The sequence below is a fragment of the Mustela erminea genome, chromosome X (genome assembly GCF_009829155.1).
Source record: "Mustela erminea isolate mMusErm1 chromosome X, mMusErm1.Pri, whole genome shotgun sequence".
NCBI classification, from domain to species: domain Eukaryota; kingdom Metazoa; phylum Chordata; class Mammalia; order Carnivora; family Mustelidae; genus Mustela; species Mustela erminea.
In genome coordinates, this window is record NC_045635.1 from 63,419,079 (window position 1) to 63,491,167 (window position 72,089).

The 72,089-nt window shown below is 37.7% G+C and overlaps 1 protein-coding gene and 1 pseudogene across 1 annotated transcript; both read right to left on the reverse strand.

Annotated features, from left to right (window-relative positions):
• Nucleotides 1-27,886: 27,886 nt before the first annotated feature.
• On the reverse strand, nucleotides 27,887-28,246 carry LOC116582975 (annotated as a pseudogene).
• Nucleotides 28,247-35,699: 7,453 nt separating this feature from the next.
• On the reverse strand, nucleotides 35,700-36,689 carry LOC116583375 (trafficking protein particle complex subunit 13-like). The gene has a single exon (XM_032331467.1). The coding sequence runs from the start codon at nucleotides 36,649-36,651 to the stop codon at nucleotides 35,887-35,889; it is 765 nt and encodes a 254-aa protein (XP_032187358.1). The 5' UTR covers nucleotides 36,652-36,689; the 3' UTR covers nucleotides 35,700-35,886.
• Between the last annotated feature and the right edge of the window lie 35,400 nt (nucleotides 36,690-72,089).

Here is a 72,089-nt window from a genome sequence, read left to right on the forward strand (position 1 = left end):
AAAAGGAGATACATCTCCTGTTCCTTTTGAGATTGTATGGTGTAGAAAACTTGACATTCTTTCTCTTAGTACCAGCCCTCATCATTATGGCTATTTTAAGGAAGTGAACTCTTCTATGCAAGGGAAAGAGAGGTGGAAGTGGAAATCTTCGGGCTCTTGACTTCACCAGATGCTTTATCTTCTTCACCAGATGCTTTATCAGTAAAGCCTTGCATTTGGGGGAAAGTAGATTAAGTGGTAAAAAGCCAGTAAACCCATAATTTGTATAAGGTATATGAATCTATGTTAGGCCACGGTTTGGTTGTCAGGCCATTTCTGTAATTAGAAAGCATTATCTATTAAAATAACCTCCTGGGGCTCCTGGGTGGCTCAGTGGGTTAAGTGTCCAACTCTTGATTTTAGCTCAGGTCATGATCTCGGGGTTTTGAGATCAAGCCCTGCCTTGGGCTCTGTGCTCAGCTGGAAGTCTCTTTGAGATTCTCTCTTTCCATCTCCCTCTGCACCTCCCCCTCAAAATAAATAAATAAATCTTAAAATAAACTCTAAAGGTCATTTATAACTTAGTATGAAATAGTTAAGAACTTGTTTTGTAATATTGAAATTAACTGAAAAATACAATTAAAAAATGGACAGAGGATCTGAATAGACATTTTTCCAAAAAAAAACATCCAGATGGCCAACAGACACATGCAAAGATGCTCAACATCACTCATCATCAGGGAAATGCACACCAAAACCACAGTGAGATATTACCTTACACCTGTCAGATTAGCTAGAATAAAATTGTTAATAAATAACAAATGCTGGTGAGGATGTGGAGAACAGAGAACCCTCATGCACTGCTGGAAAATAGTATGGAGGTTCCTCAAAAAATTAAAAATAAAATTACCATAAATTCAGTATTTCCACTACCAGATACTTACCCAAGGAAAATGAACACAGTAATTTGAAAAGATATTTGAACAGCTATGTTTATTGCAGCGTTATTTACAATAGCCAAGATATGGAAGCAACTCAAGGGTCCATCAATAGATGAATGGATAAAGAAGATGTGCTACACACACACAAACATACACACACATACAGATACACACATACTGCAATATTACTCAGGCATTAAAAATGAATAAGATCTTGGGCGCCTGGGTGGCTCCGTGGGTCTCTGCCTTTGGCTCAGGTCATGATCTCACGGTCCTGGGATCGAGTCCCACGTCAAGCTCTCTGCTCAGCAGGGAGTCTGCTTCCCCCTCTCTCTGCCTGCCTCTCTGCCTATTTGTGATCTCTCTCTGTCAAATAAATAAATAAAATCTTTTAAAAAAATGAATAAGATCTTGCCATTTGCAGCAACATGGATAGACCTAGAGGATATAATGCTAAGTGAAATAAGCCAGACAAAGACAATATCATATTATTTCACTCATATGTGAAATTTAAGAAACAAAACAAGTTAACAAAGAAAGAACAAAAGAGACAAACAAACAGAAAAACCCAGACTCTTAAATACAAGGAACAAACTGGTGGTAGCCAGAGGGGAGGTGAGTATGGGATGGATGCTCTAGATAAAGAGAATTAAGAGTACACTGATTGTGATGACCACTGAGAAATGTATAGAACCATTATATTGTACACCTGAAACTAATATAATACTGTATGTTAATTAAACTTCAATAAAAAAACTAACTGAGCCACCAGCTGGAAGTTTTGATAGGCTAGAATAGATTATTCAGGCAAAGATTGAACTGAGTTGAATAAAACAAACTCAGTCCACATGAATACTCATGCCATATGGCAAATACAAATACAAATTTCAACAATTCTGAAATTTGAGCTTAAATTATACTGTGCACTATGGTTATTTTGGTGGTAGATGAAACCAATTAAGTGGCCTGTAATGTGACAGATAAAAATCTGCAGAACAAGCATCTATTTGATACATTTCCAGTTTTGACTGATAAATGTATGTTATGTCACCAACATCCACAGAGCCTAAAAGATATTTTGGTATGAATAGCACTCCATCCCAAAAGGCCGAGCTGAAGACTGTTTATTACAGAAAATTGCATTTCCCACAGTTAAGACATAAGATAGCAAGTGTAAGGGCACATTTTTGAAACTGCTTTCTAATTGTGTGTAAAACACGACTATTTAGAGACTTTGAATTGCAAAGTTTTTTGCAAAAAGCAATCAATGTCTATTTGTGTATTTGATAAATTGGAATTGCAGTGATCAACTTCAACAAATATCCTTTGATTTTCAGTCAGCCTTATTGTTTAGTTAAAAATATTTCAAATCCAAGCTGTCACCTGAGCAGTTCATCTGCACTAATTGAGAATGTCATGAATTGTAAGCAGTATTGCTAATGGCAAGACACATTTGTTAAGGCCATCCTGAACCAGAAAATTTCACTTAGGTGAACACTTTGTCCTGGGTTGCTTAAAGATGCTAGGGATAATTGCAAAATGAAGATGACTTTATTCATTTCAGGGTACTTTCTGTATCATATGTAGCACTATATTCCTACTGATGCAGGAGATTTTGTAAACTAAAAAAATAGGGTACTTTGTTAGAGGCAGTAAAAGAATACATATTCTAATCCCTTGCATTTGGACTCCATAGTTCAAAGAATACTTTTGCATTCATTATCTCATTTAATATTCACAATATCCATGAAGTGCATTGAAATAAGCAGGGGACAAGCCAAAACTCCTATTTTATATGTGACAAATATGAGGTTCAAAATAGTTGACTTGCTTAATGTTATGTAGATAATCAATTATAAGAGCAAATAAAAAAAAAAGATCAATGTCTTCTTGATCCTAGGCCACTGCCTGTATATTTGTGTATTTGATGAGGTCCAAAAAGAATCTCAGATGAAATGACAGGGGAATCCAAGCACAAAAAAATCTATTTTTATCCAAAGCACAATGTGCAAACACAATGTGCTTAGTTTCTGGTCTGAGTTTATTTCTTTTGGTGATATACTTCTGCCATTCTAATCTAGCATTGGGAGGAATAGGTTTTTTTTTTTTTTAAGATTTTATTTATTATTTGTCAGAGAGAGTGAGCACAGGCAGACAGAGTGGCAGGCAGAGGCAGAGGGAGAAGCAAACTCCCTGCTGAGCAAGTAGCCTGATGTGGGACTCGATCCCAGGACACTGGGATCATGACCTGAGCCGAAGGCAGCCGCTTAACCAACTGAGCTACCCAGTCATCCCGGGAGGAATAATTTAAAAGGAACAAATAGATTTAAGAATTAACCATAAAAATGTGAATGTCAGAAACTGCTAATTATTAGCAAATACCTATTCTCCTCCTACTTTTTGTAATAGAGAAGCTCTGATTTTTAGTTAGGCACACGATTACTTGGAATAAAAATTACATTTCCTAGGTTACTTTATATCTAAGTATGAGCATATTTTTACAGAGGTGTCTTTAAAGATAGAAGACATACACTGATTCATCTTTTCCTACTGGGGGAGATGGAATATGGACATGATGAATGGAGGTTAAGCAGCCATCTTAGAACCTATGTATTTAAGTTGTCGGAAAAAGATACAAGGAATATGAGTTACTGATGAATATGGAATCACCATACTAATCCTAGACTGTTTTCCTGTGGATTGCTTTGCTTGAGAAAAAAAAAACAAGAATTTTCTATCTTATTAAGCTACTTGTATTTTGAGCTTTCTGGCACTTACAACCAGTACCTAACTCTAAGTTTGATAACATATGCTCTATGTAATGTAATATGTAATATGCCTTAGTTGTGTCTAGTTATATAGTTAGCTATAGTTAGTTATATCTAAAAACTATACTTAACATCCAAGACTTTTAAGTTAAAAAATCTCATGACTGTATTACATAAGATTGAGGGGAGGAAATATGAAACATTATATAATTCTCTATTTTTGAAACTACATTTTCCTAATACTCCCATCCAATTCTGATAAGCAGGAGTAATGGGAATGGGGGAGTAATAGAATTTTCATACCCACCCACAGGGAGAAGCATATCAGAGTAAGAACAGAGTAAGTAGCAGATGTGCATGGTTTGAAAAATCTCATGATATATCTCTGTCACACACCACACACCTCTCTTCAAAACCATGGATATAGACATTCACTCTCATGTCCCTGGATAATGTCATACACACCTGTATACTGATAACATAAAAATCAGTGTCTCTAACCCAAATCTCTCTACTGAGATTCAATATACCCATCTATACCCTAGATATTATCATCACAATGCTTCAAAGATATCTCATTCACTCTCAACATGGCCAAAACTAAATTCCAGGTTTTGTCTACTTTATTGAAGTATAAATTAATATACAGTATTGTGTTAGTTTCAGGTGTATAATATAAAGACTCAACAATTGTATACATTACACAGTGCTTATCATAATCCATCAATTCCACTATTGAATATCTACCCAAAGAAAACAAAAGACTTATTTGGAAAGATATACACACTCCTATGTTCTTTGCAGCATTATTTACAATAGCAAAGATATGGAAGCAACCAAAGTGTCCATGCATCATACATTAGTGGCATATATAGCATGTATGTGTATGTATGTGCTTGTGTGAGTGTATATACATACATACACATACGTATGCGTCTACATATATGTTATACATATGCATACATATATGTTATATATGTGTGTGTTTATATATACACACATGTTTTTCAGACATAAAAAAGAATGAATTGTCATTTCCAACATGAATGGACCTAGAGGGTATAATGCTAAATGAAATAAGTCATATCATCACCATATACATTTTATAAATTTTGTAAAATATCTTTCACATCACAATTCAGTTACTTACTTCTGCTATTATGATTTCTCTAACTTTCATAGTATGACTCAAGTTATCACCCTTTTACTCTAATTCACTTCTAGACATCTTGTTAAAGTCAGTCACTTATATCTGTGAATTTAATCTTTTTAAGCATCAATTGAATTTTCTTTAACATTGAGATGTTAAAAATTCTTCACTAGATTTTTTTTTTTGGCAAGGGATATTAATTTTTTTATAATTTTTTATTTTTTATAAACATATATTTTTATCCCCAGGGGTACAGGTCTGTGAATCACCAGGTTTACACACTTCACAGCACTCACCAAAGCACATACCCTCCCCAGTGTCCATAATCCCACCCCCTTCTCCCAAACCCCCTCCCCCCAGCAACCCTCAGTTTGTTTTGTGAGATTAAGAGTCAGTTATGGTTTGTCTCCCTCCCAATCCCATCTTGTTTCATTTATTCTTCTCCTACTCACTTAAGCCCCCATGTTGCATCACCACTTCCTCATATCAGGGAGATCATATGATAGTTGTCTTTCTCTGCTTGACTTATTTCGCTAAGCATGATACACTTCACTAGATTTTTAAAAAGTAAATGACATAATGCTCATGAAGTGTTCGTCACAGTATTTTTTTTATAGTGTCTAGAATGTTATAATTGACCAACACAAAATTTAGTTCAAGATAATGGGTTTTCAGAATCTCTGCTCTTGATCACGCTAACATACTTAACTCTCAAGTAGATATTATTTACTCAAAATAATATTTTATCACACAGGAAACAACAGATGCTGGTGAGAATGTGAACAAAAGGGAACCCTCTTATATTGTTGGTGGGAATGCAGCCACTCTGGAAAACAGTATGGAAGTTCCTGAAAAACTTAAAAAGATAACTATCCTATGTCCCAGCAATTGCACTACTAGGTATTTACCCAAAGGATACAAAAATACTGATTGGAAGGGGCACATACACCCTGATGTTTATAGCAGCATTACCAACTATAGTCAGATTTTGGAAAGAGCCTGAATGTCCATCAACTGATGAATGGATAAAGAAGATGAATGTAGGAACATAGGGGAAAGGGAAAAAAGAGAGGGAAACAAACCATAAGAGACTCTTAATGATAGAGAACAAAGTGAGGGTTGTTGGTGGGGAGGTGGATAGGGGCTGGGCTAAATGCGTGATGGGTATGAAGGAGGGCACTTGCAATGAGCACTGGATATATGTATGTGATGAATCACTAAATTCTATCCCTGAAACCAATATTACAGAATATGCTAACTAGAATTTAAATAAAAACTTGGAAAAAGTACATTAAAAATAATACTTTATCAAATGTTGACTTTACTTATTCCCCAAGATAATTGTAGCCATGTTCTGGGGCTAAAGTTGTGTGCTGAAAATGGATTCAGATTTTGTTTCTGGTGTTCATACTTTTTTTTTTTTTTAGAAGGTTTTTATTTAAATTCCAATTAGTTAATATACAGTGCAGTACTAGTTGCAGATGTATACTTTAGTGATTCCACACACAGAGTACCTGGTGCTCATCACAAGAAGGGCACTCCTTAATCCCCAACACCTATTCAACCCACCCCCCCGACTCACCCCGGCTCTGGTAACCAACACTGTATTCACTATAGTTCAGAGTCTATTTCTTGGTTTGCCTCTCTCTCTCTCTTTTTTTCCCTTTGCTTGTTTCTTTTTTTTTTATTATTAATTTCTTTTCAGCATAACAGAATTCATTGTTTATGCACCACACCCAGTGCTCCATGCCTTTGCTTGTTTCTTTTGTTTCTTAAATTTCACATATGAGTGAAACCATGTGGTATTTGTCTTTTTCTGACTTATTTTGCTTAGTGTAATACCCTCTAGCTCCATCCACATCATTACAAATGGAAAGATTGTGTTTTTTTTATTGTTGAGTACTATAGATACAATGGAATATTAATCGTGTGTGTGTGTGTGTACACGTATATACATAACACATCATTTTTATTCATTCATGAATCAGTGGACACTTGGGCTGTTTTGGCTGTTGTAGATAATGTTGCTATAAATATTAGGGTGCATGTACCCCTTGAATTAGTATTTTTGTATTCTTTGGTTAAATACCTAGTAATATGATTGATGGGTAGTAGGGTAGTTCTACTTTCAACCGTTTGAGGTACCTCTATACTGTTTTCCAGAGGGTCTGCAACAGTTAGCATTCCCACAAGCAGTGCAGTGGATTCTCCTCTCTCTACATCCTCGCCAACATCTGTTCTTTCTCATGTTATTAATTTTAGCCATTCTGAGTGGTGTAAGGTGATATCTTATTGTATCCTGGATTTGAATTTCCCTGGTGATAAGTGATGTTGAGTATCTTTTCATGTGTCTGTCAGCCATGTGTATGTCTTCTTTGGAGAAATGTCTATTCATCTATTCTACCCATTTTCTATCTGTGTTATTTGTTTTTGGGGTGTTGAATTTGATATTTTATTTATATATTCTGGATACTAACCCTTTATGAGATATCATCTCCCATTCTGCAGGCTGTCTTTTAGTTTTGTTCATTACTTTCTTCACTGTGCAGAAGCTTTTTATTTTGATGAAGTCCCAATAGTTTTTCTTTTTCTTTTTCTTTTTGTTTCCTCTGCCTCAGAAAATGTATCTAGTAATTAGATGCTAAGACTGTTATCAAAGAGGTTGCTGTCTGTGTTCTCTAGGATTTTGATGGTTTCCTGTCTTATATTCAGGTCTTTCATCCATTTTGAATATATTCTTGTGATGGTGTAAGAACGTCATCCAGTTTCATTATTTTGCATGTTCCTGTCCTGTTTTTCAGTACCATTTGCTGAAGGTAGTTTCTTTATTCCCCTTGTATGTTCTTTCCTGCTTTGTTGTGGATTAATTGACCATATAGTTGTATCCTGTGACTTTGCTAAATTTGTGCATCGGTTTTACAGGTTTTCCTGGAGTCTTTGGATTTTCCATGTACAGTATCATGTCATCTGCAAATAGTGTTAAGTTGACTTTAGATTTAGATGCCTTTTATTTCTTTTTTTGTGTGTAATTGCTTGTTGGGTTTGGCCAGAAAACCCTGAAGTGGTGAATGAAAAGATTACTTCAGACACCTTAGTAGGAGAAAGGAGAGGGCCTGGGGACCAGATAGATGCTCTAGTGGCAAAAGGTCTCAAGCCAGTCTTTGCTTCCACATTTATTGTGAATGTTATCAAGACAACAAGGGAATAAGAAAGACAAGAAGGAACATGAAGCTGTAATAATCAAGATAGTGGCATAGAGAGTATCATGTGACTAGAACAAGCTGTGCTTGTGATGGGCAGGGAGTATGTGGAGTGCATGATCTCCAAAGACAAATGTTTCTCTTAAGTCAAGGATTTACTCCCTGGATGGTATGTGCGAGGGTAGCTATAGCAATGTTAGTGGATGTCAAAATGTGGAGACAGCTTTTACAATACTGGATATAAGTATGCCTAGAAACCTGTGTGCCCTTTTTGTTTGTTTGTTTTTCTGCTTTTTTTATTTTTATTTTTTTATTAATATATAATGTATTATTTGCATCAGGGGTACAGGTCTTTGAATCATCAGTCTTACACAATTCACAGCACTCACCATAGCACATACAATCCCCAATGTTCATATTCCAGCCACCTCATCCCCCCCTCCCCACCCCACAACAACCCTCAGTTTGTTTCCTGAGATTAAGAGTCTCTTATGGTGTGTCTCCCTCCCTGGTCCCATCTTGTTTCATTTTTCCCTCCTTTCCCCCCACAACCCCCTGTACTGCCTCTCAAATTCCTCATATCAGAAGATCATATGATAATTGTCTTTCACTGATCAACTTATTTCACTTGGCATAATACCCTCTAGTTCTATCCCTGTTGTTGCAAATGGCAAGATTATGGTTTTTATGATGGCTGCATAGTATTCCATTGTATATATATACCGCATCTTCTTTAGCCATTCATCTGTTGATGGACATCTAGGTTCTTTCCATAGTTTGGCTATTGTGGACATTGCTGCTATAAACATTCGGGGTACATGACACTTCAGATCACCACATTTGTATCTTTATGGTAAATATCCAGTAGTGCCATTGCTGGGCCCTAGGGTAGCTCTATTTTCAAATTTTTGAGGAACCTCCATGCTGTTTTCCAGAGTTGGTGCACCAGCTTGCATTACCACCAACAGTGGAGGAGCATTCCCCTTTCTTCGCATCCTCACCAACATCTGTCATTACCTGACTGGTTAATTTTAACCATTCTGACTGGTGTGAGGTGGTATCTCACTGTGGTTTTGATTTGTATTTCCTGATGGCGAGTGATGTTGAGCAACTTTTCATGTGTCTTCTGGCCATTTGGAGGGCTTCTTTGTAGAAATATCTGTTCATATCTTCTGCCCATTATTTGATTGGATTATTTGTTCTTTGGGTATTGAGTTTGATAAATTCTTTATAGATTTTGGATACTACCCCTTTATCTGATATGGATTTTGGATACTAGCCCTTGCTCTAATATGTCATTTGCAAATACCTTCTTCCATTCTGTCATTTGTCTTTTGGTTTTGTTGACTATTTCCTTTGCTGTGCAAAAGCTTTTTATCTTGATAAAGTCCAAGAGTTCATTTTTACCCTTGCTTGCCTTGCCTCTGGTGATGTACCTAGGAAGAAGTTGCTGTGGCTGAGGTCAAAGAGGTTGCTGCCTGTGTTCTCCTCAAGGATTTTGATTGATTCCTATCTCACATTGAGGTCTTTCATCCGTTTTCAGTCTGTTTTTGTGTATGGTGTAAGGATATGGTCCAGTTTCATTCTTCTGCATGTGGTGGTCCAATTTTCCCAACACCATTTGCTGAAGAGACTGTCTTTTTTCATTGGACATTCTTTCCTGCTTTGTTTTTTAAAAATTTTATTTATCTATTTGATAGAGAAATCACAAGAAGGCAGAGAGGCAGGCAGTGAGAGAGGGGGAAGCAGGCTCCCTGCTGAGCAGAGAGCCCGATGCGGGGCTCGATCCCAGGACCCTGAGACCATGACTTGAGCCGAAGACAGAGGCTTTAACCCACTGAGCCACCCAGGCGCCCCAATAAATAGATTTTTAAAAAAGATTTGGAATTAGAATATGGAGATTAAGAACTCTGCATGTTGCCCATGTTATTGATTCAGATGATGGAGTCCATTTAATATTTTTCTCACAGAGGGAGAGAGAGGAGTGGTTTTTATTATTGGTCCGATTGCTATGCCAGATACTACTGACAGAGATAAAGGTTAATTGAGCCTTTTTATTGGTGTCTTTAGGCATGAAATGTAACCAAACTTGAGGGAATACAGTAATTCAAAGAGGATCATATGGGGTGGGGGGAATATGGGAAGAATTTTGGCATACAAGCTTATATTATATAGTATGGGGGGCCAGAAAGAGCCATTAAGCTGGGTTTGGGAAAAGGGGAAGGAGGGTCCTCCTACCCAGTTACAGTTATTGTTGAACATGGAAAAGGGCAGTAGGGGCTTCCAGAGGGGAGGGTTAAGAATGTGTGTCCAAACATGGGTAAAAGAATAGAAGTATGAATGGATATAGCTTGTATACATACATGTAGTTTGATTTGGCTAGAATCTCATGATTTGAAATGAAGCAATAACAAAAAGATTGAAAAGATTGTTTTGTCCCCCACCCAAAAAAGAATGTATGCCCAGGATTAGTAGCCATAGCTCCTGGAATAAGATAGTAAAATATACCCAACATGACAGAAGTTTTACTTATCATTGAGATCATGGCCAGAAACACGTTTTCAGGTGTGGGGGTCTGCCCTGTTAATTGCAGGATTTTTTCAGCCTTCTGAATTGTTTTCTTCAGGTCTCCTCATTATCCCTGTCACTCACTGTGTTCTTGTTAGCAGGCAGTTCGTGGGTTTGGGTCACCCAGTCTCAGCTGACTTATCTGTGAAATTGGGTTTAGGCCATGCCAGGCCATGATATAGCTTGATGTTCTGTGCTGGGAGCCAAAGTTGTCCTTCCTGTGAGAAGACACAAGCATAACCTCTACTCCAAGTGAAAAGCTCATGGGGGCCTTGCGACAGATTTGAGTTAAGGTCTCTCCATAAGACTAAGGGACTTGGCCCTGGGGATTCTTGTGTGAAATGTTTCAAAACCAGGGTTAAACTAGTCATTCAAATTAAAAAGGTTTAGTGTTAAGGGGACTTATATAATTGTGAGGAGAGGTCTGTATTACTTAGATCTATATTCTCTCTCTTTCGTTTTTAAGGGTGGAATGTGCACGTTCAATAATGGCTGGTCCTTGTGGGTTATAAGGGATTCCTGTATGATAAGTAATTCCCCAAAGAGTGCAAAATCCCTTAAATGGTGAGCTAGTGAAAGTTGGCCTGTTATCTGTTTTGATGGCATGGGGGATTCCCATATGAGAAAATGCCATAAGCAGATGTTTGATGTTTTGTTTTGGGATTCACCCACCTGGGTTGAAGCAAAAATATAGCCAGAATATTTATCAATTGAGACATGTACATAGCAAAGTTTCCCAAAGGAAGAGACACGTGTAATATCTGTTTGCCAGCGAACATTAGCTGCCAAACCTTGAGGGTTGGTGCCTTGTGGGAATGAAGTGGCTCTAGTGGCCTGGCAGTCAGGGCATTGGAGTATAATAGATTTAGCTTGTTGTTCTGTAAGTTGAAAGTGTTTGTCAAGAGTGCCCGTTTGGGTGAAAGAAATCATGAGAAAGATGAGCTTGCTCTAATAGAGATAGCATAACTAAAGAGTCTGCTTGAGAATTGCCAAGAGTGAGTGGTTCTGGCAGGCCATTATGAGATCTGACATGAGAAATAAAAAGAGTGCATATGAGTGCATATGCAGGAGATGTGAACGACAAAAGAGGGGAAAAAACTCCTGGGTCAATGGTGGGGTTAATATGTGCTTTTGAAGATGTTGAAGAATGAACATAGAATAAGCAGAGTCACATACTATGTTAGTTCTTGAAGAAAAGTTTCTAAGGCAAGAATTTGGACCCCTATTTTGGCATGTTGTGTTGATGAAAACGCAGAATAAATTTTTGAGTTGTTTGGTAGCCAAAACACACCAATTTTACCTGATTTACCTGACTAATCTGTAAAAACAGTTTTAGCTCAAGGTATGGGTTTATGAGCAATCCATTTTTGGCATGCAAAGTGGGTAGTTCCAAATAATTTAAGAGTTTGTGAGGGGGTAAAATATGGGTGACTCTTCCAATAAAATCAGCCATGGCAATTTGAAGAGAGAGTGTTTGATACAATGCTGTCTCAAATTGGACTTTGAACAGAGGAACATAAATGATCTGAGGATCATAATCAGAAAACTGAATGCCATGTTTGTGACCCCCTACTGATGAGGTCTGTAATCATGTCTAAGAATGGTAACAAGGTTTTGGATGGGGCATTGGGAGGAAAATTTTGTCCCATGCATTCCAAATATCGGAGGGAGGGATTTAATCGTCCAAGTAAGGCAGATGGGAATTTGGGAGTTGGGAAGATAAAAAGCCTAACAGGGAAATTTGGATCAAAGCAATCGAGATATCAAGTTGAGAGCATCTGTTCTATTAATTGGAGTTCCTTAGAGGCCTGAGGGGTTAAATGATGGGGGAAGTCCAAGGCTGGATCCCCTCGCAGGGTCTCAAATAAATGAGAGAGGGCTGTTGTAGGAGTACCTAGTAGAGGCCTGACCCAGTTAATATTTATGAGTTTTTGAAAGTCATTGAGAGTTTTGAGAGAATCTTTTCACAGAACTAATTTTTGAGGTTCAATCTGCCATTTGGTAAGCATGTATCCTAAGTATAGCCATGGGGACATGCATTGTACTTTGTTAGGAGCAACATACATTCCATGAAAAGTTACTTCTGATTGTAAGTCCTGAAAAACATGAAGAAATGTATCTTGGAATGGATTAGTAATTAGAGTGTCAGCCACATAATTGATTAACTTAGTGGAGGCCCATCTTTTTTGAATGGGGTGTATCACCTGGTGAACATGATACTGGCATATAGTAGGACTATTAAGCATGCCCTGAGAGAGAACTTTCCATTGAAATCAAGCATTAGGCTGCTCATTTCTTTTAAAAGATTTTATTTATTTATTTGACAGACAGAGACCAGAAGTGGGCAGAGAGGCAGGCAGGGAAAGAGAGAGGGGGCAGCAGGCTCCTGCAAGCAGAGAGCCTGATGTGGGGCTCCATCCCAGGATCCTGAGATCATGACCCAAGCCAAAGGCAGAGGCTTTAGCCCACTGAGCCACCCAGGCACCCCAGGCTGCTCATTATTTAAGGAAGGAAGTATAAGGGCAAATATTCCTCTATCTTGTGTAGCTAGGGGAATGGTGGAAAAGCGATCTTTAAGATCAATAACAATGATAAGCCAATCTTGTGGAATCATAGCTAGGGAGGGGAGCCTAGGCTGCAAGCTTCCTGTAGGCTGAAAGATGGCATTAATGTAATAGTCTCCATTTTCCTGGTTTCTTTGGGATGACAAAAATGGGTGTGTTCCAGGGGCTTTGTGAGGGTTCTATATGATCTGCTTTTAATTGCTCTTGAATCGGTTGATGGGCTTGTAAGTTTTTCTCCTTTTAAGGGCCATTGCTCAAACCAGACTGGGTAATTAGTTTTCTAGGTCAGAGGCATGGGAGGTATATAATAGTGACCCCAATAAAAAAACAGGAAGTATTCAGTTTAAAGTCCCATTGGGCAAGTAGTCCTAATCCCCAGAGATTAATAGAGATGTTTAAAATTAAAGGCTGCAAATATCTGATTTTTCCTTTTGGCTCCTGAGAAGTTAAGGAGGTGCTTTGTAATGGTTGAGAGCAAGTCCTGATTCTAGTGCCTGAATCTAGGGCTAGTTTTTGGGCACAGTTGGGGGGCTATTCTCACTGAATAATGATAGTTATGTCCACCCCAGTGTCAATAAGCCCAGTGAAACCTTTTCCTTGGATACTGACTGTAAGAACTCATCTTTGATTGGTGATGGCTTGAGTCCAGTAAATTTCCTTTTGTCCCATACTCCCAAAGCCTTGGGTCCCCCGGGGGTTCTGAGATGTCACAGGGACCCAATAGGGAAGGGACAATAGTTGTGCTATCTTAGCCTGGGGGAGAAATATGTAGGCCTTTACAGATCGTAAGTACTTGAATTTCTCCCAAATAATCACAATCTATGATCCCAGGTATAACCGTAACACCTTTTGAGTTTAAGCTGAATTTTCCCAGCAATGGTCCTACTGTTTCTTGAGGTAGGTATCCCCAAATTCCCATAGGAACCTTTTTAGGGTCATTTCTCTCTTTTAGAATTAACTCTGGGTGAGAAGGTCCAACCTAGTGCTTCCTTGGGTATCTGCTCAGAGGGAAAGGACTGTTGTTTTCTCATCTGCCTGAAGAAGGTCATGGACCCCATTGTTTGTGGGGCCTGGTAAGGGCCCCTTTGGGGGTTTCCCAACTGGAGAGAATTTCATTGTGATCATATCTGGACTTACACTGATTAGCCCAATAAAATCCCTTTTCACAGAGAGGGAAGATATCCTTGGGAGAATTAAAAGTGACTTGCTTTTCTTTTCATTCTTACAGTCTTAAAGTGGCATTTTTTTTTAAATGGCCAGGCCTCCTGCTTTGAAAGCAGTTCTGTCTTGGCTGGGATTTGGGCAGTCTTAAGACAGCAGCAAAGATCCAGGCCTTGTGGGTTTCTGTTCTCATGTATCGATCTGCCTTGATAAGGTCACCCACTGCAGTGGCTTTGGTGCTTACCCCTCTTATAGCATCTTGACAGTCTTTATTGGCATTTTCAAGAGCCAATTGTAATAACAAAATGTCTACATTCTGGTTGTAATAACAAAATGTCTACATTCTCCTTATAGTTTGTTGCAATATCAATAAATTCTGCAAAAGGCTCTTGTGGTCCCTGTTTAATGTTAGCAAAGGAGCCTTGGGTGCACTACCCTCAGGGATTCTTTCCCATGCTCTTTTATTGCCGAGGGGGAGATTTGATCATAGACCCGAGGATCAAAATTAAGTTGCTGATTGACCATGGAGTATTGTCTTGAGCTATGTAACATATGTGTTGTGATAGGTATTCTTGCCATTTGATTTTGTGCCACTTGTTGTTCATACAAGTTATCAAATTCTGACCACCGTATTAGATATTAGGGAGCTCCTGCTACTGTTTTACATAAGATTTGCCAATCCTGGAGGGACATCACATAATGGTCTGTGAGGGAAGTAATTAGGCTCTTTGAAAATGGGCTAGCAGCACCATTTTCTCATATGCTTTTCTAATTCCCTTAAAACTACTAAAAGCGAGCAGCTCATAGACACGCTGACTTCATTGGTTGACCATTTTTGGAAAAGCAGAAAGATCCCCAGTAAGCACTGCTTCTTGAATGTAGCCTTTGAGTAATGGTTGCTTAAGAATGGGGCATATGGGGGATGCCTGGGTAGCTCAGTTGGTTAAGCAGCTGCCTTCAGCTCAGGTCATGATCCCGGCGTCCTGGGATCGAGTCCCACATCGGGCTCCTTGCTCTGCAGGGAGCCTGCGTCTCCCTCTGACTCTGCCTGCCACTCTGTCTGCCTGTGCTCACTCTCGCTCGCTCTCTCTCTGACAAATAAATAAATAAAATCTTTAAAAAAAAAAAGAATGGGGCATGTGGGCAATGGTAGGAACTTCTAAGTCTGGTGGGGGGAGAACGAAGGTGGTCTTCCTCTTTGTTAGGCTTAGGTTGAGGAGTTGAAGGGTTAATTTGGGGGGCCAAAGGAGTTATAGTTTCCTCCTCTTTTTCTTTAGAGACATTTGAGGTGTCTTCAGTATGCAGTGGGGCTAAGGCAGACCTCACTAGACCCCACATTGTAAGGGAAGCAAGGGGGCATCCTCTTGCTTTGCTCATGGCATCAAGTTCTTTCCTGTTCTCTCCCATACTTCTAAATATAAAGTCTCTCGGTCTGGAATCCAAGGATTATATTTAATGATAACCTTTAATAAACTCCAGAGTTGGTCCTCCATCCTTGTGGCTCCACTTGCTTTCAGGAACTGTTCAAGGACATTAATAAACGGTTTTTGATCAGCTGAGAGACGTTGACCCATGATACAGAAAGAAAACTTAATACTGAAATTCCTCTCGAACTCGGCAAGCTTCGCAGGCTCTGACTTATTGTATAGTCCTTTCGTTTTCATTTTCCAGGGCTCCACCACAGATCAATCACAAGTCCTCACATGGGGCATCATTGTCAGGTTTGGCTAGCAAATCCCTGAGGTGGTGAATGAAAAGATTACTCCAGACACCATAGTAGGAGAAAGAAGAGGGCCTGGGGACCAGATGCTCTAGTGGCAAAAGATCTCAGGCCAGACTTTGCTTCCACATTTATTGTGAATGTTATCAATATAATTGTTATATCAATATAACAAAGGAATAAGAAAAGAAGGAACGTGAAGCTGTAATAATCAAGACAGTGGCATAGAGAGTATCATGTGACTAGAACAAGCTGTGCTTGTGATGGGCAGGGAGTACATGGAGTACATGACCTCCAAAGATAAATGTTTCTCCTAAATCAAGGATTTACTCCCTGGATGAGTGCATTGAGCTGCAACAAGAATCTGGCTATTTTCAGCCCAGAAACCTTAAAGGGGGCCCAGTTTTCTGGACACTCCTTCTTTGCTTTTCAACTAGTCTTATCCAGGGATTAAATTTTATCTAGCCGGGCACTATGAATTCCCACAATTCCTGAAGCTGGGACTTCCAGTACTATGCTAAATAACATTGATTAAGAGTGACATCCCTGTCTTATTCCTGACCATAGGGGAAAAGCCCTCAGTTATTTACCATTGAGGATGAAATAAGCTGTGGGGTTTTTGTACATGGCCTTGATTATGTTGAGTCATGTTCCCTCTACCCCTATTTTGTTGAGCATTTTTATCAAGAATATATGCTATACTTCGTCAAATCATTTTTCTGCATCCATTGAGAGGATGATATGTTTCTTGTCCTTTCTTTTATTAATGTCGTCTATCATGTTGATTTATTTGTGAATATTGAACCATACTTGCAGCCAATAATCAATCCCACTTGATCATGGTGAATAATTCTTTTATTTTTAGTTTTTATTTATTTATTTGAAAGAGAGAGTGAGTGAGAGAGAGAGAGAGTGAGAGAGCACAAGCTGGGGGGTAGGGAGAGAGGCAGAGGGAGAAGCAGACTCCCTGATGAACAGGAAGCCTGACGACGGCCTCAATCCCAGGACCCTGGGAGCATGACCTGAGCCTAAGTCAAATATTTAATCGACTGAGCCACCTGTGCTCTGGTGAATAATTCTTTTAATATACTTTTGGGTTCAATTTGCTAGTATTATGTTGAGAATTTTGCATCCATGTTCATCAGGGATACTCGTCTGTAGTTCTTTTTTTGGTGGAATTTTTAACAGGTTTTTGCATCAGGGTAATGCTGGCCTCATAGAATGAGTTTGGAAGATTTCCTTCCATTTCTATTTTTTGGAAATGTTTGAGAAGCCTAGGTATCAGATCTTCCTTAAATGTTTAGTAGAATTCCCCTGTGAATCCATTGAGCCCTGGACTTTTATTTGTTGGGAAAATTTTGATTACTGTTTAAATTTCTTTGCTGGTTATGGGTATATTCAAATTTTCCATTTCTTCTTGTTTCAGTTTTGGTAGTTTATGTTTCTAGGAATTTATGCATTTCTTCCAGATTTCCCAATTTGTTGGTGTATAATTTTTCATAAAACTCTTTTTAAATTGTCTGCATTTCTTTAAAAAAAATTTTTTTTTAGAGAAAGGGGAAGGGTAAAGAATCTTAAGAAGGCTCTGTGTCCAGTGTGGAACCTGACATAGGGCTTGATCTCACAACCATGAGATCATGACCTGAGCTGAAATCAAGAGTTGGATGCTTAACCAACTGAGCCAACCAGGTGTCCCAACAATTGTTTGTATTTCTGTGGTGTTGGTTGAGATTCTTGTTCTCCTATTTGTGATTTTATTTGTTTGATTCCTTTCTCTTTTCTTTTTGATGAGTCTGGCTAGGGGTTATAAATTTTATTAATTTTTTTCAAGTAACTAGTTCTTGGTTTCATTGATCTGTTCTACTCTTTGTTGTTGTTGTTTCTGTATCATTTATTTCTGCTCTAATATTTATTATTTCCCTTCTTCTGCAGGCTTTTGCTTTCTATTGTTGTTCTTTACCTAGTTCTTTAGGTATTAAGACTAGGTTGCCTATTTGAGATTTTTCTTGCTTCTTGAGGTAGGCCTGTATTGATATATATTTCTCCTCTTATGACCACTTTTGCTGCATTCTGAAGATGTTGGACTATTGTGTTTTCTTGTTCATTTGTTTCCATGTTTTTTTTAAATTTCTACTTTTATTTCCTTGTTGACCCATTTGTTCATTAGTAGTGTGTTGTTTAACCTCTGTATTTGTGGTCTCTCCAAATTTTTCTTGTGGTTGACTTCAAGTTTCATAGTGTTGTGCTCAGAAAAGATGTTTGTTATCATTTCAGTCTTTTTGTACTTGTAGGTCTGAGTTTTGACCTAATGTGTGCTCTATTCTGGATAATGTGTCATATGCACTTGAAAATAATGTGTATTCTGTTACTTTAGGATGGAATACTCTGAATATATCCTTTAAGCCCATCTGGTACAGTGTGTCATTCAAAGCCATTGCTTCCCTTTGATTTCTGTTCGGTGATCTGTCCATTGCTGTAAGTGGGGTATTAAGGTCACCTAATATTACTGTATTATTATCAATGAGTTCCTTTATGTTTACTAATTCTTTTATATATATGGGTGCTCCCACATTGGGGGGATAAATATTTACAGTGGTTAGATATTCGTGTTGTATAGTAATTTCCCCTTCATTATGATATAGTGCCCTTTTTCATCTCTTGTTACATTCCAGTTTGATAATGTACTGCTACTCTGACTTTCTTTTGACATCCGTTTGTGTGCTAAATGTTTTCCCATCTCTTCGCTTTCAATCTGCAGGTGTCTTGAAGTCTAAAATGAGTCTCTTGTAGCTGGCATATAGACGGGTCTTGTTTTTTAATTCATTCTGACATCGTTATGTCTTTGGAACATTTAGTCCATTTATATTCAGAGTAATTACTGAACGCTATGTATTTATGCCATTTTATTACCTTTTTGGTCATTGTTTCTGGAGATTTTCTGTGTTCCTTTTTTGTCTTTGTCACTTTTGGTCTTTCCCTATTACTCAAAGATTCCCCTTACTATTTCTTGCAGGGATGGTTTACTGCTCATGTATTCCTTGAAGGTTTTTTTGTTTTGTTTTGTTTGTTTTTGTTTTTGTTTTTGTTTTTGTTTTGTTTTGTTTTGTTTTGTTGGTCTGGAAAATGTTATCTCTCTTTCTAGTCTGAATGATAACCTTGCTGGATAGAGTATATTTTGGCTGCAGATTTTTCCCATTGAGCATGTTGAATATATTATGCCACTCACTTCTCACTTGCTACATATCTGTGGAGAGATCTGCTGCTAACCTCATTTGTTTTCTCTTGTAAATTAGGGACTTGTTTTGTCTTTCTGCTTTTAGGGTTTTTTTTTTAATTGATATATTTTGAAAATTTAAGTATAATATGTTGTGGTGTTCACCTTCTTTGTTGATTTTGATGGGAATTCTCTGTTCCTCTTGGATTTGGATGTCTATTTCCTTTCCCCAATAAGGGAAGTTTTCAGCTATTATTTTCTCAAATGAAATTCTGCCCCCTTTTCCCTCTCTTCTTTTTCTGGGACTCATATGATATGAATGTTATTACAGTTGATGGAGTCACTGAGTTTCCTCAGTCTATTCTCATCTTGCCTGAGTCTTCTTTCTCTCTTTTGTTCAGTTTCATTACATTGCATTATTCTATCTACTATATCACTTAATCATTCCTTTACTTCTTCCATCCTTGTGGCCATTACATTCTATGTAGATCAAATCTCAATTATTGCATTTTTCATTTCTACCTGATGGTTTTTTAAATTCTTTTATCTCTGTGGTAAGAGTCTCGCTGATGTCCTCCATGCTTTTCTCAAGCCCAGGATGTATCCTTATGATTATTACTTTAAATTCTCCATAAGGCATATTACTTATAATGTTTTTTTTAATCTTTAATTTTTTATAAACATATATTTTTATCCCCAGGGGTACAGGTCTGTGAATGACCAGGTTTACACACTTCACAGCACTCACCAAAGCACATACCCTCCCCAATGTCCATAATCCCACCCCCTTCTCCCAAACCCCCTCCCCCCAGCAACCCTCAGTTTGTTTTGTGAGATTAAGAGTCACTTATGGTTTGTCGCCCTCCCGATCCCATCTTGTTTCATTGATTCTTCTCCTACCCCCCCTTAACCCCCTAAGTTGCATCTACACTTCCTCATATCAGGTAGATCATATGATAGTTGTCTTTCTCCGATTGACTTATTTCACTAAGCATGATACACTCTAGTTCCATCCACGTCTTCGCAAATGGCAAGGTTTCATTTTTGATGGCTGCATAGTATTCCATTGTGTATATATACCAAACCTTCTTTATCCATTCATCTGTTGATGGACATCTAGGTTCTTTCCATTGTTTGGCTATTATAGACATTGCTGCTATAAACATTCAGGTGCATGTGCCCCTTTGGATCACTATGTTTGTATCTTTAGGGTAAATACCCAGTAGTGCACTTGCTGGATCATAGGGTAGATCTATTTTCAATTTTTTGAGGAACCTCCATGCTGTTTTCCAGAGTGGTTGCACCAGCTTGCATTCCCACCAACAGTGTGGGAGGGTTCCCCTTTCTCCACATCCTCACCAACATTTGTCATTCCTGACTTGTTAATTTTAACCATTCTGACTGGTGTGAGGTGGTATCACATTGTGGTTTTGATTTGTATTTCCCGGATGCTGAGTGATGTGGAGCACTTTTTTATGTGTCTGTTGGCCATCTGGATGTCTTCCTTGCATAAATGTCTGTTCATGTCTTCTGCCCATTTCTTGTTTGGATTATTTGTTCTTTGGGTGTTGAGTTTGCTGAGTTCTTTATAGATTTTGGACACTAGCTCTTTATCTGATATGTCGTTTGCAAATATCTTCTCCCATTCTGTCAGTTGTCTTTTGGTTTTGTTAACTGTTTCCTTTGCTGTGCAAAAGCTTTTGATCTTGATGAAGTCCCCATAGTTTATTTTTGCCCTTGCTTCCCTTGCCTTTGGCAATGTTCCTAGGAAGAATTTGCTGCGGCTGAGGTCAAAGAGGTTCCTGCCTGTGTTCTCCTCAAGGATTTTGATGGATTCCTTTCTCACATTGAGGTCCTTCAACCATTTTGAGTCTATTTTTGTGTGTGGTGTAAGGAAATGGTCCAATTTTATTTTTCTGCATGTGGCTGTCCAATTTTCGCAACACCATTTATTGAAGAGGCTATCTTTTTCCCATTGAACATTCTTTCCTGCTTTGTCGAAGATTAGCTGACCATAGAGTTGAGAATATATTTCTGGGTTACCTATTCTGTTCCATTGATCTATGTGTCTGTTTTTGTGCCAGTACCATGCTGTCTTGATGATCACAGCTTTGTAATAGAGCTTGAAGTTGGTGATGCCACCAACTTTGGCTTTCTTTTTCAATATTGCTTTGGCTATTCGAGGTCTTTTCTTGTTTCATATACATTTTAGGATTATTTGTTCCATTTCTTTGAAAAAAAATGGGTGGGATTTTGATAGGGATTGCATTAAATGTGTAGATTGCTTTAGGTAGCATAAACATTTTCACAATATTTGTTCTTCCAATCCAGGAGCCTGGAACATTTTTCCATTTCTTTGTGTCTTCCTCAATTTCTTTCATGAGTACTTTATAGTTTTCTGAGTATAGATTCTGTGCCTCTTTGGTTAGGTTTATTCCTAGGTATCTTATGGTTTTTGGTGCAATTGTAAATGGGATTGACTCCTTAATTTCTCTTTCTTCTGTCTTGCTGTTGGTGTAGAGAAATGCAACTGATTTCTGTGCATTGATTTTATATCCTGACACTTTACTGAATTGCTATACAAGGTCTAGCAGTTTTGGAGTGGAGTCTTTTGGGTTTTCCACATATAGTATCATATCATCTGCAAAGAGTGATAGTTTGACTTCTTCTTTGCTGATTTGGATGCCTTTAATTTCTTTTTGTTCTTTTATTGCTGAGGCTAGGACTTACAGTACTATGTTGAATAGCAGTGGTGATAATGGACATCCTTGCCATGTTCCTGACCTTAGTAGAAAAGCTTTCAGTTTTTCTCCATTGAGAATGATATTTGCGGTGGGTTTTCCATAGATGGCTTTGATAATATTGAGGTATGTGCCCTCTATCCCTACATGTTGAAGAGTTTTGATCAGGAAGGAATGCTGTACTTTGTCAAATGCTTTTTCAGCATCTATTGAGGGTATCATATGGTTCTTGTTCTTTCTTTTATTAATGTGTTGTATCACTTTGATTGATTTGTGGATGTTGAACCAGCCTTGCAGCACTGGAATAAATCCTTCTTGGTCGTGGTGAATAATCCTTTTAATGTACTGTTGAATCCTATTGGCTAGTATTTTGGTGAGAATTTTAGCATCTGTGTTCATTAAGGATATTGGTCTGTAATTCTCTTTTTTGATGAGATCCCTTTCTGGTTTTGGGATCAAGGTGATGCTGGCCTCATAAATGAGTTTGGAACTTCTTCCATTTCTATTTTTTGGAACAGTTTCAGGAGAATAAGAATTAGTTCTTCTTTAAACGTTTTGTAGAATTCCCCCGGGAAGCCGTCTGGCCCTGGGCTTTTGTTTGTTTGGAGATTTTTGATGACTGTTTCAATCTCCTTACTGGTTATGGATCTGTTCAGGTTTTCTGTTTCTTCCTGGTTCAATTGTGGTAGTTTATATGTTTCTAGGAATGCATCCATTTCTTTCAGATTGTCAAATATATTTGCGTAGAGTTGCTTATAGTGTGTTCTTATAATTGCTTGTATTTCTTTGGTATTAGTTGTGATCTCTCCTCTCTCATTCATGATTTTATTTATTTGTGTCCTTTCTCTTTTCTTTTTGATAATTCTGGACAGGGGTTTATCAATCTAATTAATTCTTTCAAAGAACCAGCTCCTAGTTTCACTGATTTGTTCTGTTGTTTTTTTGGTTTCTATTTCATTGATTTCTGCTCTGATCTTTATGATTTCTCTTCTCTTGCTGGGTTTAGGCTTTCTTTCTTGTTCTTTCTCCATCTCCTTTAGGTGCAGGGTTGGGTTGTGTATTTGAGACCTTTCTTGTTTCTTGAGAAAGGCTTGTACCACTATACATTTTCCTCTCAGGACTGCCTTTGTTGTGTCCCATAGATTTTGAACCGTTGTGTTTTCATTATCATTTGTTTCCATGAATTTTTCAGTTATTCTTTAATTTCCTGGTTGACCCATTCATTCTTTAGAAGGATGCTGTTGTCTCCATGTATTTGGGTTCTTTCCAAATTTCCTCCTGTGACTGAGTTTTGGATTCAGAGCATTGTGGTCTGAAAATATGCAGGGAATGATCCCAGTTGAGACCTGATTTATTACCCAGAATGTGATCTATTCTGGAGAATGTTTCATGTGCACTAGAGAAGATTGTGTATTCTGTTACTTTGGGATGGAATGTTCTGAATATATCTGTGATGTCCATCTGTTCCAGTGTGTCATGTAAGGCCTTTATTTCCTTGTTGATCTTTTGCTTAGATGATTTGTCCATTTCAGTGAGGGGGGTGTTAATGTCCCCTACTATTATTGTGTTATTTTTGATGTGTTTCTTTGATTTTGTTATTAATTGCTTTATATATTTGGCTCCTCCAAAGTTAGGGGCATAGATATTTAAAATTGTTAGATCTTCTTGTTGGACAGACCCTTTGAGTATGATATAGTGTCCTTCCTCATCTCTTATTATAGTCTTTGGCTTAAAATCTAATTGATCTGATATAAAGATTGCCACCCCAGCTTTCTTCTGATGTCCATTAGCATGGTAAATTGTTTTCCACCTCCTCACTTTAAATCTGGAAGTGTCTTCGGGTCTAAAATGAGTTTCTTGTAGGCAACATATAGATGGGTTTTGTTTTTTTATCCATTCTGATACCCTGTATCTTTTGAATGGGGCATTTAGCCCGTTAACATTCAGGGTAACTATTGAGAGATATGAATTTAGTGCCATTGTATTGCCTGTAAGGTGACTGTTACTGTATATTGTCTCTGTTCCTTTCTGATCTAGTACTTTTAGTGTCTCTCTTTGCTTAGAGGACCCCTTTAAATATTTCCTGTAGAGCTGGTTTGGTGTTTGCAAATTCTTTCCATTTCTGTTAGGCCTGGAAGCTTTTATCTATCCTTCTATTTTCAGCCTAGCTGGAAATAGTATTCTTGGCTGCATGTTTTTCTCGTTTAGTGCTCTGAAAATATCATGCCAGTTCTTTCTGGCCTGACAGGTCTCTGTGGATAAGTCCGCTGCCAATCAAATATTTTTACCATTGTATGTTACAGAATTCTTTTTCCAGGCTGCTTTCAGGATTTTCTCTCTGTTGCTAAGACCTGTAAATTTTACTATTAGGTGACAGGGTGTGGACCTATCCTTGTTCATTTTGAAGGGGGTTCTGTGCACCTCCTGGATTTTGATGCTTGTTCTCTTTGCTGTATTAGGGAAATTCTCTACAATATTTCTCTCCAATATACCTTCTGCTCCCCTCTCTCTTTCTCCTCTTTCTGGGATCCCAATTATTCTAATGTTGTTTTTTCTTATGGTGTCACTTATCTCTCAAATTCTCCCCTCATGGTCCAGTAGCTGTTTGTCCCTCTTTTGCTCAGCTTCATTATTCTCTGTCATTTGGTCTTCTATATCACTAATTCTTTCTTCTACCTCATTTATCCTAGCAGTGAGAGCCTCCATTTTTTTATTGCACCTTATTAATAGCTTTTTTGATTTCAACTTGTTTAGATTTTAGTTCTTCTATTTCTCCAGAAAGGGCTTTTATCTCTCCAGAGAGTGTTTCTCTAATATCTTCCATGCCTTTTTTGAGCCCTGCTAGAACCTTGAGGATAGTCATTCTGAACTCTATATCTGACAAATATCCAATGTCTGTATTGATTAGATCCCTAGCCTTTGGTACTACTGCCTCTTGTTCTTTTTTTTTTTGTGGTGAGTTTTTCTGCCTTGTCATTTTGTCCATGTAAGAGTATATGAAGGAGCAAGTAAAATACTGAATGGGTGGCAAAGACCCCAGTATAATGCGCTTTAATCAAATCAAGAGAGACCCCAAATCATGGGAGGGAGAAAGGGTATAAAAAGAAGTTCAGAAAAAAAAAATTAAAGAAAGAAAACAAATAACGAAAAAATATAAAGAAAATATATATATATTAGATAAACTAGTTAAAAAATGTTAAATAGGAAAAGGGTAAAATTTAAAAAAATTAGAAGAAAAAAATAAATAAAATAAAAAAAAATTAAATTAACCACAAGACTCAGGAATCCTGAGGAGAAAGCCATGTGTTCCGTGCTTTGCTTTCTCCTCCACTGGAATTCTGGGGCTCTTCTTGGTAGGTGAACTTTGTCTTTGCTGGATTTCTTGTTGATCTTCTGGGGGAGGGGCCTGTTGTAGTGATTCTCAAGTTTCTTTGCCCCAGGCGGAATTGCTCCGCCCTTACCAGGGACTGGGCTAAGTAATCTCGGGTTCGCTTTCAGGAGTTTTTGTCCCCTGAACGCTTTCCATAGAGTTCTGGAGGATGGGAATGGAAATGGCGGCCTCCCGGTCTCTGACCCGGAGGAGCCAAGAGCTCGGGGCCCCACTCCTCAGTGCGCCCTCAGAGAAAAGAACTCAATCACTCCTGTCTTCCTGGTCTCTGGCTGTGCTGCGAGCTCCCCCAGCCTGCGACCGGTTCAAGGTAACCCCGAGCTGAGAGCTCACTCCTAGGCTCTGTCTCTGTAGCTGGCTTCCCCAGTCTAATACTTGTGAGCTCAGAGACCCTCAGACACCCCCGATCCTTCTGTGACTCTGCGGGACCTAAGGCCACACTGGCCCTGCATGGACTTCCCCCCGGTTTAGCCTCTGGAGCTATGTCTATCAGTGGAGCAGACTTTTAAAAGTCCTGTTTTTGTGCTCCGTTGCTCCACTGTTTGCCGGGAGTTGGCCCCTCCCCCCGCGGTCTATCTTCCCATCATTTTGGATTCACTTCTCCGCCAGTCCTACCTTTCAGAAAGTGGTCGATTTTCTGTTTCTGGAATTGCTGTTCTTCTTCTCTTCAATCTCCCATTGGATTTGTAGGTGTTTGCAATGGTTTGATAAGCTATCTAGCTGATCTCCTGCTACCTGATGTAGTCACAGCCTGCTACTTCTCCTCCATCTTGACTCCTCTTCTGCTTTTTATATTTTTTATATCTTTGTTGGGGCTCTCATTGAATTCATCCTCTTTTCTTTCAAGGCTGATGAGCATCTCTATGACTGTTATCTTGAAGTCTTTGTCATGTAGATTGCTTATTTCTGGTTCATTCAGTTTGATGTCTGATGTTTCCTCTCATTCTTTCATTTGGAGCATGTTCCTGTGTTTCCTCAATTTCTTTGAATTTCTGTGTTTGTTTCTGAAATTACATGGAACAGCTACTTCTAATATTAAAGGAATAGCCTTGTATAGGAATGTCTCCTGTGTAGACTATTCAAGTCTGGTGGTCTTGGCTGTTTTGCTGGATGTGCGTTGGGTGCAGGGTGGGTTTCCTGGGGCTCTCTGCCCTGGAACTGCCATGGTGGGGTAGCTGATGCTGAAGTAGACATAGGCCAGGGGATCTTGGGGGCACTCTACACAAATGGTGTCTTTGTAGGATAGCTGAAATTAAAGTGGCACAAGCAGAAGTTCTCTGAACATTCCATGCAGCAGTTCATCCTGGTGGCACAGCTGGTAGTGAAGTGGCAAAGAAGCTTTTTTTTTTTTAATTTATTTGACAGAGAAAGATCACTAGTAGGCAGAGAGGCAGGCAGAGAGAGAGAAGGGAAGCAGGCAGAGAGACTGATGTGGGGCTCGATCCCAGGACCCTGAGATCATGACCTGAGCTGAAGGCAGAAACTTAACCACTGAGCTGCTCAGGTGCCCCGAAGAAGCTTTTTTTTTTTTTTTTTTTTTTTTTTAAAGATTTTACTTATTTATTTGATAGACAGAGATTACAAGTAGTCAGAGAGGCAGGCAGGGAGAGAGAGGAGGAAGCAGGCTCCCTGCTGAGCAGAGAGCCCGAAGTAGGGCTCGATCCCAGAACCCTGGGATCATGACCTGAGCTGAAGGCAGAGGCTTTAACCCACTGAGCCACCCAGGCACCTCTGAAGAAGCTTTTCTTAAAAGAAATGTCATAGGGGTAAGTAAGGGGTCGAAGTGGGTGAGCTTTTTTTTAGTTTAAATAAATTGAGTAAGTCAGGGTGCCTGGGTCGCTCAGTGGGTTAAAGCCTCTGCCTTCGGCTCAGGTCATGATCCCAGGGTCCTGAGATCGAGCCCCACATCGGGCTCTCTGCTCAGCAGGGAGCCTGCTTCCTCCTCTCTCTGACTGCCTCTCTGCCTACTTGTAATCTCTGTCTGTCAAATAAATAAATAAAATCTTTAAAAAAAAAGAAAGGTCATATATATTATAACAAGGACAGGATGGTGTCAAACTAGAAACAGACTAAGGATCATGGTATACTGTAGTAAATCAAACAAAAAGCAAGTATTAATAAAACTACTTCAATAACACAAATATTCTATTACAACAGTTAAAGTGAGTTCCATGGTTTATGAAAATTATGAGTACATGTTTTCATAAATAAAATGTTTATATTTTTATTTGCTTATGTATTTATGTAATACTTATGTATTATGTAAACATTTGTTTATTTACTGATGTATTAATTATTTTTATTTGACTATAGTTAACACAATGTTACAGTACTTTCAGTTGTACAACATAATGTTTTAAGTTCTCTATATGTTATGCTATGCTCCCCACAAGTGTAGCTAATATTACCATACAACAATATTATAATACTATTGATTATTGCAATACTATTGACTGTATTTCCTAGGCTGTGTCTTTTTTTTTTTTTTTTTAACAGCTCAAAGGCCTCACGTTTATTACCAAACCAACCCACTGGTGCAGAGCTATAGTAACAGAAAAATCTTTCGCTGATAAATGGTATCTATTGGCAAGGCAGAAAGGTGTTTACAGGGTGATGGAATAGAACACATGATCCTCAAGTAGCTTAATTAAATACGTGGTGCCAATTAGGTGGGTGATCGCGTGATGTGGGACACCTTAGAGACCCAGCTTGGTTCTCCTCCAGTGCCTCCTCTTGGAGTTGTACCTGATTTTATTACCAGTTTTCATCCAAATCCACTGGGGAATGGGATGATTCTGCTTTTGTTTCTTGGCCAGGAATCACTTGATCCTGAAAGTCTTGTGAGAAGACATGGTCAATTAACAGCGCGCAGCCCACAGCAGGCTCTGTCTTTTATTCCTGTGACTTATTCATCCTATAATCAAAAGCCTGTATCTTCCACTTCCCTTCACTCTTTTTGCCATGTACCCACCTTTGTCCCTCTGGAAACCATGTTTGTTCTCTTGATTTTTGGTCTGATTCTGCTTTTTGGGTTTTTTTTGTTCATTTGTTTTGGATTTGTTTTGGTTTTTAGATACCACATATGAGTGAAATACTATGGTATTTGTCTTTCTTGGACTTATTCAACTTAGCATAATACACTGTAGGTTCATCCACATTGTTGCAAATGGCAAGCTCCCATAATTTTTTTATGGCCATGTAATATCCCTGTGTGTGTGTGTGTGTGTGTGTGTGTGTGTATAACTTCTTTGTTACACACTTGTCTATTGATGGACACTTAGGTTGCTTCCTTATCTTGGCTATTACTAATAATGCTACAGTCAACATAAGGGTGCACATATCTTTTCAAATTAGTGTGTTCATTTTCCTTGGTAAATAGCCCTTATTGTGTTCAAAAAATTATAAGCACTTTGTAATATTAATTATTTAATAGTTGTAAAAATTCTGTGCATTTGGTAGTTATTATATCCATTAAAAGCAAACAGAGGAATACACAGCTATATAACAAGGCCAGTTTAACAGGTCTACTAAGTAACAGAGCAAAGATTCTAACCTCTGGAGCATGGCAGAAAATCTATTTTATGCAGCTTCATACTCAAGAACTCTATGTTCACTCTACTTAATTATCCATCTTGGAAGAAATTACTGAGATATTGTTTTAGCTTTTTTTTTGAGATACTGACAATACCACGTGTAAATTTAAGTTATATAATTTTATGTTATGATACATGCATACATTGTGAAATGATTATCACAATTAGATTAGTTAAGAGGTCCAGCATCTCAGATAATTACCATTTACTTTTGTGCAGAAAACTTTTTAAGATTTACTCTATGAATAACTTTGAAGTATATAGCAATGCAGTGTTAATTGTAGTCACCATGTTATACACTACGTTCCCAGAGCTTACATCTTTTTAGTAGGAATATTTGTTTTCTTACCATTGAGTTGTATAATTTCCTTTTATATTTTGAATATTAATCCTGTATCAGATAAGTGGTTTGCATATTTTTCCCCATTCTGTATGTTGCCTTCAATTGTATTGATACTTTCCTTGGCTCTAAAGAACCTTTAGATTTTGATGTTATCCCATCTGCTGATGTTTGTTTTTCTTGCTTTTGTCATATCCAATAATTATTGCCAGGACAAATGTCAGGGAGTTTCTTCCCTTTGTTATTTTTACACTAGATTTAGTCTTGGGTATTACACTTATGTCTTCATTCTATTTACAGTCTCTTTTTGTAAGTTGTGTAATATATGGGTCCAATTTCATTTTTCTGCATCTGGTTACCCAGGTTTTTTAGCAACAGTTTTGAAAGAGAATATCTTTTCTCATTAATTATTCTTGGAACACTTGTCTAATATTTGTTTACTGTATCTGTGTGAATTTATTTCTGGTTTCTCATAATTTTATTGTATTATGTGTCTATTTTTATTGCACAATCAAGATTTTTTTTCTTCTTTCTCAAGATTATTTTGGCTACATGTGGTCTTTTGTGATTTCATACAAATTTTAAGATTGTTATTTTTTCTGTTTCCATGAAAAATGCCACAGGATATGACATTTTATCAATATTAATCAGAAGAGACCCCGTACAGCTAAGGAAATGTTGAAAAACAAAAACAAAACCAGCGGCATCACGTTGCCTGATTTCAAGCTTTGCTACAAAACTGTAATCACCAAGACAGCATGGTACTGGCATAAAAACAGACACATAGACCAGTGGAACACAGTAGAGAGCCAAGAAATGGACCCTCAACTCTATGGTCAAATAATCTTCGACAAAACAGGAAAAAATGTACAGTGGAAAAAAGACAGTCTCTTCAATAAATGGTGCTGGGGAAAACTGGACAGCTATATGTAGTAGAATGAAATTCAACCATTCTCTTACACCATACACAAAGATAAACTCAAAATGGATAAAAGACCTCAATGTGAGACAGGAATCCATCAGAATCCTAGAGGAGAACTTAGGCAGTAACCTCTTCCATATCAGCCACAGCAACTTCTTTCAAGACATGTCCCCAAAGGCAAAGGAAACAAAAGTGAAGATAAACTTTTGGGACTTCATCAAGATCAAAAGCTTCTGCACAGAAAAGGAAACAGTCAAGAAAACAAAGAGGCAACCCACGGAATGGGAGAAGATATTTGCAAATGACAGTACAGACAAAAGGTTGATATCCAGGATCTATAATGAACTCCTCAAACTCAACACACACAAAACAGACAATCATATCAAAAAATGGGCAGATGATATGGACAGACACTTCTCCAATGAAGACATACAAATAGCTATCAGACACATGAAAAAATGTTCATCATCACTAGACATCAGGGAGATTCAAATTAAAACCACATTAAGATACCAACTTATACCAGTTAGAATGGCCAAAATTAACAAGACAGGAAACAATGTGTGCTGGAGAGGATGTGGAGAAAGGGGAAGCCTCTTACACTGTTGGTGGGAATGCAAGTTGGTGCAGCCAATTTGAACAGTATGGAGATTCCTTAAGAAATTAAAAATAGAGGTTCCCTCTGACCCTGCAATTGTACTAGGTATTTTCCCCAAAGATACAGATGTAGTGAAAAGAAGGGCCATCTGTACCCCAATGTTCATAGCAGCAATGGCCACGGTCGCCAAACTGTGGAAAGAACCAAGATGCCCTTCAATAGATGAATGGATAAGGAAGATATGGTCCATATACACTATGGAGTATTATGCCTCCATCAGAAAGGATGAATGCCCAACTTTTATAGCAACATGGATGGGATTGGAAGAGATTATGCTGAGTGAAATAAGTCAAGCACAGAGAGTCAATTATCATATGGTTTCACTTATTTGTGGAGCATAAGAAATAACAGGGAGGACATGGGAGATGGAGAGGAGAAGGGAGTTGAGAGAAATTGGAGGGGGAGATGAACCATGAGAGACTATGGACTCTGAAAAACAGTCTGAGGGTTTTGAAGTGGTGGGGGTGGGAGGTTGGTGGGTATTATGGAGGGCATGTATTGCATGGAGCATTGGGTGTGGTGCATAAACAATGAATTCTGTTACACTGAAAAGAAATTAAATTAAATAAAAAAAATTAAAATTTTTTTTTCTGATCCATAAACATAGCTTTCATTTATTTGTGCCTCCCAATTTTTTTGAGGGTTATTAATACAAAAGGACATTGTATGTCATTTTTTTTTGCATCTATTGAGGTGATTCCATGTTGGATATATAAATGTTTATAATTGTTACACTTCTTGATGGATTGTCCCCTTTATGACTATACATGCCCACCTTTTTCTCTTTTTACAGTCTTGTTTTAAAGTCTAGTTTGTCTGATATAAGTATTGGTGATCTGTCTTTCTTTTAACATCCATTTGCATGATAAGTGTTTCTCCATCCTCTCACTTTTGGTCTGTGCTTGTCTTTGGATCTAAAATGAGACTGTTTTAGGCTGCATGTACATGGGTTTTTTTTTTTTTATTCCATTGTGATACCCTATGTCTTTTGATTGAAGCATTTCTTTCATTTACATTCAATATAATTATTGATAGATATTACCATTTTATGATTCTTTTGTCATTTCTGGAGATTTTCTCCGATCCTTTCTTGTCTTTGTCTCTTTTGGTCTCTCCTTGCAACTCAAAGTTTCCCTTCTAATATTTTTTACAGGGTTGGTTTAGTGGTCATGATCTTCCATAGTTTTGTTTGTCTGGGAAGCTCTTTATCTCTCCTTCTATTCTGAATGAGAGCGTTCCCGTATAGAATATTCTTGGCGGCAGATTTTTCCCTTTCAACACTTTGAATATATCATGCCATTGCCTTCTGGCTTGCAACACTTCTGTCTAAAAATCTCCAGCTAGTCTTACGAATTTTCTTTTATAAGTTAAGGACTTATTTTTTCTTGTTGCTTAAGACTTTTTCTTTATCACTATATTTTGCAAATTTAATTATAATATGTCTTGGTGTTGGCCTGCTTTTATATATTTTGATGAGTGTTCTCTGTACCTCCTGGATCTGTATGTCAGTGTCCTTCTCCAGCTTAGGGAAGTGCTCAGCTATTATTTATTCAAATAAATTTTCTGCCTCTTTTTCTTCTTCTTCTTCTTCTTCTTCTGGGATTTCTGTAATACAAATGCTAACACATTTAATGGAGTCACTGAGTTCCCTGTCTATTCTTATTTTGCTAATTATTTTTTCTCTCTTTTGTTCAGTTTGATTATTTTCCTTTACTCTCTCTTCCAGGTCATTAATTTATTTCTCTACTTCTTCCAGCCTAATGTTCATTCATCAAGTGTATTTCTCATTTCTTTTTTTTGGGTTTTTTTTTTTTTTACTATTATCATTAGTGCAAACTGCTTTGTTTCCTTTTTTTTAAGAAATTTTTTTATTTTTTATAAACATATATTTTTATCCCCAGGGGTACAGGTCTGTGAATCGCCAGGTTTACACACTTCACAGCACTCACCAAAGGACATACCCTCCCCAATGTCCATAACCCCACCTTTTGTTTTGTTTTTAAGTCTCATTTCCTATATCTAGCCCTTCATTTCTGCCATGTTATTCATTACTTCTGTGTTAAGGTTCTCCCTGTCTTCTGCTCTTTTCTCAAGTCCAGTGAGTATTCTTATGATCATTACTTTAAATTCCCTATTAAGCATATTGCTTATATACTTTCTACTTAGATCTCTGGCTGTGGCCTTGTATTGTTCTTTCATTTGGGATAAATTTCTGTGTTCTCGTTTTTCTAAGCCTTGGTGCATTTTTCTGTTTGTCACTTATATCTCTGGTTCTTGATGGTAATGGCCTTATGAAGGAGAGGCTCTACAGTGTCCTGCTGTATAATGTCCCATTCCCCAGGGCCTGACACTTCTGGGAGTATCACCAATGTGTGTTGCATGTGCTCTACTCTTTTGTTCTGGCTGCCTTATCTTTCAGGCCAGTTGTCTGTAACAGGCTCTGTCTATTGTGAGCAGTGTTTGGTCCCTGGACTGAGTGTGACATGTTTTAACTGGGTGTGCTTAGGTCTGCTTGTGAAATGAGACCTATCAGCACTGCTGTGGGAACTGAGGCTCTACATTACTCCTGTCTTGGGAGATGTGGTGTGAGCAGGTGGTATTTTGGGATAGGAAGCCTGCTTCACTGGGACTGAGGCAAGCATTAAAAAGAGGGTCAGTTCCACCAGAGCATGGGGTGCAGGGCTTGGTGTAAACAAGTTAGGTAGCAAGAATTGGTGCTGTGCTGTTCCTGTAGGTGATCTTGTGTTGATGCTATGGGTCGGGGGGGGGGGGAATTGTCAGTTTCTTTGTTCCATGAATGTTATCTCTCTGAAGTGTGTTCCCAGAAGAGTGAATAACCTTGCCACTGTGTGCTCCAGTTGCTCTTCAGATAAATATTTTCATGCTTTGTGTTCACAGGTTGCCTTTCTCTCCAAGAACAACACAATTGCCTGTGGGCTTTATCACACCCAAGCCCACTGACCTTTAAAACTCCAGGTTTAAGCCCCCTGTTTGCAAGAATTCACAAAATTCAGCTCTTCTGACTTTCCAAGCCAGTTGCTATAGTGATTTGTTTTCCCCATGTCCTCCTCTGTATGCTTGTCTGTCTCTCACCCTTCTACACAACCATGGCTCCCTCCCCACCACAATAGAATGATCTGTTATTCTCCCAAACTGAGTCTTCACAATTACTACCTTCTTCAATGTGGTCTTTACTCTATTTTTATTTATGTAGTTTCTTGTGTCACTCTTCAGGTCAATTTCTGGGGTATTTTCAATGATTTGGTAGTTATCTAGTTGTGTTCATGGAGTGAGGTGAGCCTAGGGTCCTCCTACTCCACTGCCATCTTTCAACCTTTCCACTTAGACCCTGTTTTTTATCTTGCCTTTTATTTATTTTTATTTTATTATGTTCATCACCATACAGTACATTGTTAGTTTTTGATGTAGTGTTTCATGATTCATTGCTTGCATATAACACCAGTGCTCCATGCAATACATGCCCTCCTTAATAACCATCACTGGGCTAACTCATCCACCCACCCCCTCCCTGCTAAAACCTTCAGTTTGTTTCCCGGGTCTGGAGTCTCTCATGGTTCCTTGCCCTCTCTGATTTCCTCCCTTCATTTTTCCGTTCCTTCTCCCAACATTCTCCATGCTATTCCTTATGTTTCACATATAAGTGAAACCATATGATAATTGTCTTTCTCTATTTGACTTATTTCATGTAGCATAATCCCCTCCAGTCCCATCCATGTCAATGCAAATGATGGGTATTCATCCTTTCTGATGGCTAAGTAATATTCCATTGTATATATGGGCCACATCTTCTTTATCCACTCATCTATTGAAGGGCATCTTGGCTCCTTCCAGTTTGGCGATTGTGGACATTGCTGCTATAAACATTGCAGTGCATGTGGCCCTTCTTTTCACTACATCTGTATCTTTGGGGTAAATAAATGGATCTTATATTTTCAAAAGTTAATGATTAGCTAATGTCTGAGATTACTTTACTTTTCTAAATAAAAAACTGATATTTGAGTAGAAGAAAGGATAATTTTTTTAAAGATAGCAATACAATTTTTTTATTACACACCTCTTTATCATACCAAACTTGACTGGATCTAACTCTTTAGATCTGTGTTTTGTGTGTGACAGAGTGGGGAGAAAATCCTTGTTCTTGCCCTTACTGAAGTGGCCATTTTTGTTCAGAGTTCCAGATATTATCTCTAAATTTGAAATCTACTAAATCTACTTAAGAAAGAAGTGGCACATTTTAAGTGTAAGAACAAACTGCCTAATCTAAGTAGTATTCACAAGGGCCCTTCAGGAATAACAACTGATGATAACAGTTCATAAAATCTTACTAAGACAAGTAAAATAAAAAAGAACCAGTTCAGCATGTCACATAAATGCAAGCTCTGATAATTTGGAATACAATTTTAAAAGATTATCTTTTTAATTTGTTTTTTTAAAAATTATGTTCAGTTAGTCACTGTATCATTAGTTTTTGATGTAGTGTTCAATGATTCATTAGTTACGTATAACACCCAGTGCTCTTCACAGCACATGACTTCCTCAATACCCATCAAGTAGCAAATGTCAAAATGTTTAAATAATGAGAGTCATCCTGAATTATACTAAGCATTATCATTGATAGTTACTTCTCTATTGACCAAAAAGGAGAGGAAAAAATAAAATAGGGTAGGTTGAAATCTTGACAAATAAGCCATAATAATTATTTAAATTATCAATATCAATATACCACTAAGATTTTATATTTTCAATGCCAGCTTTACTAAAACAAGAAATGTTAGAGACTACTTAATTGAAGATGAAAATCAATAGATTGCTCTTTCTGAAATCAACAAATGGTTAATTTCACAGTCTCAAAAGAATTAAATGAAAATAATCCATATGTTTGCTCTTAGTTTATCATTTTGATGCTGACAAATGTATGTAAAACTTCTCTAGGGAAAGCATAACACTAGAGATTTTCTTCAGTTTTTCATTTTAACCATGGATGGTATTACACAGACCTTTGCAAGGTCATCACAGACATATGTTTTTTTTAATACTTTGTCTGTTATCTTTATGCTAGAGATGACTTGCAGGCCCAGTTTCAAGGACAGTAGTGTCAGGGTGAAGCAGAGAGATGAACCTGGGGGCAGCTGTCCAAGATACCTTCCTGAATTTCCACACCAACGAATAGAATCTGTATCATAGGTCTTCAAAACCAGTTTCATTTTCCTACCACTACAGTTCATTATCTTACAGATAATATGAAAAGGCTCTTCTATAATTACAGTATCCGGGATTTTTTCCAAAGACAGCTTCATGTTTCCATAAACTGGAGCTTTTCTTTCAAGCTGGATTGTCTGTAGCATTGCCATTTCACCTAGATTTCTCTTCCATATTATATCCAATTTTCCCATTTCTGTTAGTCCCTTAATGATACCAGCTTTCTCTGAAAATTCCTGTTTAAGCTTAAGGTAGTACAAATACTGGCGTTCTTCCATTGACTGTAAAAATGTTCTTGTTCCAAAGGTACACTCATCTTCACCAGCCTGATTGATGGTATTTAATTCTTCCCCAGTGTACATTTCAGGTGGGTTTAATGAAACTTTTTGTATAAAGACAGTTGAAGATGAAATATTCTGAATTTGGACTTCAAGAAATAAGTCACTCTTCTCTGAATTATAAAACTTAGTTTTAACCTCCAATGGTGGGAGGAAAGGAAATAAGCACAGTTTACTAAAAAACATCTTTCCTCTACACGTTTTGCATAGAAACTGAACCTGCAGGTATGACTCTTCCAATGTCTTTACTTTGTCATGAATGACATCATCAATACAACAATTGGATGTATATTCTGTTATGGTAGTCATGACGACCAAAAGATGTAAAGGCTGAATGCTTGACTGAAAATCAGTATTTTCAATATGATTTTTGCAACTTAATTGCAATCATTGGGAAGTCCCACATAAATGGAATTTTTCCTCTCAAAATGTAGTTCTACGAATTTATGATAAAAACAACATTTCTCCCAAACATTGACATTTCTCTAACCAGTCATGGGCTGGTTAGAGAAATTACCAGGTAAGTTGCTATTTTCACATGTAACTGGAAAGTTAGTGAATGAAATATGCTTAATAGATAGCAGCACTTTGAGTGTCATAAAAATCTGTCTGGGTGGATTCCCTTCCATTTTGACCACAATTTTTCCCTGTTGTTTTAATAAAGCACTAGAGTTAGTTTGAGACAGGTATGGTGAGATGACAGACATGGAGATAGATAACTAATTTTGAATGAAGAGTTTTTTTACTCACAACCCCCAAGAAAAGGTGGCATGATGTGCCATACAGGGCTACATAAGGATGCACTAGGGTTGGTCAGAAGGCAAGAGTAAGAGAAACACATGGGTACAAATCTTTATTGGGATTACTGTGAAAAGACAAAGCAGAATAAAGTAAGCTGACTAAAGTTGGTTAATTTGAATAATGTCAGCAGGCTCCTGGCTGTGGGGACTTTCCCTAATTGCCTGGTACCTGTTCCTGAGGTGGTATTAGGGCAAGGGGATAGTGGGTCAAACTGAGAGCTCCATTAAGGAGGAAGTTGGATGGTATGGGCTCTAGGCTGGTTGGTTGTTGTGTGAGAGGCATTCTCACAGAGGAGTCATATGTTATCTAGAGGAATTAGCTTGTCCTGGGAGGGGCAGTCTCTCCCAGGACAGCAAAGCCTCAAGATGTCAAAACACCATAAAACAGTGATGATTTTTTAAAAATGTGTGAGTAATATACTCACTGTATGTAGTCCCTGGGGAAAAACGGTACAGATAGGCTCAGAACAAATCAAGGACACTGCACAGAGGAAAGGACCTGGTTTCCAAACAACTCCTATTTAAGTCAGGTTTCAACATGAAAAGTAGAGCTAGTATCAATATAGATGGTGATCAATAGAGATAGAAATAGATATATAGATGATGATAGATGATAGATAGATAATTATAGGGATTTGGTTTACATAATGATGGGGGCTAACAATTCTTGTAATGTCTTCTCTGTATCTGATGCAAATGTTTGAAACCTGCAGGACAGGCAGAAAGGGAAGATCATGAGAAGTTTGGAATCTCATGAACACAAACTTGAAGCCAACAGAATAGACTGAAACCTATGTCCATTTTTAATGCCTCTGAGTTTGGTGGTAATAGTATACTGTAGAAGCCAGACCTCCTTGTCCTGGAGTTATACACACATAACTACCTCAGCTGCTGCTTCATCCTGAATTAAGTCAACAGAGAAGCAATAATGTGTTTATGTTACAACATGCCTGCTGCCTTCATTCCACCTCCAAAATCTTGGTAGAATCTTCCTCGTATACTATCCTAACCGGAAATATACAACACGTGGAATTCTAATAAATGTTCAGCCTAGTAAAGCTGACATATTATAAAATCTATCAATAGCTCCATCCCTGCCATCATTGCCATTTTGCTCATAAGTCCATTGGAAATGTGAAGCATGACTGGTAAAGGAGCCTAACTTATCTAAAGAATAGGGCAACTTAACCACCTGAGTAGTAAAATCCTTCTCTGCTAAAGTTACCCTTCAATAGGCATTCACATGAGCTAATATTTTCATATTATGAAGTTAATAATATGAACTAATATCTTCATATTCTGTGCTGATATGGAGAGTTGCGTCCACATTTCTTATTCCCAGACCTCCTCATCTCTGATTTTCCAGTTGTGTTTCTTCTAAGTTCCAGACTATCCTGTCAAACCACTGACCACAATTTACCAACTGCTATAGACTACTACCTCTGACCATTTCTCCTTTTAAATAAAGTGAACAGCAGATGTACTGCTCACAGTTTTGTACATTGGGAGGATTTTTAGTGACTGTTGTCCATTTCACTGAGGTAGAAGGTGGCTGAATTTTTGTGAGATTTCCTGTTCTTCTCTGGTACATGTTTCTTAGCCAAGTGTCTATTGTAGGTATTACTTTCTGTTACAAGGTCCAATCAGCACAATACTATCAACTTAATGGACCAGCATGATGTCTTTTGGAAGAGAAAGATAGTCAAGATCCCTGACTAAATTATGACATAGGTATGGAGATTTGATATATTCTTGAGTTAAGACAGTGAATTATATTGCTGGATTTACCAGCTCAAAGTAACTACTTCTGGTGGTCTTTACTAACAACTACAGGTCACCCTTGAACAACACAGGTTTGAATGGCATGTGTTCACTTATTTATGGATTAAAAAAAAACCCAACAAATGCAATACAGTACTGTAAATGTATTTTTCTTTCTTGTTATAATCTTAATGACATTTTCTTTTATTTAGCTTATTTTACTGTAAGAATACAGTATATAATACATATACAAAATATGTGTTAATCAGCTCCTTATGTTATCTGTAAGTTTTCTGGTAAACACACTATTAGAAGTTATGTTTTGGGGAATTCAAAGGTTACATGAACAATTTTAACTGCATTGGGGTTTAGGGCCCCAAACATTGCATTGTTCAAGGGTCAAATGTTTAGAGGGAAAAAAGTATTTTCCAGATTATTAATGCCATACTAAGTTTGGGGGATGTGTTAATTTGTTCAAATAATAACACTACATTTAGAATAGGAGCTGCACTTGGAGTCATCACCTGATTGAACTTACAAGATCTACTGTTATCCAAGACTCATCTGCCTTCTGTACCAGCTAAGTAGGCAAGCGGAATGGGAATGTGATAAGAACCACTAATTTGTCATGTTTCAAGTCTTTGACAGTACACTACAGTTGGCAATCCATCTAGGAATGTTGTATTTTTTTAGTTGACTACTTGTAGGTAGACACAGTAATAGGGCCTTCTACTTAGACTATCTTCCTATAATCTCCCTTGCTACGTAGGTCAGGAAATCATTATGGGGTGATGTCCATAGCTGAGTGTGTGTATTCCAATTATGCATTCTGTATCTGGGGGAAATAACCACAGGGTGAGTTTTGTGGATCCACTAAGCCACAGGGAGATTGATCTGTGCCCAATATCTAGTGATGACTTGACCTCCATAAGTCACTACTCTATGTGCTATAGACTCACATTAAAATCTCCAAGAATTAGTTCAGAGCCAGTGTTCAGTAACCCCCTAAAAGTCTAATTAATTTTCTGTTCTCACTGCATAAACCCCTGATTAATGATCACATATCCCTTTGGGGAAGGTAGGCAGAAAGAGTAACAGTAAAATTATTTACAATGTAATAGAGGTTTTCCTCAATGGAACATGCCCTCCCATTCTTTCAAAGGGGATTTGCATCTATAAACTGGTTCCATTCTGCACATTTATCAAGGTATTATATCTCATTTGATGATTTTGTTCACTAAACCTAGATCACTCCTGCTCAGACAGATCAAATAAGAATTTCATAAGCTACCCATCTATTTCAGATTCTAGGACCCCATAATCACAATTACCCAATGCTGTAGTTCTCTGTAAGTTAGGTTACTCTGATTATTGATTTGACAGTGCTGTCAATTACACTAACCAGGCTTACCTTGTCTTTGGCAATTAAGCACTACAGCTTGGCCCCAGCTATCTAGGAATCTCATCATCCCTGTACAGATTAGGGATCCCTGTTTGATGGTGACAGTTTCCAGCGTAACATCTGACCTACAGGAAATAGTAACTAGAGAGCTGAGGCTCCCCTCACAAATTTATTTCATACAATCATGGTGAAAGGTGTGTACTTTGGACACTTCTGAAGTGGGCAAGCATGTCTCGTATGATAAATCCACTCTAACATCCAAACCTCCCTAATGCTTTGGATTCTTTCCTCTTTGGTATACAAAGGCAGTTCTGGCATTTCAACTTTATTTGATACAACTTTATATTACCATCACTACCATCATGATTCCACACACTTAAGACTCATTCTCACACATACTCCTCAAATAATTTTCTGGATAAATTGAAAATATAATGCCATTCCTTTAGTGTATATCACACATCTTCACAGGTCACACTTTGTACTTCATCCATTGGGGCCTACTGAGGCTTGAATCTAATACAGGTCTAGAACCAAAGAGGAAGTGGTGGGAGTAGGTCCTGAGGAGAATTAGCAGTCCCTTCCAAGGCCCCTACTTAAGCGGAGGTCATTACCACTTTTTCAGGTAAAGGGGAAATAACACAGGCAGGCAGGGATAGATGTGCTGTTTTTGTTACAGTAAGCAGTTATACAGACATGAACAGGAGGGGAGAGAGGAGGGTAACAGATGAACAATTGCCAAGGACCACCTGGTTTCCACCCAGAGACTATCCCATCTCCTTTAGACCAACCACTCTTGCACTTAACACAGGCTGATAAATAGAAGATAAGGGCCACAGGGACTTTTCCAACTTTGGAACATGGGCATGTAGCTTGTCCACTAGTAACCTATTAGGCTGTTATAGTATTTTGCAGTGGTTTGCCCACCCCCCACAACCCCGGTGGGTTGTACTTAGGTGGTCATGGGAAAATGACTAACACAAACTCTCATAAACGTTGGTGGGGAGGAAACCAAGGAGAATATGAGCATGGAGCAAAAATATCAAGATGGAAGGGAGATCAAATAAACTCCCTTGAAAAACACAATGAGAAACTCAGTGTTATCACCCATCATTGGGTCAGCCTACTCCTCTGTCTGTGGAATGTACTGTTGCTTTTTGTTCAATGAAAACATTTGCTACTTTAACTCCCCATAGAGTCTCTCCACTTAATTCTTTCCTTTGAGAAGACAAAGACTGAAGAGTTCCACAACCCACCACTGGGTAACACTTCTACCAGTAAAAAGGGCTCAGCAGAATTGAGGGACTGAGGTCATTAACATCACCACCTTCATTGAGATCTGTGCAGAAGTCTCTGTTCTAAATCTCAAGATTCCATTCCTTTCCAATTCCCTAATTTTAACAGAAGAGAACCTATGAACCAATCTGTATTGTAATTCAGCCATTCACACAATGACACCCTGAGTTTCATTTTCAGAAATCATAACCTTGGATCTACAAAAGAAAAAGGTTTCCTTCAGGGAAGACACAGAATTTTTCAGGTCACTTTTGTAGATTAGATTAGATTAGAATTGAAGCTCTCAGCTTTCTCTTTCCTCACTTTCGCCAGTGCAGTTAGGAGCAACCAGCAACCAGCCAGCTTCATATACTATTCATTGTGACTAGACTATTTCAATGTAGTGAATACTTAGTCACTTAAAGCCATGCCTTCTATAGCTGTCTGATAACAGGTATCTAAAGTTGACAATTTGATGAACTCTTTACCATTGCTTGACATGGATTTCCAATGTGTTCTTTATCACTGAAAATAGAGGAATTAGTGCTTCTAAAACAGATTAGAGAAACAATTCCAGAAAACCTAACACTGGTTAAAAGATAGTGTCTTTAAGATTCTGTCCCTTTAGTTTAGCTTTCTCATACTATCTACTTTACCAACCACATTCATAACAAGTAGGGAATATATCTACCAGAGGTACACATTAAGTAGTATATAAATATTCATATAAATGGAACCATTGTGTAGTGTGAGTTTTCACATACCTAAGGATACATATGCAGAGAAGTATATAAGCTAGTGTAAAATTTTTTTAACAAAATGGTAATGAATCATTCTCACAATTTATGTATATATTAGTATGTACAGACTCATGTGAGCATAGAGAAAATTTTGGAAAGATCCATCTAGGAAGAGAGTAGAGTAGGGATATAATCATAGCGAGGGAAGTTACAAATAAAATAAAGAGAAAAACCCATCAAGAATAGAAAAAATAGGGGCGCCTGGGTGGTTCAGTAGGTTAAGCCTCTGCCTTCAGCTCAGGTCATGATCTCAGGGTCCTGGGATCAAGCCCTGCATCCGGCTCTCTGCTCAGTGGCGAGCCTGCTTCCCCTTCTCTCTCTGCCTGCTGCTCTGCCTACTTGTGATCTCTCTTTCTGTCAAATAAATAACGTCTTTAAAAAAAAGAGAATAGAAAAAATAATTTATCATTAATATATACATAACAAGACATTTTACTGAAAAAGCACTCATATGGCTCTGGTAGTCATCACGGGGAAGGAATCTTAGGTAATTATTATATTTGTATCCATATAATGTTCCCTATTATCTAAAATTTTCAAGTTTTTACCTAAATTCCCATTAATAAACATATATTGTAATATTAGTTTTGGGTCTAGAATTAAGGAACTCATCACCTACATCCAACACATAGTGTTCATCACAAGTGCTCTCCTTAATACCCTTGTGGGTATCAACTTGTTCTGCCACCCACCTCCCTTCCAGCAACACTGTTTGCTCTCTATACTTAAGAGTCTGTTTCCTGGCTTGCCTCTCTTTCCCCCACTAAGTTCATCTGTTTTATTTCTTAAATTCTACATATGAATGAAACCATATGGTATTTGTCTTTCTCTAACTGACATGTTTCACTTAGTGTAATACTCTCTAGTTCCATCCACACCCTTGCAAATGACAAGATTTCATTCTTTCTTTTTGATGGCTGGGTTACATTCTATCTATCTATATCTATCTATCTTTCTATCTATATCTAGATAGATAGATATAGATAACATATATATTATATATAATATATAATAAAATATAATGTTATATATATATACACACACACATCTCATATATACACATTCCATACATACACACACATGCACGCATACCACGTCTTCTTTATCTATTCATCAGTTGATGGACATTTGGGCTCTGTTCATAATTTGGCTGTTGTTGATAATGCTGACATAAATGTTGTGGTGCATGTATCTCACTGAATCAGTATTTTTGTATCCTTTGGGTAAATACAGACTAATGCTATTGCTGGATCATAGTGTTCCCTTTTTAACTTTTTGGGGAGCTTCCATACTGTTCCATACTGTTTTCCATGTTAGCTGCCCAGGTTTGCATACCCACCAACAGTATAAGAGGTTTCACCTTTCTCCACATCCTCACCAACACCAACACCTTGTTGTTTCCTGTGTTGTTAATGTTAGCCATTCTGACAGATGTGAGGTGGTATCTCATTGTGGTTTTGATTTGTAGTTCTCTGATGATTAGTGATGCTGAGCAGCTTTTCCTGTGTCTGTTAGCCATGTGTATGACTTCTTTAGAAACATGTCTATTCATTTCTTCTACCCATTTTTAACCGGATTATTATTTTTTTTATCATTTTAAAAAAATTTTTTTATTTTTTATAAACACATATTTTTATCCCCAGGGGTACTGGATTATTTGTTTTTGCATGTTCAGCTTGAAAAATTCTTTACAGATTTTGGATACTAACCCCTTATCAGATATGTCATTTGCAAATATCTCCTTCCATTCCTTAGATTGCCTTTTAGTTTTGTTGATTGTTTCCTTTGCCATGCAGAAGTTTTTTTCTTGATGGAGTCTCAACAGTTCATTTTTGCTTTTGTTTCCCTTGACTCAGGAGATTTATCTAGTGAGAAGTTGCTACAGCTGAGGGCAAAGAGGTTGCTGTCTGTGTTATCCTCTAGGATTATGGTAGTTTTCTGTATCCCATTTAGGTCTTTGATCCATTTTGAATTTATTTTTGTGTATGGTGTAAGAAATTGGTCCACTTTCATTCTTTTGCATGTTGCTATCCAGTTTTTCCAACACCTTTTGTTGAAGAGACTCTCTATTTTCCATTGGATAATACTTCCTGCTTTGCTGCAGATTAGTTGATCATATAGTTGTGGGTCCACTTCTGTTTTTTCTATTCTGTTCCATTGGTCTATATATCTGTTTTTGTGCACTTTCATGTTGTCTTGATCAGTGCAGTTTTGTAGTATAACTTGAAGCCCTGAATTGTGATGCCTGCTTGCTTTTCTTTTGCAAGATTGCTTTGGCTATTTGGGGTCTTTTGTGGTTCCATATACATTTTAGGACTATTTGTTGTAGTTCTTAGAAAACAGTAGCTGATGGTATTTTGATAGGGATTGCATTAAATGTGTAGATTACTTTGGGTAGTGCAAATATTTTAACAATATTTGTTGTTCCAGTCCTTGAGCTTGGAACATTTTTTTCCCTTTCTTTGTGTCCTCTTCAATATCTTTCATCAGTATTTTATAGTTTTCAGAGTACAGGTCTTTTATCTGTTTGATTAGGTTTATTCCTAGGTATTTTGTGGGTTTTGGTGCAATTGTAAGTCAGATTGATTCTATAATTTCTCCTTCTGCTGCATTATTATTGGTATATAGAAGTGCAACTGATTTCTATATGTTGATTTTGTATCCTGCATCTTTACTGAATTAGTCTGTCTGATCTAGTAATGTTTTGGTACATCCTGAGTCTCTTGGGTTTCCTATTTAGATATTCATGTCATCCACAAACAGTGAAAGTTTGACTTCTTTGCTGATTTAGATGCCTTTTATTTCTTTTTGTTGTCCAATTGCTTAGGCCAGGACTTTCAGTAATACATTAAAGGACAGTGGAGGGAATGGATATCCCTGTCTTGTTCTAATGGAACAATTTAAAACACAATAGAAATTAAAGTGTAGAAGGGAAAAGGAAGTGGTCAGGCACAAGGTCAGGTGTCTAGGTAAACAAGAGCTTTCTAAAAAGGGTAATTTCATGAATGGGGTAGCCTGGCTTTTTATCTAGTTGTGTAGCTGGCAATGTGTTTATTCAACATGAATGCTTTGAAGGGGCTGCTTCAGAAATCAAAAGCTTAATATCAGTCACTTACATTATAAACAAAAAAGCTCATTTGGCAAGTTCTTACACTGCAATCCTTCCTGTGATGCTGAGGTCTGAGTTAATGGTGAGAACATTATCAGTTTGGATAGTAGACATGTTAAAATTCAGGGGTATGGCAAATTTTAAACAAGAAAGTACATATATAATTAGGTTATGATAACAAATCCTATAATAATTAAAAAGACAATAGTCTCAAATACAGTCTGTAGCCATTGTCCCAAACTTGTAGGTTCCAATCATGACAATAGGTCAGTGATCTTAAAGGGCTATGTAAATCTACTTAAAGATTTGGGTAACATTGTGGAATATTTTAACGTATTGGGCTCTCTAGTGTAAATTTTCTTGTCCTGAGAAAGAAAATCCTGAGACTTTTGCACAAGCGACAGAGTTTTATGTAGTCCTTGCACATGTTAGATTAAGATAGCTGATCATTGTTAACTAACCACAATTACCCAAGTTTGGGTGGCTAGGGTCATTGTACCAGTGCTCAATGCAGTAAATCCTGATAAAACTGAAATTCCCAGGACTAAGGGAATTAAAATGGCTCTTTTGGGTTGGGTCAGTGTTAGCCAGCCACAGTGGCAAATGCAGAACATTTGAGGTCAAGGGAGACAATTGCATATTGCAATAGATTACCTTGGAGAAGCCAATCAGAGGGCTAGGGGAGAAAAAAAATGCATGATGTGAAAGCCCTGCAATGTAGGCCTGCAATAAAATATAAATGCAGAGGTTCTCATGTAAAGCATTCATCAGAACCTCCAGCAAGAAGCCCAGGAACCTGTACACATTTATTAGACAATCCTGCTATCCTGCTATACCAGACCTGGTAATGTGGTTAAAATGGTCTGCAGGCCAAGAGCTGTTTGTGCCTCCAAAATGAGTCCTTGAGGATCTATTGGGGCAAAAAAAAAAATCATGGAGCATCTAAATAAAGGAAAACTGGGGACAAAGACATTGTTGCTAATTTGTATTGGTTCAAATTGAAAATATCAGCAGTTAAACATTTAAGGTGGAGTATAGGTGATTAGAAAGCAAATGACTAGTCCAGAAATTTCTGATTCCCAGTGTGTGGGTAGATCTCCAGCCCACTGGATAAAAATATTGACGGTTTGTGAAGTGTCTTGCCGGTGTTGTAGAAGGAAAAGAGAAGTGAAATGTGTTGTAAGAAGTTATAATATTGATGGGAAGAATCATGACGGAATAAGTCATAATAGTGTCAAAGGAAACTGTGCCAATGGCTTGAAGTGGCCAGAAGTATTGGTCAGGAATTCCAATGTAAGCACATAGAAGTTGAAGGTGAAAGGGAGGGGGTGAGGGCAAACAGACTAAGTGAGTAATATTTGTAGGCAAGGTAGCTGCGTGGTTCTGAATGAATATTTTGGATGCAACAATGGGTAAATATGATACAGTCCTTCCCTGCAGTCTGACAAAGGACATAATCACAATCAGACAAGCCGCTTAGAATAAGGTATGCATCAGACAAATTTAGAAAAGTAGTATTCTACTTCCAATCAAAGGACATAGTATGACTGAATGGATTAAAAAAACAATATAACCCACCTATATGCTGCCTATGGAAGACTCCACTCAGAACTAAAGACACACAGAGACTGAAAGTGAAGGAATGGAAAAAGACATTGCATGAAAATGATGTGGAAAAAAAGCTAAGGTAGAAATACTTATATAAGAAAAATTATAAAACAAAGATTGTAACAAGAAAGAAAGAGGGTCATTACATAATGATAAAGGGATCAATCCAAAAAGAGGCTATAACAGTTGCAAATATCTATGCATCTAACATAAGACCACAATATTTTCAAGTGTACATAGAATATTCTCCAGGATATATCTCATGTTAGGCCACAAAACAAGTCTTAATGAGGTTATGAAGACTGAAATCACATCAAGCACCTTTTCCAAACAAAAATGCTATGAAATAAGAAATCAATTGCAAGAAAAATATGGAAAAAGAAAAAAAAAACACACTTGAGAGCTAAATAACATGCTACTCAACAACAATGTATCAATGAAGAAACCGAAAAAGAAATAAAAACAATTCATGGGACAAATGACAACAAAAACACAATAGTTCAAAATCTTTGGGATACAACAAAAACAGTTCTGAGAGGGAAAATTATAGCAATAGAGACCTACCTTAAGAAACAGGAACAATCTCAAATAAATAATCTAGGGGCACCTGGGTAGCTCTGCTGGTTAAACATCTAACTTTTGTTTTTGGCTCAGGTCATGATTTTAGTGTTGTGAGATTGGGCCCAGTGTTAGGCTCCATGCTGAGCATGGAGCTTAAGGTTCTCTCTATCCCTCTCCCTCTGTCCCTCCCCCTCTCTCTGTCTCATTACCTCCCCTTCTAAAAATAAAATAAGATAAGATAAAATAAAATTATACCTAAAGGAACTAGAAAAAGAAGAACAAAAGCCAAAGCCAGCAGAAAAAATGGAAATAATAAATATTAAAGAAAAAAATAAATGAAGTAGAGACTAAAAAATAGAAAAGATCAATGAAACCAAGAGCTAATTCGTTGAAAACATAATAAAGAGTTGGTAAGCCCTTATCAAAACTCATGAAGAAAAAAAAGAAGACCTTAAATAAATAAAATCAGAAATGAAGGAGGATGAGTGACACCACCACAGAAATACAAAGAATTACAAGAAAATACTGTGGAAAATTACACATTTTTTTTAATTTAAAATTTTTTTCAGTGTTCCAAAATTCATTGTTTATGCACCACACTCAGTGCTCCATGCAATACGTGCTCTCCACAGTACCCACACCAGGCTCACCCCCACCCCTCCAAAACCCTCAGTTTGTCTCTCAGAGTCCACACTCTCTCATGGTTTGTCTCCCCATCCAATTTCCCCCAACTCATTTCTCCTCTCCATCTCCCAGTATCCTCCATGTTTTTCCTTATGCTCCACAAGTAAGTGATACCATATGATAATTGACTTTCTCTGCTTGACTTAGTTCACTCAGCATAATCTCTTCCAGTCCCATCCAGTTGATACAGAAGTTGAGCATTCATCCTTTCTGATGGAGGCATAATACTCCATTGTGTAGAGTATTATCTATTCGTCTGTTGAAGGGCATCTTGGCTCTTTCCACAGTTTGGCCACTGTGGCCATTGCTGCAATGAACACTGGGGTACAGATGGCCTTTCTTTTCACTACATCTGTATCTTTGGGGTAAATACCCAGTAGTGCAATGGCAGGGTCATAGGGTAGCTCTATTTTATATTTCTTAAGGAATGCTGTTTTCCAAAGTGGCTGCACCAACTTGCATTCACACCAACAGTGTAAGAGGGTTCCCCTTTCTCCACAGCCTCTCCAACACTTGTTGTTTACTGTCTTGTTGATTTTGGCCATTCTGACTGGTGTAAGGTGGTATCTCAATATAGTTTTGATTTGAGTCTCCCTGATGGCTAATGATGATGAACATTTTTTCATGTGTCAGTTAACCATCTGTATGTCTTCATTGGAGAAGTGTCTGTTCATATCTCTTCCCATTTTTTATGTCATTATCTGTTTTGTGTGTGCTGAGTTTGAGGAGGTCTTTATAGATGTTGGATATCAGCCCTTTGTAGTTTCCTTTGCAAATATCTTCTCCCATTCAGTGGGTTGCCTCCTTGTTTTGTGGACTATTTTCTTTGATGTGCAGAAGCTTTTGATCTTGATGAAATTCCAAAAGTTCATTTTCGCTTTTGTTTCCATCGCCTTTGGAGACATGTCTTGAAAGAAGTTGCTGTGGCCAATGTCGAAGAGGTTACTGCCTGTGTTCTCCTCTAGGATTTTGATAGATTCCTGCCTCACCTTGAGGTTTTTTATCCATTTCAAGTTTATCTCTGTGGATGGTGTAAGTGAATGGTTGGAAAATTACATGCTAACAGTTTGGGCAACATACAGGAAATGAATGAATTTTTAGAAACACAAAATCTTCTATATCTGAATCAGGAAGAAGTAAGAAATATTGAACAGATCAATGGCTAGTAATGAAATTGAATTTGTAATGAATCAAAAAACTCCCAATGAACAAAAGTGCAGGAACAGATGGCTTCATGGGTGAATTTACAGAAGAGTTAATACCTCTTTCTGAAACTATTTCAAAAAATTAGAAGATGACGAAAAAGTTCCAAATTTATTCTATAAGACCAGAATCACCCATATACCATAGACACTACAAAAAAAAAAGAAATAAATTTACAAAGCAACATCTCTGATAAAAAATAAAATAAGATGATGGGCACCTGGTTGGCTCAGTCAGTTAAACGTCTACCCTCAGCTCAGGTAATGATCTCAATATGCTGGGATCAAGTCTCACATTGGGCTCTTTGCTCCATGGGGAGCCTGCTTTTCCTTCTGCTTCTATTTCTGTCTCTCATGAATAAATAAATAAATAAAATCTTTTAAAAAATTATAAATAAAATAAGATGAAATCAAAGAGGGAGACAAATCACAAGAGGCTCTTTTTAAAAAGATTTTATTTGCCTGGCTTGAGGATCAAGGTAATGCTGGCCTTATGGAATGAGTTTGGAAATTTTCCTTCTGTTTCTATTTTTTTCAAATAGTTTCAGGAGAATAGGTATTATTTCTTCTTTGAATGTTTGGTAGAATTCCCCTGCGAAACCATCAGCTCCTGGATATTTTTTCTTGGGGAGGTCTTTGATCACTGATTCAATCTTGTTACTGATTATTCATCTATTCAGGTTGTCAATTTCTTCCTGTATCAGTCTTGGTAAATTATAGGTTTCCAGGAAAGCATCAATTTCTTCCAAGTTGCTTAATTTATTTACATATAGTTATTGATAATAATCTCTGGTAACTGTTTCTATTTCCTTGGTGTTAGCTGTGATCGCTCCTCCTTTTATCATAATTTTTAAAATTTGGCTCCTTTCTCTTTTCTTTAGTCTAAGTCTGGCTAGTGGTTTACTGATCTTATTCATTCTTTCAAGGAACAAGTTTCTAGTTTCTAGTTTCATTGGCCCCATCAAAAAGAATTACAGACCAATATCCCTGATGCCAAAATATAGATGCCAAAAGATCCTAACTAATAGGATCCAGCTGTGCATTAAAAGGTTTATCCATCATGACTATGTGGTATTAATCCCTGGGTAATGGGCTGCAAGGGTGCTTCAACATTTGCAAATTAATCAGTGTGATAAAGCAAATCAATAAGAGAAGAGAGAAGAACCACATGGTCCTCTCAAATGATGCAGAAAAAGCATTTGACAAAATTCAGCATCTTTTCCTGATTAAAACTCTTCAGAGTGTAGGAATAGATGGGACACTTCCAATTTCATAAAATCCATCTATGAAAAGCCCACAGTGAACATCATTCTCCATGGAGAAAAGCTGAGGGCCATCCCCTTAAGAGCAGGAACACAACAAGGATGCCCACTGTCACCACTGTTTTTCAACATAGTACTAGAAGTCCTAGCAAGAGCAATCAGACAACAAAAAGAAATAAAAGGTATTCAAACTGGCAAAGAAGAAGTCAAACCCTCTCTTCTCAGATGACATGATAGTTTATGTGGAAAATCCAAAAGATTCCATCCCCAAATTACTAGAACTCATATAGCAATTCAGTAATATGGTAGGATTCAAAATCAATGCACAGAAATCAGTTGCTTTCCTATACACTAACTACTTAACTGTAGAAATAGAAATTAGGGAATCGATTCCATTTACAATTGCACCAAAAACCATAAGATACCTTGGAATAAACCTCACCAAAAAAGTAAAGGATCTATACTCTAGAAACTAAAGAACAGTTATGAAAGAAATCAGAGAAGACATAAAAAGATGGAAAAACATTCCATGCTCATTGATCAGAAGAATAAACATTATCAAAATGTCTATGCTGCCCAGAGCAATATATACTTTCAATGCTATCCTGATTAAAAAAAAATACCAATGGCATTTTTCAAAGTGCTGGAACAAACAATCCTAACTTATACAGAACCAGAAAAGACCCCCAAATCTCCAAGGAAATGTTGAAAAAGAAAAAGAAAGCCTGATTTCAAGCTGTATTACAAAGGTGTGATCACCAAGACAGCATCATACTGGCACAAAAAACACATAGATCAATGGAACAGAATAGGGAGCCCAGATATGGACCCTCAACTTTATGGTCAACTAATCTTTGACAAAGCAAGAAAAAAAACAGAAAGATAGCTTCTTCTCTGAATGGTGCTGGGAAAATTGGACAACTATATACAGAAGAATGAAACCCGACCATTCTCTTACACCATACATAAAAATAGACTCGAAATGGATGAAAGACCTAAATGTGAGATAGGAATCCATCAAAATCCTAGAGGAGAACATAGGCAGTAACCTCTTTGACATTGGCCACAGCATCCTCTTTCAAGACAGGTCTCCAAAGGCAAGAGGGAAAAAAGCATTAATTGATATGCAAACAACAAAGAGAAAGAAATCCAAGTATACCACTAACAAAAACCAGAAAACCATGAAAAACAGAGGAAAGGATCAGAGAAAAACTGCAAAAACTACCACAAAACAAATTACAGAATGACAATAAATGCACATTTATTAATACTTATTTTGAATGCAAATGGACTAAATGCTACAATCAAAAGACATAGGGTGACAGAATGGATAAAAAAACAAGACCTATCTATATGCTTCTGGGTAGAGACTCATTTCAGACCTAAAGATTTCTGCAGATTGAAAGTGAAGGATTGAAGAATGATTTATTATGGCAATAGATGACCAAAGAAAGCCAGGTAGTAATATTCATATCCAACTAGACTTTAAAACAAGGGTGTAATAGGAGAGAAATAAGGACATTACATAATAATAAAGGAGGAAATCCAATAAAAATATATAACAATGGTAAATATTTATGCACTCAACATGGGAGTACTCATATTGGGTACATACAACACTTAATAAGAAACATAAAGGAACTAATTGGCAGTAATACAATAATAGGGGACTTCAATACTCCTTCTTACATTAATGGACAGAATGTTGAAACAGAAAATCATTAAGGAAAGAATGACTCTAAATGACACATTAGACTAAGTGGATTTGACAGATATATTCAGAACATTCCATCCTAAAGTGGCAGAATACACATTCTTTTCAATGGAACACACTCCAAAATACATCACATATTAACCCACAAAACAAGCCTCAACAAATTTAAGAAGATCGAAATCATACTGTACCATGCATCTTCTTTGACCACAACACTGAAACTAGAAGTTAACCACAAGAAAACATTTGGAAAGACAAGTACATGGAGGCTAAATAGCATGAAAATAAACAATGAATGCATCAACCAGATAATAAAAGAATAAATAAAAATGTACATGGAAACAAGTGCGAATGAAAACAACTGTCCAAAACTTTTTGGGTACAGGAGAAGCAGTTATAAGAGAGAAGTTTATAGCAGCACAGACCTATCTCAAGAGACAATAAAAATCTCAAATAAACAACCTAACTTTACATCTAAAGAAATTAGAAAAAGAAAAATGAAAAAACCCAGAAAGTAGCAGAAGGAAGGAAATAATAAAGATTAGAGAAGAAATAAATGACATAGAAAATAAAAGAACAATAGAACAGAGTAATGAAACCAGGAGCTTGTTCTTTGAAAAGATCAACAAAATTGATAAACCTCTCCCGGACTCATCAAACAGGCAGACAAACAAGGAGAAAGGACTCAAATAAAATAAAAAATGAAAGAGGAGAGATACCAATCAACATTACCGAAATAAAAACAAATTTAAGAGAATATTCTGAAATACTATATGCCAAAAAAATCAAACAATCTAGAAGAAATGGATAAATGCCTAGAAACCTATCAAATCTGAAGAAGGAAACAATAGAAAACTTGAACAGACAGAATACCCACAAGGAGATTTCATCAGTAATCAAAAAACCCCCAATTAACAATAGTCCAGAGCCAGATGGCTTCATAGGAGAATTTCACTATTTAAAGAAGATATCTATTCCCCTCAAAATATTACCAAAAAAAAGAGGAAAACTTCAAATTTCATTCCATAAGGCCAGTATAATCGTGATACCAAAATCAAATAAAGACACCAGAAGAAAACAGAGAAGAAAAGTGAAAGATACAAGTTTGCAGTTGTGGAAAGAATAAGTCATGGGAATAAAAGGTACAGTGTAAGAAATATAGTCAATAATCATTTTTTAATATTTCTTTAAAATTTAAGTTAGTTAACATTTACTGCATTATTACTTTCAGGGTTAGAATTTAGTGATTTATCAGTTGCATATAACTCCCAGTGCTCATTACCCCAAGTACCCTCCTTAATGCCCGTCACACAATTGCCCCAACACCCATCCACATGCCATTCAGCAGCCTTGTTTGTATCCTATAGTTAAGACTCTTAGGCTTTGACTCCTTCTCTGTTTTTATTGTTTTATTTATTTCATTTCAGTATTTTATTTTATTTTTTCCTCCCCTTTCCCTATCTTCATCACTTCTGTTTCTGAAATTCAACATGAGTGATGGCTGAGTAATATTCCATTGTATACATAAAGGACAGCCACTTAATTCCATTCATCTGTTAAGGGACATATGGGCTCTTTCCATAGTTTAGCTATTATGGACTTTGCTGCCATAAACATTGGAGTGCATGTGCCCTTTTGAATCACTACTTTTTTATGTTTCGGATAAATACATAGTAATACAATTGCTGGGTCATAGAGTAGTTCTATTTTTACTTTTTTAAGGAAACTTCATGCTCCTTTCCAGAGTGACTGCACCAGTTTGTATTTCCACCAACATTGTAAGAGGTTTTCCTTTTCTCTGCATCCTCACCAAAATCTGTTCTTTTTATTTTAGCCTTTCTGACTGGTGTGATGTGATATCTCATTTGGCTTTGATTTGTATTTCCCTGATGATGAGTGCTGTTGAACTTTTTTTTCATGTAACTGTTAGCCATGTGTTTTTCTTCTTTGGAGAAATGTCTATTCGTGTCCTCTGCCCAGTTGTGACTGGGTTTTTTGTTTGTTGGGTGTTGAGTTTGATGAATTTTTTAATAGATTTTGGATACTAGCCCTTAATCTGATACATCATTTATTATTATCTTCTTCAATTCTGTAGGTTGCTTTTTAGTTTTTGGATTGTTTCCTTTGCTGTATGAAACTTTTTTATCCTAATGATCCTAATAGCTCATTTTTTATTTTGTTTTATTTTATATTTTATTTTATTTTATTTTATTTCCCTTTCTTTTGGAGATGTGTCTAGCAAGAACTTGCTGCTTTCAAGGTCAAAGAGTTTGCTGTGTTCTCTAGGATTTTGATGGATTTCTGTCTTATGCTTAGGTCTTTCATCCATTTTGAATTTATTTTTTTGTGTATGGTATAAGAAATTGTTCCAATTTTATTCTTATGCATGTGGCTGTCCAGTTTTCCCACCAGCATCTGTTGAAGAGATTGTCCTTTTTCCATGGGATATTCTTGCCTGCTTTGTTGAAGATTCGCTGACCATAGAGTTATGGGTCCATTTCCAAAATTCTGTTCTGTTCCATTGATCAACGTGTTTGTTTTTGTGCCAGTACCATACTGCCTTGATGATTATAGCTTTGTAATATAGCTTGATGTCTGGAATAGTGATTCCTTCAGATCTAGTTTTCTTTTTCAACATTCCTTTGGCTATTTAAGGCTCTTTTCTGTTTTCATACAAATTTGAGAATTATTTGTTCCAGTTCTGTGAAAAATGCTGGTGTTATTTTGATAGGGATAGCATTGAATGTGCTGATTTCTTTGGGTACCATAGACATTTTTACAATATTTGAGATACTATGGAATCTGGAAACAAACTGAGGGTTTTAGAAGGGAAGGGGTTGGATGGATGGGTGAACCTGGTGATAGGTATTAAGGAGGGCACAGATTGCTTGGGGCACTGAGTGGTATAGGCAAGCAATGAATCATGGAACACTACATCAAAAACAAATGATGTACTGTATGGTGACTAACATGACATTTTTTTTTAAAGTTAAAAGGAAAAAACCAAAAAACAATATTTGTTCTTCCAATCCATGAACACGGAATGTTTTCCCATCTTTTGTGTCTACCTCAATTTCTTTCATAATTGTTCTATAGTGTTCAGGATACAGATCTTTCATCCCTTTGGTTAGGTTTATTCCTAGGTATCTTATGGATTTGGGTTCAAATGTAAATGGGATTGATTCCTTGATTTCCCATTTTGCTGCTTCATTGTTAGAGTATATAAATGCAACAGACTTCTGTGCATTGATTTTATATCTTGCAACTTTGCAGAATTCCTTTTTCAGTTCTAGTAGTTTTTTGGTGGAGTCTTTTTAGAATATCATGTCATTTGTGAAGACTGAAAGCTTGCCTTTTCTTTCCCAGTTTGGATGCCCACTGTTCCTTTATTCCTTCCTTCCATTCTTTCCTTTCTTTTTTAAAATTTTATTTATTTATGTGACAAAGAGAGAGAGATCACAAGTAAGCAGAGAGGCAGGTAGAGAGAGAGGGAGAAGTAGGCTCCCTGCCAAGCAGAGAGCCTGATGCAGGGCTCAATCTCAGAACTCTGGGATCATGACCTAAGCCTTAGGCAGAGGCTTAACCCAGTGAGCCACCCAGGTGCCCCTGAATGCCTTTCTTCTTTTTGTTGTCTGACTGCAGAGGCTAGGATTTCCAGTACTATGTTGAACAACAGTGGTAAAAATAGACATCCCTGTTGTGTTCCTGACCTTAGGGGAAAGCTCCCAGTTTTTCCGAATTGAGAATAATATTACCTGTAGGTCTTTCATATATGGCCTTTTTGATTTTGAGGTATGTTCCCTCTATCCCTACTTTCTTGAGGGTTTTTTTTCAAGAAAGGATGTTGTATTTTGTCAAATACTTTTTCAACATCTATTGAGAGTATCATATTGTTCTTATCCTTTCTTTCTTTTCTTCTTCTTCTTCTTATTTATTTATTTATTTATTTATTTTTTTTGGGGTGCAAAATGGTGGATTATTAAAGCACGGGGACAGGACCGGTGGGCAGGAAGCTGCTGCCCCGGGTTGTGAGAGATGGCAGGTTCTGCACCCTGCAGTTGGGGAAAGGTGAGGGGGAAGGAAGTTTTCAATGGAGTTTCTTTTATTAATGTGGTGTATCACATTGATTGATGTGTTGATGTTGAACCACCCCTGCAGCTCAGGAATAAATCCTACTTGGCGGTGATGAATAATCATTTTAATGGTCTTTTGGATCTAATTAGCTAGTATCTTCTTGATAATTTTTATATCTGTGTTCATCAGGGATATTGGTCTGTAATTTTCCTTTTGTGCATGTGTGTGTGGGGGGGAACTGTGTGGTTTTGGGATCAAGGTAATGCTGGCCTTGTCAAAGGAGTTTGGAAGGTTTCCTTTTTGGGGGGGGGCAGTTGCAAAAGAATGGAATTAATTCTTCTTTAAATGTTTGATAGAATTCCCCTGGGAAGCCATCTAGCCATGGATTCTTCTTAGTTTAGAGATTTTTGTTTAGTGATTCAATTTCTTTGCCGGTTAGAGGTCTGTTCAGATTTCCTACTTCTTCCTGTTTAAGCTTTGGTAATTTATATATTTCTAGGAATTTTTCATTTGTTCCAGATTGCCTAATTAATTGGTATACAATTGCACACAGTATTCACTTATAATTGTTTGGGTTTCTTTGGTGTTGGTTGTGATTTCTCCTATCTCATTCATGATTTTATTTTGAGGGGTCCTTTCTCTTTTCTTTTTGATAAGTTTGGCTAGGGGTTTATCAATCTGGTTAATTCTTTCAAAGAACCAACTCTTAGTTTCATTGATCTGTTCTGCTTTTTATTAAAAAAATTCTATATTATTGATTTCTTTTTTTAAATTTATTTTTTATTTTCAGCATAACAGTATTCATTATTTTTGCACCATACCCAGTGCTCCATGCAATCCATGCCCTCTATAATACCCACCACCTTGTACCCCGACCTCCCACCCCCTGCCCCTTCAAAACCCTCAAATTGCTTTTCAGAGTCCATAGTCTCTCATGGTTCACCTCTCCTTCAAATTTCCCCCAACTCCCTTCTCCTCTCTAACTCCCCATGTCCTCCATGCTATTTCTTATGCTCCACAAATAAGTGAAACCATATGATAATTGACTCTCTCTGCTTGACTTATTTCACTCAGCATAATCTCTTCCAGTCCAGTCCATGTTGCTACAAAAGTTAGGTATTCATCCTTTCTGATGGAGGCATAATACTCCATAGCGTATATGGACCACATCTTCCTTATGCATTTGTCTGTTGAAGGGCATCTTGGTTCTTTCCACAGTTTGGCGACCATGGCCATTGCTGCTATAAACATTAGGGTACAGATGGCCCTTCTTTTCACTACATCTGTATCTTTGGGGTAAATACCCAGGAGTGCAATGGCAGGGTCATAGGGAAGTTCTATTTTTAATTTCTTGAGGAATCTCCACACTGTTCTCCAAAGAGACTGCACCAACTTGCATTCCCACCAACAGTGGAAGAGGCTTCCCCTTTCTCCACATCCTCTCCAACTCATGTTGTTTCTTGTCTTGCTAATTTTGGCCATTCTAACTGATGTAAAATGATATCTCAATGTGGTTTTAATTTGAATCTCCCTGATGGCTAGTGATGATGAACATTTTTTCACGTGTCTGATAGCCATTGTATGTCTTCATTGGAGAAGTGTCTGTCCATATCTTCTGCCCATTTTTTGATATGATTGTCTGTTTTGTGTGTGTTGAGTTTGAGAAGTTCATTATAGATCCCGGATATCAACCTTTTGTCTGTACTGTCATTTGCAAATAACTTCTCCCATTCTGTGGGTTGCCTCTTTGTTTTTTTGACTGTTTCCTTTGCTGTGCAGAAGCTTTTGATTTTGATGAAGTCCCAAAAGTTCACTTTTGCTTTTGTTTCCTTTGCCTTTGGAGACATATCTTGAAAGAAGTTGCTGTGGCTGATATCGAAGAGATTACTGCCTATGTTCTCCTCTAGGATTCTGATGGATTCCTGTCTCCCTTTGAGGTCTTTTATCCATTTTGAGTTTATCTTTGTGTACGGTGTCAGAGAATGGTCGAGTTTCATTCTACTACATATAGCTGTCCAGTTTTCCCCAGCACCATTTATTGAAGAGACTGTCTTTTTTCCACTGTACATTTTTTCCTGTTTTGTCGAAGATTATTTGACCATAGAGTTGAGGGTCCATTTCTGGGCTCTCTACTGTGTTCCACTGGTCTATATGTCTGTTTTAATGCCAGTACCATGCTGTCTTGTTGATCACAGCTTTGTAGTAAAGCTTGAAATCAGGTAACGTGATGCCCCAGGCTTTATTTTTGTTTTTCAACATTTCCTTAGCGATTGGGGGTCTCTTCTGATTCCATACAAATTATTGGATTATTTGCTCCAGCTCTTTGAAGAATACCGGTGGAATTTTGATCGGAATGGCATTAAAAGTATAGATTGCTCTAGGCGATATAGACATTTTAACGATGTTTATTCTTCCGATCCAAGAGCATGGAATGGTCTTCCATCTTTTTGTGTCTTCTTCAATTTCTTTCATGAGTGTTCTGTAGTTCCTCGAGTACAGATCATTTACCTCTTTGGTTAACCTGAACTTTTTGATACATACACCTGTGTTTTCCTTTTGCATTTCTATTTTTTAAATTTCTTTTTTTTAAGTTTAGTTTGTTTAGTCTAGTTTATTCTTTTTTTTAAATTTTTATTGTCTAATATTCTTATAGCGTTAAACTTCACGGTAATCCCCTTTCCCCAATCAATGCCACCCCTATGGGTAAACCAATTCCTAATCCCCCCTTATCTTAGAAAAGTTGAGTCCTTTAACAAATATATCAAGATACATCCAGAAAGAATCAAAACAACCATCCTCACCCACACTGGGAATTTAAAACCACTCTCCCATCTTTTTCTTCCACCAGTATTTCTGTGTTTTTGTGTTTGTCCTGATAGTATATAAATCTTACACTCGGGGTTCTTTTTGACGAGGTTCTTCCTTTATTTGCATATATATAAATGCAAATTATATATATGCAAATATATATATATTTTTCTCTTGTCATATACTTTTATCAGTCTTTTTGTTTGTCTGTGTCTGTTTGTATACTTCATAAATCTTACCTTGGGGCCCATTTGGGATAAACCTCTTTTATCACACCTTTCTTTCCTGTCTCTCTCCCTCTCTCTTTTTTTCTTTTCCTTTTCTTTTTCCTTTCATTTGGGTGGGGAACCCTGATTGCTCAGAAACATTCCAGGTTGCACCTTGACTGCACCACAGTCAATACACCCAGCTACACCCGTTCAGCCATCTCTCACCAAAATGACTAGGAGGAGGAATGCCCAACAGAAGAAAAATACAGAGGATGGACCTTCTGCAACAGAGCTAATGGCTATCAACATAGACAATATGTCAGAAAGAGAATTCAGGCTAACAATTATCCAAGCAATAGCTAGGTTGGAGAAAGCCCTGGGTGACCAAGCGGAATTGATTAGGGCTGAACTGAAAACGACCAGAGATCATGTTTTCAATATTAGGGAAGAGCTGAAAGCTACCAGGGATGAGCTTCACAATGGTCTCAATGAGGTCCAATCTAATCTAAATTCTCTCAACGCTAGAGTAACTGAAACAGAACATAGAATTAGTGATCTGGAGCACAAACAGATAGAGAGAAAGGATCAGGAGGAAGCCTGGAACAAACAGCTTAGAAGCCATGAAAACAGAATCAGGAAAATAAATGATGCCACAAAACGTTCCAATGTCAGAATTATTGGAATCCCTGAAGGGGAGGAGAAAGAAAGAAGTCTATAAGATATAGTGGAATAAGTTCTTCATGAAAATTTTCCAAATCTCATGAATGGAACCAGCGTTCATGTACTAGAGGCCGAAAGGTTTTCCCCCAAGATGACAGATTCTCGAAAGTCCTCGAGACACCTAATAGTAAGAATGAAGAATTATAATTGTAAGCAGAACCTCTTGAAAGCAACCAGGACAAAGAAGATCCTTACGTACAGAGGAAAGCCCATCAGAATAACGTCAGACCTGTACACAGATACACAGAGACCTGGCAGGCCAGAAAGGTCTGGAAAGATATATTCAGGGCACTGAATGAGAAGAACATGCAGCCAAGAATACTTTATACAGCAAGACTGACATTCAAAGTGGATGGAGAGATAAAGAGCTTCCAGGACCGGCAAGGCTTAAAAGACTATACAACCACCAAGCCAATACTGCAGGAAATATTAAGGGGGGTTCTTTAAAGGAGGAAAAAGCCCAAGAAGAGCATTGAACAGAAATATAGAGACAATCTACAGAAAGAAAGACTTCAAAGGTAACACGATGTCAATAAAAACGTATCTAACAATAATCACCCTCAATGTGAATGGCCTAAATGCGCCCATAAAACGGCACAGGGTTGCAGACTGTATAGAATGACAGGACCCATCCATATGTTGTATACAAGAGACCCATTTTGAACCTAAGGATACACCCAGACTGAAAGGGATGGAGAAGCATCTTTCATGCCAATGGGCCTCAAAAAAAGGCTGGGGTAGCGATTCTGATATCAGACAAATTAGATTTTAAACTAAAGACTGTAGTCAGAAATACAGAAGGACACTACATCATTCTTAAAGGGACTATCCACCAAGATGATCTAACAATTGTAAATATCTATGCCCCCAATATGGGAGCAGCCAATTACTTAAGAAAACTGTTAATCAAGATAAAGAGTCATATTGATATGAATACACTAATCGTAGGAGATCTTAACACGCCTCGCTCAGAAATAGACAGATCATCAAAGCAGAAAATCAATAAAGAAACAAGAGCATTGAATGACACATTGGACCAGATGAACCTCATAGATATATACAGAACATTCCACCCTAAAACAACAGAACACTCATTCTTCTCAAGTGCACATGAAACCTTCTCCAGAATAGACGACATACTGGGTCACAAATCAGGACTCAACCAATACCAAAAGACTGAGATGATTCCCTGCGTATTCTCAGATCACAATGCTTTGAAACTGGAACTCAATCACAAGGAAAAGTTCCGAAGGAACTCAAACACCTGGAAGCTAAAGACCACCTTGCTTAAGAATGCTTGGATCAACCAGGAGATCAAAGAAGAACTGAAACAATTCATGGAAACCAATGAGAATGAAGACACTTCGGTCCAAAACCTATGGGATACAGCAAAGGTGGTCCTAAGGGGGAAATACATAGCCATCCAAGCCTCCCTCAAAAAAATTGAAAAATCCAAAATACACCAGCTCTCTCTACACCTTAAAGAACTGGAGAATTAACAACAAATCAAACCAACTCCACACATAACAAGGGAAATCATCAAGATTAGAGCAGAGATCAATGAGGTAGAAACCAGAGATACAGTAGAACAAATCAATGAAACTAGAAGCTGGTTTTTGAAAGAATCAATAAGATCAATTAACAATTGGCCACACTAATACAAAAGAAAAGAGAGAAAGCCCAAATTCATAAAATTATGAATGAAAAGGGAGAGATCACAATGAACACCAAGGAAGTAGAAACAATGATCAGAAGTTATTATCAACAGTTATATGCCAATAAGCTAAGCAACCTAGATGAAATGGATGCATTCCTAGAAAACTATAAACTCCCAAAATTGAACCAGGAAGGAATTGACAACCTGAATAGACCAATATCTAGTAATGAGATTGAAGCAGTGATCAAAAACATCCCAAAAACCAAGAGCCCAGGACCTGATGGATTCCCTGGGGAATTCTACCAAACTTTCCAAGAAGAAATAACACCTATTCTCCTGAAGCTGTATCAAAAAATTGAAGCAGAAGGAAAACTTCCAGACTCTTTCTATGAAGCCAGCATTAACCTTATCTCCAAACCAGGCAAAGACCCTACCAGAAAGGAGAATTTCAGACCAATATCACTGATGAATATGGATGCCAGCATTTTAAACAAGATCCTAACAAACAGGATCCAACAGCACATTAAAAAGATTATCCATCATGACCAGGTGGGATTCATCCCTGGGCTACAAGGATGGTTCGACACTTGCAAATCAATCAATGTGATAGAACAAATTAATAAGAGAGAAGAACCACATGGTCCTCTCAATTGATGCAGAAAAGGCATTTGACAAAATCCAGCATCCGTTCCTAATTAAAACACTTCAAAGTATAGGGATGAGGCGAACATTCCTGAACTTCATAAAATCTATCTATGAAAGACCCACAGCAAATATCATCCTCAATGGGAAAAAGCTTGCAGCCTTCCTGGTGAGATCAGGAACACGACAAGGATGCCCACTCTCACCACTCTTGTTCAACATAGTATTAGATGTCCTAGCAACAGCCATCAGACAACAAAGAGATATAAAAGGTATCCAAATTGGCAAGGAAGAAGTCAAACTCTCTCTCTTCACAGATGACATGATTATTTATATGGAAAACCCAAAAGACTCCACACCCAAACTACTAGAACTAATACAGCAATTCAGTAACGTGGCAGGATACAAAGTCAATGTACAGAAATCAGTGTCTTTCTTATACACTAACAATGAAAATACAGAAAGGGAATTTAGGGAATCGATTCCATTTACTATAGCACCAAGAACCATAAGATACCTGGGGATAAACTTAACCAAAGAGGTAAAGGAACTATACTCTAGGAACTACAGAACACTCATGAAAGAAATTGAAGAAGACACAAAAAGATGGAAGACCATTCCATGCTCTTGGATCGGAAGAATAAACATCGTTAAAATGTCTATACTGTCTAGAGCAATCTATACTTTTAATGCCATTCTGATCAAAATTCCACCGGTATTTTTCAAAGAGCTGGAGCAAATAATCCTAAAATTTGTATGGAATCAGAAGAGACCCCCAATCGCTAAGGAAATGTTGAAAAACAAGAATAAAACTGGGAACATCACATTACCTGATTTCAAGCTTTACTACAAAGCTGTGATCACAAGACAGCATGGTACTGGCATAAAAACAGACACATAGACCAGTGGAATAGAGGAGAGAGCCCAGATATGGACCCTCAACTGTGTGCATAGCAGCAATGGCCACAGTGACCAAACTGGAAAGAGCCAAGATGCCCTTCAACAGGCAAATAGATAAAGAAGATATGGTCCAAACAAATTTTTGGATTATTTGCTCCAGCTCTTTGAAAAATACCGGTGGAATTTTGATCAGAATGGCATTAAAAGTATAGATTGCTCTAGGCAGTATAAATATTTTAACAATGTTTATTCTTCTGATCCAAGAGCATGGAATGGTCTTCCATCTTTTTGTGTCTTTTTCAATTTCTTTTGTGAGTGTTCTGTAGTTCCTCGAGTACAGATCCATTACCTCTTTGGTTAGGTTTATTCCCAGGTATCTTATGGTTCTTGGTGCTATAGTAAATGGAATCGATTCTCTAATTTCCCTTTCTGTATTTTCATTGTTGGTGTATAAGAAAGCCACTGATTTCTGTACATTGAATTTGTATCCTGCCACATTGCTGAATTGCTGTGTGAGTTCTGGTAGTTTGGGGGTGGAGTCTTTTGGGTTTTCCATATAAAGAATCATGTCATCTGTGAAGAGAGAGTGTTTGACTTCTTCATTGTCAATTTGGATACCTTTTATATCTCTTTGTTGTCTGATGGCTGTTGCTAGGACATCTAATACTATGTTGAACAAGAGTGGTGAGAGCGGGCATCCTTGTCGTGTTCCTGATCTCACCAGGAAGGCTGCAAGCTTTTTCCCATTGAGGATGATGTTTGCTGTGGGTCTTTCATAGATAGATTCAATCAAAATTCCACCCGTATTCTTCAAAGCGCTGGAGCAAATAAACCAAAAATTTGTATGGAATCACAAGAGACCCCAAATCACTAAGGAAATGTTGAAAAACAAAAATGAAACTGACGGCATCACGTTACCTGATTTCAAGCTTTACTACAAAGCTGTGATCACCAAGACAGCATGATACTGGCATTTAAACAGACACATAGACCAGTGGAACACAGTAGAGAGCCCGATATGGACCCTCAACTCTATGGTCAAATAATCTTCAACAAAACAGGAAAAAATATACATTGGAAAAAAGACAGTCTCCTCAATAAATGGTGCTGGGAAAACTGGACAGCTATATATAGAAGAATGAAACTCGACCATTCTCTGACACCGTACACAAAGATAAACTCAAAATGGATAAAAGACCTCAACATGAGACAGGAATCCATCAGAATCCTAGAGGAGAACATAGGCAGTAATCTCTTCGATATCAGCCACAGCAACTTCTTTCAAGATATGTCTCCAAAGGCAAAGGAAACAAAAGCAAAAATAAACTTTTGGGACTTCATCAAAATCAAAAGCTTCTGCACAGCAAAGGAAACAGTCAAGAAAACAAAGAGGCGACCCACTGAATGGGAGAAGATATTTGCAAATGACAGTACAGACAAAAAGTTGGTATCCAGGATCTATAAAGAACTCCTCAAACTCAACACACACAAAACAGACAATCATATCAAAATTGGGCAGAAGTTATGAACAGACACTTCTCCAATGAAGACATACAAATGGCTATCAGACACATGAAAAAATGTTCATCATCACTAGCCATCAGGGAGATTCAAATTAAAACCACATTAATATACCACCTTACACCAGTTAGAATGGCCAAAATTAGCAAGACAGGAAACAACATGTGTTGGAAGGGATGTGGAGAAAGGGGAACCCTCTTACATTGTTGGTGGGAATGCATGTTGGTGCAGCCTCTTCGAGAACAGTGTGGAGATTCTTCAAGAAATTAAAAATAGAGCTTCCCTATGACCCTGCCATTGCACTCCTGGGTATTTACCCCAAAGATACAGATGTAGTACAATGAAGGGCCATCTGTACCCCAATGTTTATAGCAGTAATGGCCACGGTCACCAAACTGTGGAAAGAACCAAGATGCCCTTCAACAGACGAATGGATAAGTAGGATGTGGTCCATATACACTATGGAGTATTATGCCTCCATCAGAAAGGATGAATACCCAACTTTTGTAGCAACATGGACGGGACTGGAAGAGATTATGCTGAGTGAAATAAGTCAAGCAGAGAGAGTGAAGTATCATATGGTTTCACTTATTTGTGGAGCACAAGAAATTGTATGGAGGACATGGGGAGTTAGAGAGGAGAAGGGAGTTGGCGGAAATTGGAAGGGGAGGTGAACCATGAGAGACTATGGACTCTGAAAAGCAATCTGAGGGGTTTGAAGGGGCGGGGGGTGGGAGGTTGGGGGAACCAGATGGTGGGTATTAGAGGGGCCAGGGATTGCATGGAGCACTGGGTGTGGTGCAAAAATAATGAATACTGCTATGCTAAAAAAAAAAAAGAAGATATGATCCATATATGCAATGGAGTATTATGCCTCCATCAGAAAGGATGAATGCTCAACTTCTGTATCAACATGGATGGGACTGGAAGAGATTATGCTGAGTGAACTAAGTCAAGCAGAGAGAGTCAATTATCATATGGTATCACTTACTTGTGGAGCATAAGGAAAAACACGAAGGATATTAGGAGATGGAGAGGAGAAGTGAGTTGGGGGAAATTGGATGGGGAGACAAACCATGAGAGAGTGTGGACTCTGAGAGATAAACTGAGGGTTTTGGAGGGGTGGGTGGGGGGTGGGGTGAGCCTGGTGTGGGTATTGTGGAAAGCATGTATTGCATGGAGCACTGGTTGTGGTGCGTAAACAATGAATTTTGGAAAACTGAGAAAAATTAAATTAAATTAAATTAATAAAACAAAATAAAATAAAGTTGTCCATCAATAGAGAAAATCAAACCAAAAGCTGATTCTTCCAAAACATCAGTAAAATCAATAAACTTCTACCGATTTAAGAAAAAAGGAGAAAGGACACAAATTTTTAATATCAAAAATGAAAAAGGGGTCATCACTACAGATTCCCTGGGCATTAAAACTATAATCAATGAAAAACACAATGGCCATAAATTTGATAACCCAGAGGAAATGAATCAATTCCTTGAAGGACACAATCTGCTAAAATTCACACAAGAACAATAGACAATCAGAACAGTTCTTCATTTATTAAAAAATCTAATCAACCTACCAAAACAGAAAACACCAAGCCAAAGTGGATTCACTGGAAAATTCTACCAAGAATTTAATGAAGAAATATAGAATTTTCTACAACCTCTTTCTGAAGATAGAAACAGAGGAAATACTTTCTAAGTTATTTCAAAAAGTCAGTATTACCTCAATACTGAAGCCAGACAAAACCATAGCCCCAACCACTGTGGAATGTGGCCTCCATCCCCATATAGCAGGAAAAGCTGGTGAGAACACCTGTAAGTTGCATAACCCAGCAATACTCAAGGCAAGAAAAGGGTGGGCAGAACTGATAAACTTCAGAGCCAAGCTCTCTGGGCATAGCAAATCCCCCTGCTACACTCAGGTGGGGAAGTTAATTTATAGTCCCACCTACTGTGAAGACTCTCTCCCAGCCCTTTCAGACTAGAAAACCTATACAAGAAGTTTGGGGAGTTGCCTGAAGCAGGACCTCCCATTCCTACCCAGGAATAAGAACTGAGAAGAGATGGCCCAGGCACATCTGACAAGGAGGACTAGAAAGAACACCTGGAATCTGTATAATCAGGCAAACATGGGGCTTAGCAGCAGGTGGGAAGAGCTGCTTGTCCTCAAAGCAAAGCCAGTACTGGGCATGGAGGATTCTCCTGCTATGCCTATGCAAGAAGGTAGTAAACGCATAACCTCACCTGTTACTGAGTATAGATCTCAGCCTCTCTCAACTGAAAAGTTTGTTCAGGAAAATTTGGGAGTAGTCTCAAGACCTGCCCAGGCCAGAGAACCAAGACATAATCCCACCTGTAGTGGAGCATAGTTCCCAGTGTCTCATCTGACAGGGAAGTTTAATGAGAACACTTGTAAGCTGCTGAAAAACCCAAAACACTTAAGCCAATAGGTGGGGGGCAGGACTAATTGACCACTGAGCAATGGCAGTGGCACTGTTCAGCCAGGGAAAGTGAGGCATAGGTTGTCTTGAGTCAGGAGCAGAAAGAGCCTTATGCCCTTGGAGCTGCTTTTCCCATGTCTGGGCAAGAAAGCTAATTCATAACTCCACTTATTGTGCAATACAACCTGCACCAGTAGGGAACCTTAACCAGTGCACACAGGAAACTGTGTAGCCTATCCATCAGCTTGCTCACAGGGACACTTAAATAGAGAGCACAACCTGTGACTTTTCTTGTATACTAAGCAAAACTAATAACCTCATCTGATCAAGATATTCAGTGAAAGCTCTTGCCTAATTCTCAGAGCCCAGCAGACCCTGGATTCAGTCCAGATGCCTAATTAGAACAGGTAAGTTAAGTCACAGCCCCACCTACTGGTGAGTACACATAGTACTCAGTCCTGACCATGTAGTAAGCCTGACCAGAAAATCCAAGCAACTGTAAAGCCCATCCTAACACCTCACCAGGGCAGGGAACCAAGCCAATAGTTTTATCCAACAGTTCGCAGCCAATGGCACACCAACTACCACTGACTTCACAGTTGCTTTGCCCAAAACCGGACTCTAATAGCAAGACCCACCTGCCAAAGGACATTCCCAGAAGACACTTTTGAGGAAACCACACTGAGCTGACTAGTGAACAATTGTCTCTTCCAAGGTGAATTTGCAAAGTCTGGAAGAGAACAACACTTACTCAAATGCACAGATACCAACATAGTGATCAAGGATCATGAAAATGAGGTAAACATGACATTAGAAAGAGAAAGTAATAAAGCTCTAATAACAGCTCCTAAAGAAATAGACTATAAACTCTTAGACAAAGAATTAAGAATAATTCCTTAAACACAGTTTAATAAACTAAAAAATAAGCATACATCTAAATAAAATTAGTAAAACAATGCATGAACAAAACAAGAGTAGGAACCATCAATAAAAGCAACAAAACCAGAAATTCTAGAGCTAAAAAACACAATGATTGAACTGAACAATTCAAAAGAAAGCTTCAAAAGCAGATATGACCACGTGCAAGAAAGATTTAATGTTAGGAGGAGTTAAAATGGCAGAGGAGTAGGGGACCCTGAGTTTGTCTGGTCCTTGGAATCTGATTTTATAATTTCCAAATGATTTTCCTGAGCGTCTGAAAAATTAAACAAGATCTGAGAAAAGAACTGCTGCAAATCTACAAATAGAAAAGCAACCACTTTTTGCAGGGTAGGAGGTACAGAGAAGTGACTCCAAAGCAATATATCGGAAGATAAACTGCCGGGGAAGAAGCTCCCATAAACTGGGTACTGGAAAGTGTTATAAGGAATGGAGCACAAAATCAGAACTTTTAGACGTCTAAGGTGCTCAGGTGGCAAAGCAGGGTGGAAGTGCAGGTGGAAGAGGTGGTCTCAGGGTCCATGGAGTAACCAAAAAATGGCACACAAAAAGTGACAGAGTTCCCAAGCACTGGAGTGGCTGAAAAGCTGGCTGAAAACAGTGAGGTTAGGCGGCAACTTTCTGTTCAGTGTTGGGACTCCAAATGGGTCACCTGTCTCAGATAAAAACGCTTGGTCACAGGCTGGATGAACACAGAATTTGGATGGTAACCAGAAAGACAAGAGTGAGTGACTGCTTTTCTGTGAGGGCTCACTGGGTGTTCAAACTTTCAGCTCTGGTCTAGAGATAGGGACACCACCATTTTTATCACCCCCATTGATGCTGAAAGTCCTCAGGTAGTAAAATAGCATCACATAGTGTGATCGGGGTTGCTTACACTGAGCCTGGCCCTCTGGCAAAGGGGGTGCAATTCTGGCCTGGGAAAGACCCCTGAGAATCAGCGCAAAAGGCCCCTCCCCTAGAAGACCAGCAGGAACATCCAGCTAACACCAAGTTTACCGATCATAAAGAACTGCAAACTCCAGCTCTTGGGGAAAACAGTACATAACATTCATGGTTTTTTTCCCCTATTATTCCTTAGTCTTTCAGTTTTAATTTTTTATTTTTATTTTTATTTTTTTAAAGATTTTATTTATTTATTAGACACACAGAGAGAGATCACAAGTAGGCAGAGAGGCAGGCAGAGAGAAAGGGGGGGGAAGCAGGCCCCCTGCTGAGCAGAGACCCTGAGATCTCTAATAAGAGATTAAGAAGGACACAATATCATTATAAAGGGGGTATATCCAACATGAATATTTAACAATTGTAAATATTTATGCCCCAACTTGGGAGCAACTTGGGAGCAGCCAGTTATATAAACCAATTTGTAACAAAATTAGAGAAACTCATTGATAATAATACAATAATAGTAGAGGATTTTTAACACCTCTCACAGCAATGGACAGGTCATCTACGCAGAAGAGCAACAAGGAAATGTGAGGTTTGAATGACACACTGGACCAGATGGAATTCATAGATATATACAGAGCATTTCACCCTAAATTAGAATACCCATTCTTTTACAGTGCACATGGAATATTCTCTAGAATAGATTACATACTGGGTTACAAATAAGGTCTCAACTGGTACAAAAAGACTGAGATCATGCTATTCTTAACTATAGAGAACAAACTGAGGACTGCTGGAAAGGAGGTGGGTGGGAGGATGAGGTAATTGATTGATGGGCATTGAAGAGGATACTTAATGTAATGAACACTAGGTGTTATATGTAACTGATGAATCACTAAATTCTACCCCTGAAACTAATAAAATGCTATGTTAACCCAATTGAATTTATATAAACCAATTAAAAAAATAAAATCAACAAGGAAATGGTGGCTTTGAATGACCTATTGGGCCAGATGGATTTAACGGTATATTCAGAACATTACACCCTAAACCAGCTAAATGCACCTTCTTTTCAAGTGCACATGGAACATAATCCAAAATAGATCACATAATAGCCCACAAAACAAGTATTACAAGTTTAAAAGGATGGAAGACATTCCATGCATTTTTTCTCAGTACACTATGAAGCTAGAAATCAATGAGAAGAAAAAATCTGGGTAGAGCACAAATACATAGATGTAAACAACATACTACTAAACAATAAATGGTTCAAGGATGAGATCAAAGAGGAAATGAACATATGGAGACAAATAAAAATGAAAGCAAAATAGCCCCAAATCTTTGGGATTCTAAAAAAGCTGTCCTAAGAGGGAAGTCTAAAGCAATACAGGACTGCCCCAAGAAGCAAGAAAAGGCTCAAATAAACAACCTATCCTTACAGCTAAAAGACCTAGAAAAAGAAAAAGAAATAAGATTCCAAACCAAAAGAAGGAAGGACATAATAAAGATGAGAGTAGAAATATATGGTATAGGCACTAAAAAAATACAACAGACAAATACAACCAGGAGATGGTTCTTGGACAGGATAAAAAAAAATTGGAAAACCTTTGGCCAGACTCATCAAAAGAAAAGAGAGAGAGGATTTAAATAAACAAAATCAGAAATGAAAGAATTGGGGGGAAAAAGTGACACCACAAAAATCCAAAAGATTATAAGAGAATATAGTAAAAAATTATATGCCAACAAATTAGACAACCTATAAGAAATGGGTAAGTTCCTAGAAACAAGCTACCACAATGAACTGGGAAGAAACTGAAAATGTATATGGATTGATTATCATCAATGAAATTAAATCATAAAAAAAAACCACCTCCCAACAAAAGTGCAGGACCAGACTGCTTCACGGGTGAGCTCTATCAAAAATTTACAGAGTTAATACCCATTATTCTCAAACTATTCCAAAAAAGTGGAAGAGAAAGGAAGTTTCCCAAATTTCTGGTACAGTGCATGCATTACACTGATACAAAACCAGATAAAGATACCACAAGAAAAGAGAACTACAGGTCAATATCTCTGATGAACATAAATATAAAAATACCCAACAAAATACTAGCAAACTGAATTTAACACTACCTTAAAAAAATCATTCACCACGATCAAGTATGATTTCTTCCCAGGATGCAAGTGTGGAAATCAGTTAATATGATACATCACATCAACAAGGGAAAGGATAGGAACCATATGATCCTTTCAAAAGATGCAGAAATGCATTTGACAAACAACCGTTCATGATAAAAACCCTCAACAGAACAGGTTTACAGGGAACAAACTTCAACAAAATAAAGATCACGTATAAAAATCCACAGCTAACATTATACTCAATTTTGAAAAAGGTCAAAGTTTTCCCCCCAAGATCAGGAACAAGACAAGAAAATCCACTCTCACCACATTTATTCAACATAGTACTGGAAGTCCTAGCCACAGCAATCAGACATCAAAAGAATAAAAGCCATCCAAATTGGTAAGGAAGAAGTAAAACTTTCCTATTTTCAGATGACATAATACTCTATAAAGAAAACACAAAGTACTCCGCCCAAATACTACTAAAGCTGATAAATGAATTCAGTGAGTTTCCAGGATACAAA

Coding starts and splice junctions, on each gene's coding strand:
- LOC116583375 (XM_032331467.1), bottom strand. CDS start 36,651: ATGTTTTTTAGTAAACTGTGCTTATTTCCTTTCCTCCCACCATTGGAG.